Source organism: Leuresthes tenuis, unplaced genomic scaffold (assembly GCF_036924035.1).
Source record: "Leuresthes tenuis unplaced genomic scaffold, fLeuTen1.0.hap1 SCAF_11, whole genome shotgun sequence".
NCBI lineage: Eukaryota > Metazoa > Chordata > Actinopteri > Atheriniformes > Atherinopsidae > Leuresthes > Leuresthes tenuis.
Window position 1 is genome coordinate 22,718,170 of NW_027325365.1, and position 70,104 is coordinate 22,788,273.

General features: G+C 42.6%; 6 protein-coding genes and 1 pseudogene across 6 annotated transcripts; 2 read left to right on the top strand and 5 right to left on the bottom strand.

Annotated features, from left to right (window-relative positions):
- Positions 1–4,445: 4,445 nt before the first annotated feature.
- Positions 4,446–8,666, bottom strand: LOC140318676 (transmembrane protein 182-like). Its single transcript, XM_072396482.1, has 5 exons — positions 8,350–8,666; positions 6,885–7,008; positions 6,492–6,590; positions 5,377–5,514; positions 4,446–5,087 (listed from the first exon to the last, which is right to left on the bottom strand). The coding sequence occupies exons 1-5, from the start codon at positions 8,521–8,523 to the stop codon at positions 4,867–4,869; spliced, it is 756 nt and encodes a 251-aa protein (XP_072252583.1). The 5' UTR covers positions 8,524–8,666; the 3' UTR covers positions 4,446–4,866.
- A 511-nt stretch (positions 8,667–9,177) lies between these two features.
- LOC140318675 (sodium/hydrogen exchanger 2-like) lies at positions 9,178–16,089 on the bottom strand (annotated as a pseudogene).
- Positions 16,090–19,389: 3,300 nt separating this feature from the next.
- LOC140318677 (uncharacterized) lies at positions 19,390–21,226 on the bottom strand. The gene is made up of 2 exons (XM_072396483.1): positions 20,947–21,226; positions 19,390–20,390 (listed from the first exon to the last, which is right to left on the bottom strand). The coding sequence occupies exons 1-2, from the start codon at positions 21,113–21,115 to the stop codon at positions 19,699–19,701; spliced, it is 861 nt and encodes a 286-aa protein (XP_072252584.1). The 5' UTR covers positions 21,116–21,226; the 3' UTR covers positions 19,390–19,698.
- Positions 21,227–22,815: 1,589 nt separating this feature from the next.
- sh3bgrl (SH3 domain binding glutamate-rich protein like) lies at positions 22,816–36,786 on the bottom strand. The gene is made up of 4 exons (XM_072396136.1): positions 36,500–36,786; positions 26,974–27,159; positions 24,047–24,127; positions 22,816–23,685 (listed from the first exon to the last, which is right to left on the bottom strand). Exons 1-4 carry the CDS (start codon positions 36,542–36,544, stop codon positions 23,650–23,652), a joined length of 348 nt encoding a protein of 115 aa, XP_072252237.1. The 5' UTR covers positions 36,545–36,786; the 3' UTR covers positions 22,816–23,649.
- An 887-nt stretch (positions 36,787–37,673) lies between these two features.
- Positions 37,674–41,070, top strand: hmgn6 (high mobility group nucleosome binding domain 6). Its single transcript, XM_072396137.1, has 6 exons — positions 37,674–37,828; positions 38,790–38,822; positions 39,006–39,035; positions 39,727–39,774; positions 39,883–40,002; positions 40,097–41,070. Exons 1-6 carry the CDS (start codon positions 37,814–37,816, stop codon positions 40,142–40,144), a joined length of 294 nt encoding a protein of 97 aa, XP_072252238.1. The 5' UTR covers positions 37,674–37,813; the 3' UTR covers positions 40,145–41,070.
- Positions 41,071–50,242: 9,172 nt separating this feature from the next.
- On the bottom strand, positions 50,243–58,261 carry tent5d (terminal nucleotidyltransferase 5D). The gene is made up of 3 exons (XM_072396121.1): positions 58,076–58,261; positions 55,461–55,775; positions 50,243–55,050 (listed from the first exon to the last, which is right to left on the bottom strand). The coding sequence occupies exons 1-3, from the start codon at positions 58,088–58,090 to the stop codon at positions 51,709–51,711; spliced, it is 3,672 nt and encodes a 1,223-aa protein (XP_072252222.1). The 5' UTR covers positions 58,091–58,261; the 3' UTR covers positions 50,243–51,708.
- A 1,611-nt stretch (positions 58,262–59,872) lies between these two features.
- Positions 59,873–65,366, top strand: LOC140318337 (charged multivesicular body protein 1B1-like). Its single transcript, XM_072396120.1, has 8 exons — positions 59,873–60,017; positions 60,360–60,457; positions 60,535–60,681; positions 61,931–61,999; positions 62,081–62,188; positions 62,287–62,330; positions 62,552–62,624; positions 64,701–65,366. The coding sequence occupies exons 1-8, from the start codon at positions 60,002–60,004 to the stop codon at positions 64,746–64,748; spliced, it is 603 nt and encodes a 200-aa protein (XP_072252221.1). The 5' UTR covers positions 59,873–60,001; the 3' UTR covers positions 64,749–65,366.
- Positions 65,367–70,104: the final 4,738 nt, after the last annotated feature.

Genomic DNA, 70,104 nt, shown 5'->3' on the forward strand with positions numbered 1-70,104 from the left:
TGTGTTTTGCCGGCAGTTTGTAATTTGCTGCCTTTTTGTCCCACAAGGTGATAATCTAATCTGCCGGTTCTTGGTCCAAAGGACAACTGCTTTCCAGATTTCTGTGAAATTTATCATATTTTAGATGAAGTCTTCAATGTCTGATAGAAGAAAAAGCAGTGCTGCTTTAATAAACTTTAAAAAGAGGCACACACCAGCTCTCTTCCACTTGGTGGATAAACCAGTCCAAAACAGTGGCACTATGGGATGGATAACCAGGAAGGCTACAACCACATAGTTACCACCACTGGCAAATTAGTGAGTGCACGCCATAAATTGGATGTCCTCTGTTTGTTTTTTATCTGTCATACGGTCATCTTGTTTCCTCGGATCAGAAGTGGTCTGTTTCCTCGTGGCGAAAAATTCTCTAAGGATTTAAATTGAGCTCAGCTGTCAAGATTTCCTGCTCAAGCTCCCCGCTAGTAGTTATGTCACAATGTTCAGTCGGGTTTATCCCCTTAGCCCAATTCCCCAAATTTGTCTCTGGCTTTACAATCTGGAGTTGAGATAATATTTTTGCTATTGCTGTGGAAAAAGCTGTAGCAGATGTTAAAGTCCCTCTCCGACAGTTTTAATCCCCTTTAAGCTTATCTGGGTTCCTTAAGTTGTACATTTTGAGGTTTTTACCACAAGAAAAAAAGACTGTTGTGGCCTTAAAAAGACTTGGGAATGACTCTGCCCCTTTTTTCATCCGGCTTAATTCAATTCAGGAGTCTATCCCATCTCCCATTAAGCAAGAGGTGGGGCCTGGACAGGGTTCCAGTCCTTCGCAGGGCCAGCTGCAGGTTTTTTCCTCATTCAGGAAATGGGTATCTATGGATGTACCTTATGGGGTTCCACCATCATCTCTGCCTGCCAGCAGATGAAACTGCCTGTCCTGTCTCCTAGACTCTACGCAATAGCCAGTTGTTATTCTGGGATAATACATCTGTACAGGTTTGGACCAGAGAGCAATTCTCAAGAAGATGAAGCATAATTATACAACATTGCATGGGAATAGTAGAGTGTTCACTTTCTGTCTCTTTCAACAATATTGTAAATGCACTGTTTCTTGCTCAGCTGACAGCTCGCCGTTAAGTTGCGGTCGCTTCAAGTTTGTGGCCTCATGTGCCAAAAGAGTCACCACTTTAGTGCAGGAATGCGAGGACAGAGAGGGAGAAGGCCGGTTATACTTGTGGTGTCTCCCAGATAAATGGTCAAGACAGCATTTGGGATTGCTCACTGCTGGTTTTTTGTCAAATTTGCAAAGTGTTCTCACTGGTAGTTTTGATGGGACGCTACAATGTCTCAGAATAAGCTGTCATAGATCATAGTCTTCGAGTAGGATGTAAGGGCTAAGAAAATCTGATTTTGATTTTTCTGGAGGGGAATTTTAACAGGGACGCCAAGACAAACACTAATGACCCTTTAATTAACAGTGACAAAATATATTTCAAACATATTTTAATAACTCAGTAATTCATGTAAAATATCACAACCACAGTTACCATTTTTGTATCTTCAGTCTCAAGCAACAATGATCAGGTGACTTTTAGCTTTTGATGACTTTGGTATTATCATTATTATTATAAATATTATTATTACTCTGTGTTTGACAAAAGTCAGTGATAGCATCAGTTGTGTATGTGCCATAACGGCCCTTTTTTCAAAAACATTGGTGCTACTGGACAGTTTGATCGCAGCATGGGAGTGTTTTTGTGTGTGTGAATGTGTGTTTTGATCGACATGTTCTTTGAAGCAACTACAGCACCACCACCCCCCATCACTCCTCAGTGGTGCAGATGAAAGCCAATGTGTGTTTCCACACTGTGTCAGTTCCAACCATTCCAGAGAGGAGGGTGATTTTGTATTTTAGCTGTTTTGACACATTCACAACTTTCCTTTTTCCACCTTTATGGATATACCTAAAGAAAACAAAGGTTTGCAATAGGGATGGGGGTCTTTTTTCCTGTGTTTACCTAAGTGTGTGTCTTTAGCTTTTGCTGCTATCAGTATTCTGATTTAAGCTTGGCAGGAGAGGAAAAAAATCAGCCCTGGAGTTTGACACTGACTGGTTTGGAGGGGGCAGCTGGCTGGTCTGCTTTACACCAACCAAACCCACAAACAGCTGTTCATTTCTCAAAGCCCCCTTGACCCCCCACCCACAATCCCCTGTCCCAGCTGACCCTTTTTGTTTCCAGCCTATCCAGCCATTCCTGCTTCCCACCTCACTCTGCTGCAGCCCCTGCACTTTGATCGTGCTCCAAATTCAGGACAGGATTTTTCTCTTCCTACTCTATGGAGTCTTTATTTGCTGTATCAAGAAGAAAAAAAAGAAAATGGAGATCAGTTGTTGTGATAACTAGATATTTATGATTTTTAAAGAAATTAAGAATAGCAAGTGGTTGAAAACTTAACCTTGGTCTTATCTTTCCAGACAGTATTTCTGAAGCTTACACTCACTTATCTTTAGCATGAATTTCAAAGAAAAAGAATGGGCTCTCCATGACTTCTGTGCTTGTTCTTTTTCATTTGTGTGTTATCTGTCACTAAACTGAATTTGAATTACTGTCTGTATATTATATATAATTACAGTCTACAGACAGTTTTAATGTCTGTTTGGGACCATTGTCCAGTTTGAACATCTTATCCTGTCCAAGTTTTAACTGTCTAGCTGACAGTTTGACTTTATGCTGCAGAGTTAGTTCTGCAGCACAGTTATCCCATCCAGTAAAACAGGCCCAGAGCATGATGCTACCACTACAGTTGCTGTGTTCTTTTGGGTGGTACACTTTATCTTTGTTCCTCCAAACCAACCTATGGTAAATTTTTGACAAATTGACCTTTGTATCATCTCACTGTAACATTTTACAGTGACTCTTCTTTGTCCAGTGTGGCCAGCAGCAAACCTCAGTCAAACTTGAAGACATGGGTTTCCCAGTCCATGACAATGTGAAATGACTGCAAACAGTGACACGGGTGTTCTAGTGTTTTCCTTCCTCAAGGAGGACCTTCATCCAGACCTTCTTAAAGTTTTTACACCTCCTAATAACATCAACTTGTGTACTTCTGTTTTGACTTGGCTCCAAAAGACATTTCTGGCCGATGTAAATCTATCCTCCTCTTTCATAGATCTGCACTGAACTCTATGGACTTTCATTCAGCTGTGGATTGGTCAATAAAATGAGTGCTGTTCAACACACCCTATTTATGTTGGCAGACCTACAGGCCACAGTCAATCATGATCCTTAACAGAAGTGGCCTTGTCAAGTTGGCAACAACCAAACAGGGTGTTTTTGCTTTTCTTGCTTGTATGATGTCAGACAACCAATGATACAATAAATCTTTTGTGCATTTTTTCTCTGTTGAATATGCATGCTCTATGATCATTTTGTCCTGTAATGAGTGCACGGTCACGCATTATGATATTGTTAAAACATTTTTAAAAAGCACCTGGTCATCATCAAGTCCTGATATTAGGTAAATGTAACCTCAGAACAACAACACATGACACATTACGCCAATATATTATCTATTCAACAAAAACTAAGCCAAAATGCACAAGCAGTGTTTAAAAACCAAGTATAGCGTTACTGTTTATAAAGGAAATAAGATGGTAAGTAGCAGCCAGTCGCTGCTATTCCAAAGTGCTTAAATAAGTGATCCTCAGCAAGTGTGAGCGCCTCTATAAAAGCAGAAGTTTGGTCAGTTTGCTAGTCTGGAGCATGCAGGTGTTAACCCAATGCCAAGGAGGAAAGACATCAGCAATGATCTTAGAGAAGTAACTACTGCTGTCCATCAATCCTGAAAGGGTTAACTTAATAGCTACAGCTCAGACTCTACAGGCCTCAGTTAGCATGTTAAATATCAAAGTTCATGACAGCACAATTAGAAAAAAACTGAATAAGTATGACTTCCATGGAAGGATTGCAGGAGAAAGTCATGGCAGCACTGCTTAGGTTTGGAAAGTTGCATCTGAACGAACCACAAGACTTCTAGAACAATGCCCTTTGAACAGATGACAGCACAATACAAAGCACCGAATTTGGTGAAAACAAAACACAGCTTATCAATAGAAACTCCTCATACCAGATGTCAAGCACAGTGGTGGAGGGGTGTTGGGCTTGTTTTGCAGTCACTGAGTCCACTATGAACTCCTCTGTATACCAAAGTATTCTAGAGTCAAATGTGAGGCCATCTGTCTGACAGCTTAAGCTTGGTTAAAACTGGACCATACAACAGGACAATGATCCCAAACACAGCTGCAAATCTACAACAGAATGTCTGAAAAAGAAAATAATCAGGGTTGTGCAACGACGGAGTCCAATTTCAGACCGCAACTAGATTGAAATGCTGTGGTGGGGCCTTAAGAGAGCTGTGCATAAGTGAATGCCTGAAAACCTTGATGAGCTGAAGCAACATGAATAAAGAGTCTCCTTAACAATGTAAGAAACTGATAACATCACACAGACAACAACTACTTTGAGTTATTTCTGCTAAAGGTGGTTCTACAAGCTGCTCAGTCATGGGGTTTGCATAGTTTTTCTCACACTGCTTCTGCATTTTGGTTTAGTTTTTGTTAAATGACTAATGACAGTGCAAAAAGTCATGTAGTGTTTTGATGTTAATCTGAGGTAGCATTTACCAAATTTTAAGACTTGATAAGGACCCTATGATTTGTATTATGTCCTCTTACTTCAAACCTTAGAATTTGCAGAGGGTGTACTTTCTTTTATCCAACTGTATGTAAACAATTTTCCAACCCGAACTGTATGTCCTGCAAGCATCCTGCTGAGTCTCAGAACAGGAGATGAAAAAAATCCTTTCTTTTCTGGCCGTGTGACCAGCTCATTTGCTGGCACCCAGCGCACGGCCCACCAGCATGAAGACCAACCCAGAGACGAGCTCCAGAGGCACGCCAGCCGCCGCCACCATGAATGACAGGCCATAAAGCACCGAAACCTGTGCATTTGGGCATGTTTCTCCTCTCTCCTGCAGAATGTAGCGCTGCACATCCACTACCTCCATCCACAGTACGTAGAGCAGAAGCAAGAACAGGAACAAGCAGGCTGTGGAGAACATAGAGAGAATGAGAAAGACAAGGAGACAAAGATGGAGGCTCCACTGTTACCACTGTAGCAGTGTTTGCATCTGCCGTTGTTATGCTGACAGCACTGCAGCGTGACATCTGCTGCACTTTGTGTTTGTCATGTAACTGGCATGAACAGCTGATGGCAGCCGAGGCTGCAGAACATGTGTGCAAAACATTCACCTTATCCCCAGCTGGCAGGATACATTTCACACTGCAGCCACGAACTACAAACTCCACACATGCACATAAAGTAGTCTATATTTTACCAGCAGCGATGAGGAAGGCACCACCCAGCTTGTATAGTTTGTGGCTGATGAAAGGAACACCACAGACCAAGAAGAAGCCTCCAGTCAGGGCTGAGACCAGCCCGAAGACTATCAGCACGGTCCAGAAACCTCGAAATACTGCAAGAAACACAAGCAGGATTGTGGGAATTCAGAGGTTTTAGCAACTGTTGAATCAATAGTTTAAGATAATGAGAAATATATTTTTTCTGCTTTCTTGTCAAAAGTGAAATAAAGAAGAATTATATCACTAATATATAGCCTACAGACAAGTACAGGAAGGTCCTGACTAAATGTGCAAAAATGCAACACATGTAGGGGGAAAAAATGCAACAAAACCCCAAAAGAACTACTTTTCCCGCAGGATGTAATCAGACTGTGTCTGCATGGGTGCACATTTGAGAGTCAACTGGTGTAGAAACCATAAGTACTGGTCCACAGAGTTGTGGAATAACGGGATATGGTCAGATGAGTCATCTTTCAACATATTTTCGACAAGTGTGTGAGTGCACAAGCAGAATACACTATGAGAAATGCACAGAACTGAATGGTCCCCAACCTCCGCCTCATTCAGCAGTTGTTACGCTGAGGAGGGATCACTGTAAACTAAAGTTTATGCTCTGACTAGAGGAAAACTGGGAGGTATTGATATATTAAATAACTATGACAGAGATATTGATCTTCTCATCAGACTCTCAAGACTTTTTTCATTTATTTCCTAAGAAATTCAAACTAACAGACAAATATTTTAATCTTATTTGCTTAATGCTCAGTCAATGGATTTAAAATTCTATGGACATTTGTGACCGACACGGTGCTTAAATGTGATTTGAACATTTATGTGGAAAATTAATCACAAAGAAATTACCTAAAAGACTCAATAATCCAACAAACTCAATCATTGCAGGTATGAAGAATTACACTGTGAGTGTGGTTCTGGCTTTATTCCTAGTATTCATATTTGATGTTTTATGTCATCTCAACCTAATATTCTCCTCACATTACTGAATAATGTCAAGGGACAAATTGTAAATTGTACCTGTGTGTAGTTGCATGCATGTGTGTGCACACAAAATGTCTTTGTGACTGTGAACTACCTGCAGTAGCATCATAAGTTGGATGAGGAACTTGTCCAAGTGCAACTGGTAATGGGAAGAGGTAACCATGGATACAAACCTTGAACTCTGGCTGGTTTGCTAGGATTGAAAAGGGAAAGGTGAAAAAATTTAAAGTGAAGCTTACAAACCTAAAAAATGATCACACGGCTGTAAAAAACATGTAATATTTGATTAAGAGAAAAATAAAACAATTAAGGCCTAACCCTGAAAACAGATTTAAATGGCATGGATTTTTTATCAATATTGATGTTTTTCTTAATTTCCAACACTTGTTAGCATGTAAATCGGACGACATTGCAGGCCATGGGACCTGCAGTCACAACTTCAAACAAAACTGTTGAGAGGCCTCAATGGAAAGTTTTGTCCACATACTGAGAAGAGTGGCCAGGATGGCGTGTGTTGTGGGCTCCACCTGAAACACACAGCGCCAAAAAAAGCCCTCATGGTGCAGAGTGAGGGACGGAGGCGAAACATTGACTGCTTTTTCAAACTGGATCTAAAAGAGAAAAGAAGGGACAGATTGACATCACAGGAACAGACACTCAAATATCTAACGATGGATGTTTTCTCATTTTCTGTCAACACTGTCTGTAAAAGTAGCTCTGTGTGATTCCGTTCTTCAGTGGTGCCCCGGCATCAAACGTGGTTCTGATTATGGCCTGCTGCTCTGTGAGGTTTTCTTGGGGGAACTTATGAACACGCATGAGCGATACTCTCCACTTGCTTGTCAAAAATATGATTGATGGTGCTGAATAACACAACAACTTTAATCATCCTCTTTTATTGAAAATGAAAGACTTTGTTGAGCTGTGATGTTACAGAGGAGTTCGCAGGGGGATTAGCCTTTATGAATATATCCCTTTGTGAACTTTCACACAAATGCTGCATGGGAGAATAAACTGGAAGATTAAAGGGGTACTTTGCTCATTCTTCAGTTGACTCGTCATGGGGAGTCTGACTCAGTCTGTGAAGGCGGTTGTATAATGGTTCCCGAGGAGCTTTGTTGAGCTGAACCCTGAGGATATCTTTGCTTGGAGAGCTACTTTTAGATTTGAAAAGCTTATTTTACAGTTGACAGTGCAGATAGTGGACCAGGATTAATATATGGAACGCACTTGGCTGAGGATGCGTGGCTGGTCCATCGCTGTAGTTTAGACTGAAATATCACAACAGCTGCATGTATTTCTATTACATTTTATACACATATTAAAGGCCCCCAAGTATTACATATCATTATAGTCTTGGCTGTACCTCCTTCTTAAAGCTAATCAGCAAACATGCTTAGTGTACACATTAAAGAAGGATGATAGACATCGTAAACATGCCTGCTGGATGCCTGGGTTAGCTTGCTGATGTTAGCATTTAGCTACTTTCACATCCACTACACTCAGGACAGTGTTTTACTAAGAGAAAGACTGCGTTGCAAACTGTGGATATGGAGTTTGACAGAATTAGGTGTTTATCAAGCAGAGAGGTTCATGTTTTGGCCACACAACGGTGACGTAGCGTAAGTAAGATCCTACTTTTTTGAGCCAACCCCTCCAGTAGTAATTCTTGCCTGCCTCTTCCAACTCCTCCAACTCAATGAAAGCGCAACACTAAATTACTTCATTAAATCTTTAGATATCGTAAAGTGGCATAGTTTGCCCACCACTGTGCACACAACATCTGATCAGGTTCCACATTTGCCTTTTTGTGGTAATTACACGACTTTTCATGATCAAAGGGCTGTGCCTCCTTTATTTGTGTAGATAGAGGTCAGCAACCAATTCTATCAGGAATCAGTAAGATCAGCGTTTGTGTTAGTGAACACAGGCTTTGTTGTGTTATGCCCTACCTTTGCTCCATTGGCATCTGCGTCCTGTGTCAGTGTAGATTGAGTGGGCCATGTATGTGGTCCACAGTTGTCACTTGCTACCAACCAGTAGTCTGTACCAAAAGCCAGCAGGAAACACAGGGTCCCCGCTACCCCAAAAATCCCTCCAGCCAAGGCTGCAGCTCCCACTCTCATAACTCCAACCTTAAATCTTCTTTAATATATCCCTGTCCTGAGCTCTAAGTATTCAGGTCCTCACTGGTGTCCACTGTGAGACTCTCTGCCAAACTTCTGTCTCAAAGACAAAAACAGTCAGGCCGTCCCAGCCACTCCCTGGCATGCTGGGAGCTGCAAGTAAAAGAAGTTGCAGTAACTGAGGAGGTCAGACGTGGGGGACGGGAGTTATTTTGGGAGGCCGTAAGCCTGCCCTTGTCAAATTACCAGTGGGTGTGCTGAGCATTTGTAAAGGAAACAAGGAGAAGCTGGACTGTGTGTGAGCATGTTTATAATGTGGACAATGGTTATAACTATGGCTGCAAGGCATTTCTAAATTAGGTGTCACTCTTGCAGAGGCGCACTGAAAATGAGTTAGACTGATGATGCAAATAACGCTTAAACCTTCACCAGAGATGTTAAAGAGGTGAAACATGAGAGCTTTATTGTAGCTGGCAAACGCTCAAGATTACACACCCATTTCATACATTTTCACATTTTTAATCGGGATATGTCCTTAAAATTGCTGAAAGCCGTTCATCAACACTGTCTTACACATCACCATATATGGCTAAAACAATAGCCTTCAGATTACTTCATCAGACAATGCTTTAGAAACTCTCTCTTTCCCTCTCACTGTGTGTCTCCATTACTGTTTCTCGTTCTCCAAAATAAAGCTGAGTTGTTTCTTTGGGACTCTCTCGGCCGGTGCCTGGTCCTGTGGAGAAACCTGATCCTGTAAAGCAGGCGTTGGATCCGCTGACCAAGTCTGAGTCAAGGCTGTTGGGACCACAGACTCCAGGTACGCCTGTCTTGGGCTTATGGAGCACACTGCAAGGAGAGGAGAGGACAAAGTGATGTAGAACTGCTCAGTACTCCTACACTGTGTCGTCTTTGTGAGCCCGAGAGAGACAAATGGAGAGTTATGCTGAATGAAAGCAACATTTTTACAAACTGCCTTTATGTTGACCTCCAGCTTGTTTATTTCGAGGTTTTTCAGATTCAAACAGAAAAAAAAAACACAACACATGAATGCACCAGAACTAGATCTTGTGTGAAAGTCGATAACAGGGTTGCACTTGTGTTTAACTTCATGTGTTCAGCATATGATCTCAGCATATGCCGCTAATGGAATTCCTCTACCTGTATGAGATCGGCTGAGTCCTGTTCTCCCTCTGTGTGACTCACGGAACTCCCCATCATCCGCCTGTCATGATAGAAATACAGTGTGAAGCAACCAAGAGGACACTCTCTCGTCTGAGTTTGATACTCGAGTTTAAATCCAAAAAGTTAAAACCTACACTGTCTGAATTTTGCTGTTAAATGAGCTCATCTCAACACTAATATTTTGCCTCATAACAATTTTAGAACTTCATGCTGCAATTTTTTTACAATTTTAAAATGAAACCACCAAAAAAAAGAGTGAATTCTCTCCATCGGTTGCTCAAATCACTTGCTCTGATTTAAGTCAAGAATCCAAAAAGTTGCACCTGACTTACAAAATGTGTATGTGTGAGTTTGCTTGCAGTACCTGTGGCCAGTGTGTAATCGTATTATACATGTATCTGTCTCCAACACTCTGGTGTCTGTGAAGTGGCCTCCAAGTCCTCTCCATGGCGATGTCCTGGTGCAGGGAGTGTCTGCTGTAAGCTGGTCTCTGCTGGAGTCAGATTGGACGGGCTTTATTGTACATGCTCCACAGTCTTTTATATTTTCATATTACGTTGCTATATTGGTTAGGTGGAAACAGGAATACTGCTTTTAGAGGCTTAAGAGGTTTTAGATGTACCTTGTTGTTAAAGGTTTGAAGATTTCTGGAGAGAATGCGCCTGATGCTGTCCATCTCCTCTGGCAGGAGGGGCCGGCTGTGAGGATGAGGATCTACTCTGAAATCAGAGTTTGAATGTTCACACTCACGTAGCCACCGTGTGTTTCAAAGTCAGTTTTTCAGTTTTCAGAATGATGTGCTGGGATTTTACTAAGCAGTGAGGATATTCTTCCTATCTAACTCCTTTCAAACAAACGTTGCAGTGAGATATTCTTAAAAACTTGAGACTTGAAACTTGATCCACCAGTACAGTGACATCAGGTGCAATAATGATTTCCTACATTGGAGGTGCCTCTTCGTCTCCTCTCTGCTCCCTCCTCTCTAGCTCCTCGTAGACTCTGAGGATGCTGGAGCGAGCTTGGTGATGCTCACGGATCAGAAAACGCCGAAGGTACCTCTTGTTGAAGTGCTCAAACCTCACACACAGACGCAGAAAAAAAGCATTATGATTATGAGGCATTTGCTGCCACCTACTGGTGAGTTTAGGTTGTGTTTTTTGGGGACAAACATAACATAAGCAGAAGGAAAAGTGAAATGAGAAAAACTGACTTGTCTTTCCAGTAGTGCTGCCCCCAGTAGCCAACCACATCTTCTATTCCTGCCAGCAGGTGATCTATGAGCTAAAAACAAACATCAACTACAGCAGAAAATCACCTGTTTACCAGTTTTGATTCAGTATGCAAATCATGTCTCTTGCCATCATTTATGTTTCTAAACTCTGAGTTCATTTCACCAGAGCACTGGTGTCTGTTTCTCACCCTGCTGTGGATCTCCTCACTGACAGTAGGCAGAGCTCTCTTCTTCCTCTTCACATCCAAAAGCTCAACCAGAGGCTTTATGGTCATTCCCTTTAAAAAAAAAAGAAGAAATAAGCCCATGAAGCAATAAGGCTGTTATAGAGAGTACGTTCTCTAAAATGCAATTGTTCTACGTTTCAGAACAGACCAAAAAAAAAGATCTTGCCCTTACAAGGTCTTTGAAATTAGATGACTAAAACCTCAGAAAAGCAACACATGACATATTACACTGTGTGCCATTTATTCAACAAAAATAAGATCAAATTCTGACGCAATTTGCGAAAAACTAAGCATATCCTTATAGGTTTCAATAAGTATTAAGATAATAAAAAGCAGCAGGGTGCTGCTATTCAAAATCACTCGATTAAATCATCCTCAGCAAGTGTGAGCACCTCTATAAAAGCAGATTTGTCAGTTTTGTCAGTTTGCTGGTCTGGAACATTCAGGTGTGTGTTAACACAATGCCAAGGAGGAAAGACATCAGCAATGATCTTAGAGAAGCAACTACTGCTGCCAATCAATCTAGGAAGGGTTGCAATACCGTTTGAAAACTATTTGGAGTCCATCATGCAGCGGAGAGAAAGATTATTCACAAGAGGAAAATATTCGACAGCTTCCTGGTGGATGTCCCAGCAAATTCAAACCATGCAATGCTCTTAAAAACTATCAAAAAATACAAGAACAAGAAAAACGAGCTACATCTCAGACTCTATGGGCCCCAGTTAGCATCCATCCATCCATTTTGTATACCGTCAATTGGGTAGCCACAGGGCCACATAGAGACAAACAAGACAAACAACCATGCATGCTCACACTCACTCCTACGGACAATTTAGAGTCACCAAGTAACCTAACATGCATGTTTTTGGACGGTGGGAGGAAGCTGGAGTACCCGGAGAGAACCCACGCATATACGGGGAGAACATGCAAACTCCACACAGAAAGGCCCCAGGCAGGGATCAAACCTGGAACCCTCTTGCTGTGAGGTGACAGTGCTAACCACCACACCACCGTGCAGCCCCCCAGTTAGCATGTTAAATGTTAAAGATCATGACAGTACAATTAGTATGGCTTGCTTGGAAGGTTTGCAGGAGGAAACGAACATGGCAGCACAGCTTAGGTTTGCAAAGTTGCGCCTCAACAAACCACAAAACTTCTGGAACAATGTCCTTTGGACAGACAAGACCAAAGAGGAGATGTTTGGTCATATTGCACAATATCATGTTAGGTGAAATCAAACACGGCATATCAACTGTCAAGCACAGTGGTGGAGGGGTAATAATTTGGGCTTATTTTGCAGCCACAGGACCTGGACACCTTGAGTCCACCATGAACTCCTCTGTGTACCAAAGTATTCTAGAGTCAAATGTGAGGCCATCTGTCTGACAGCTAAAGCTCGGCTGAAACTGGGTCACCAACAGGACAATGATCCCAAACACAGCAGCAGCTCTACAGAGAGAATGAATTATGACACAGTGTAATAAGTCATTTGGTGTTCTTCCTGTGTTCCCTTACATAAAACCTTAACATTTACAGATGGTGTACTTTTTTACATGAACTGCAGTTCATATGACTTTACTTCCCCACCTGTACAAATACAGTGAAGAGAATGACCACAATGGTAGTTGTGATGAAGAGTCTTTTCTTTGGGAAGTCGTCAATCAGGAAGACCAGGGAGAAGCAGATGGCTCCTCTTAGGCCACCATAGGCGATAATAAACTGGTCTCTGAAGGTCACGGTGTTCCTCCGAAGCTTGTTCACCACAGCGGTCAGCAGGAGAACCCCTTAGAAGCAGTTAAAATATGTGCACTGGGGATCTTGTGATGGTTAGCAGCTGGTTTGAAGTGCAGGAAACGGTTTTTAAAGCTACCTGTGGCTCTCCAGACGAGGCAGAGCAGCAGTGTGGAGCAGACAAAGGGCCAGCTCCACATATGGATATCCTGTATGGTGGACACACCCAGGAAGATGAAGATTAAGGTTTCACTCACGCTGCTCCACATCTTTAAGAAGTACTGGATGCTGGTGTTGCTCTGCTCTGACACGTTAGCTTCCACATACTGCTTCATGGTCATAGCACAGGTTACAATACTACAGGAAAGACAGGAAAACAAAAGCAGTGACACAGTAAATTAGACCAGAACAATGGCAAAATGTGGTCTTTGGGATTAGTTTGGTACTCAGTAGCACTCACGCCATGATGCCAGAGAGGTGAAGCATCTCTGAGGTCAGGTAAGACAAGTAGGAATAAAGGAAGACAAAGAGCGGGGCGATGACTTGGGCTCTGAAGGTGAATCTTGAGGTGAGGGCCGCGACCAGGCCAAAGAAGAGGCCTACGAACAGTCCTCCAAGACCTACCACCACCACCCTGCAGCCCCCCAGCATCACATCCAGCCCTGACACTGATGGCAGGCGCAGGAAGGACTCAAACAGCTTGTAGAGCACCTGAGAGGAAAAGGCATATTTTAATATGCTTTTTTAAATCTGGGACCTGGCTGGACACACAACACTTGTGCCCTCACCACTGTGACGGCATCGTTGAGCAGTGACTCTCCAAACACCAGGATATGCAGCTGTTCGTTGACATGCATTTCTTGGAAGACAGAGAGCACGGCCACCGGGTCGACGGCGGCAATCAAAGAGCCAAACAACAGGCAGTGGAGCAGAGACACATCTCCCAAAGAGCTTGGAGCCAGCAGGCAAACACCGTACAGGGAGAGGCCAATGCCCAGAACATTCCATAAGGTCCCCAACACTGCATACCTGGAGGTGTACAACAACAAAGTCAGGAGACTTGACCTGAGACTGTAAACTATGCACAAACGTGTTACCAAACAGTTACATATTTACACATACGGCATCACAGCATTCAGTTGGTGCCTCATTATCCTGCCACATTTTAACATTGGTTCATAGTGTGTCATATCATCAACCAGATGCATGAAAGACGCATGAGAAGATTAAGCATTTAACATCTACCAACCAGAGGATGGTACCAAGGTTTTCAAAGAACAGCCTCCCCGGCAGGAAGTATCCGGCATCTAAGACGATGGGTGGGAGCAGAAAGAGGAAGAAAGCATCAGCGCTCAGAGTCGGGGGAGCAGAGTGTCGGACCCCGTAGATCACCCCTCCAACTAGGAGGCCAACCATGATGAGGACGCAACTCTCTGGGACAACTGCTGGGACTCGACCTGACCAGTGGAAACCTGAGATGATGAGACCCAAAGGGGGAAGAAAAACAGATCAGGATGGTTGGAGAAGAGGGACATTCTGTTTCATTCTGTTTGTGTGATAAATATTTGGACTCTATTTCATTACTTTATGTATGTTTTTAAAAGCTCACTATGCATTCCTGCTTAAATGAGCCGCATTTCAGGCCTTTCATTGGGTCTTTTTAAGTTTTAATGTGCCGAAGGATTCTTCATCTTTTTCACCGCAGTGGTATCGCAGAATTTTCTAATCACCATCAGATGTATGACATGGATCTGACCTATGTAGCATTACCAGTGACTTTGTCCTATAGTATGAACACTGCCGAGGAAGGCCTGAGGGCCAAAATGTGGGTGAACTGTCTTTATTTTCTATTTTTGAATTTGTCTCATATGATCAAATTACTATGGTCCTTGCCATGTTGTACTTGACTATATATTACATTCACTATGTCAGCATACGGCAACTGAGAAGCACAATTGCTGTAGTTTTAAAGGTGAATTGTTTTCCTATTCTTGCTGAATATTGGTTGTCAGTTGTTTGGCGCTTTGTTGTATCTTTTTTCTTTCTTTCTTTTTGTTCCCAAATGCAGCAACTGTTTTCAGTATGAGACAGCTCCGGACTGCCGGCAGGCATGTTTAGCAGCCGTTTACTCCTTTCTTTCTGTTGTTTATTTTCTGGAGCATACTTTCGGACAAAACATGGATATACCGTTCAGAATAAATGGTTCCTTCAGAGAGGTGCAAGTTGCCCAAGTTTGTTTTTAATGCAGTGGTGCCTGACAGCCCAAAGATAACAGCCAGTTTTCAGCTTTGACCCTTTCTCACAGAGATGTGGCCTGAATCTTTTAAAGATGTTGTCTATTGTAGATGATGGAATACCAAAATTATATATATAGTGAAAAATGTTTGTCTGCTAACTGTTGAACTATTTGCCCACACGATCTTTCATTAAGTGGTACCCCCTCCCTTTCTTGGGATGCTGTTTTCATACCCTATCAGATTACTGACTCTTTTCTGTTAACCTAATCAGCTCTGAGATCCTCAAACTATTTTTTTTTTATATTATTGCACGGCATCTCAAGTCTTTTGTTGCTTCTGTCTCAACACCTTAAAATGTATTGCTGAAATCAAATTAAAACACCAGCGTCTATATTTCCTAAATCAATACAATACTTATTTTCACCATTCAATATGCCGCTTCTATTCTGTATTAAGTTAAATGAGTAATTTATGGTTCAAATATTCTTTTAATATACATTTTCCACAGCACCTTGACTTTTTTTTAAAAGAGCACTGTAAATGAATAATAGAAATGTGACCAAGCGTTAAATAAGTTTATCAATGTTAAATAAAAACCATAATCAATATATTTGATTTCTTAAAGGTTTCAAACACATAATAACATCTAAACACTTGTTGCACCATAGCAAAAGGTGGCTGCTCATGTATCAGCAGAAGTACGGTTGAGCCTGGGCTTACCCAGCTTGGCAAGCGAGGCCAGCATGATCCACAACACGATCTCAAAGGGAGCTTGCACATGATGGTAGTCCACACTGAACACCCTCAGAGCCATGGGCAGATCCACAGACAGGCCACTGTCACTGCTGTTTAAGCCCGGCAAGGGGGGCAGGTTGTGGAGCTGATGTTGCTCATCAGCCATTAATCCCAACTGAGAGGCAGAGAGGAGCAGAAGAAGACTCCACAGAGCAGCCATCCCTCAGCCATGCTGGGACAACAAGAGGGAGAGGATTGGACAGGGGTTAGAGAGATAGAGGGAGGGCCAGCAGCACACACACATACACAAAACTGCCTGAACACAACTCATGCAGCTGCTAATGTGCACAGGAATCCCTGAGCTAGCAATGACTCTCCACACACAGACGCACACACACTCACAGTCATTCTTCCATCATTTAAAAGGAATAATCTGATTTACATTAATACCCTGAATCCTTCCTTTAACCTAACCATGACTGCTACCATCCACATCTTAACCTAGACCTTCACCCAAGTCATTAATATTAATGATTCAATGTATGTGGACTTTTAATTTCCAAAACGTGACCGTAAAATACAGTAGCTATTGCATGAGGACAACTGATAAAAAGAAAATACACAATGCTCTCTAAAAATGATCAAATATTCCAACGTTTCCAACATTCATAGAGACTTCACATCAGCTCAACGACCTTGCATTGTACCAACATACCAAAGACCTCAACATTTCACAGGTTAATTAAGTGATGTTCATCATAAATAAATGCATCATACACATTCATGTGGTGATGTGCAAGTCTTGAGCTCAGATATTGAAACATGTGGGAACAACATATTTCTCAACATGTGTAGAAAGTGGTGGACTACGAGGAACTCACTTTCAACATTTGCGTCTATGTTTTAACAGTCGAGCTTCATTTTTTTGTAAACTGTTGTCTGTTGCAGCAGACATGATTTGTAACATCGTGTTTCAAATCAACACTGTGAATATGGCATGTTGTGGTTGTAGAAATGATTGAGATTACATGGAGTTGCACATATCTTTACATGCAGCAACAATAAGGTTTTTATCATGAGCCATGACCAATGAAAATTGAGCATTTCAAATAGAAGGGGGCAAGGCATGCCGCTGCAATATAAAGCATGACAAAATAACAATGTGTTATTTAAATATCTACACATGCAAGCCTGTTCCATTGTACCTATTCTATAGATGTGATTCGAATCTCTTTGAATTACTTTTAAAGTAAATCTAAATTACTTGTTTTGTTTTTTTATTTGAACGTTTGTCTTCTTTTTTTACGCCCTTATAAAGGCCTGAATGAAAACCAGGGCACCAGACTTTAAGTATGTCAAGACATCTTCAGTTATAAAGACATTTCCCCTCAATCATAAGGCGACTGTTAGGGTGGTAAAACTCCAACCTTTGCCATTTTTACTACTGTAACACATTGACTTTGATGGCCCAGCTCCTTACTTAGCGCCAGCTGTTCAGTCTGAGTGGAGGGCTGAAAACCCCAGAGTGAGCATACAGGACAGTTTCCTCACTCCAAATGATTGTGTTGTGTGTTAATAGGCCCTTTAATACAAATGCAATGTGTGACTTAATGCCATAAGAGTGTTGTAAAGTAACTTTGGTATTATTCTAAGATGATACGATCAAGTTGCCACCATGAATTACGAGTGGTTTTCCAGTAGCTCGCAGGGATTTTGATTGGATTCCTCCATATCCCAGTGTTAAATTAAAAATGTTCCTGCTCTTTGTCGCTGCATTAAATTTTAAGATTAGCTCTTCTTAATTACCTCAGAATTTTCTGCCATAATCTCCTGATATGCCATCTCTAATCCATCAATTACAGGGAAACCTTTGGTGAATCTTTGTTTTCCATCTTTTTGCAGAGACGAGCAAAGCGCCTTAGGCTTCCGAAGATTGTCAGTACATGTTAATGGATCATAATCACCCTCACTGCTGGAAACCAGGGTATGAGGATTTGTGCTTCCCAGGTTACAAATTAAACTTAAACAGGCAAATCCATCATGCCTCTGAAGATTATTGCTCTGTCTGTAGCTGGGACTTACCGTGGCCTGGAGGTAGCTTTGAAAGAACTGCTGTTAGCGTTCATGCAAATGAATAGTCAGAGTGGTGGAAGTAGCTGACCTTAATCCTGCTAGGCTGAGTATACACAGGTTCCCATTAAAGCAAGACATCGTCATTGTACATCCTTAGAGACTACAGAGAGAATATTTTTATTTTCATACGTAATCTTTTCTCAGGGTAATTCTACTTTATGCTAACTGCCTACACCAACTCATTAAAACTCATCTGGTCCTTGTCAGGTCTTAAAGTGAGGTCAATTCAAACTCAGACGAACAACAATGCATGTCATTTTACATTGTTTTACTGAACAAAAACCAAGCCAAAATGTGGAAGCAGTGTATGAAAACAAATTAAGCACATCCCTGCTGCTTCCAAAGGAATTATGAGGGCAAGTAGGAGCCAGGTGCTACTAATCAAATACACTTGATTAAGTGATCGTCAGTAGGTGTGAGCGCAACACAATTCCAAGGACATCAGCAATGATCATAGAAAAGCAAATTGTGGCTGCCCATCAATCTAGGAAGGGTTATAAGTACATTTGTGGAAAACATTTAGACTCAAAATAGCCAGTTGCCAGGAGTGGATGTCCTAACAAGTTCACTTCAAGGTCAGACTGTGTAATGCTCTTAAAAACTGCCCAAAAACCCACAAGAGCTGCATCTCAGACTCTCCAGGCTTCAGGTTAAAGTTCATGACAGTAAAATTAGAAATAGACTGAACAAGTATGACTTGTTTGGACGGACTGCAGGAGAGAGCCTCTTCTCTCTAAAGAGAGCCTGGCTTAGGTTTGCAGTGTTGCATCTGAACAAACCACAAGACTTCTGGAACAATGTCCTTTGGACGGACTTGACCAAAATGGAGATGTTTGACTATTAATACACAGCACCATGTTTGGAGAGAACCACACACAGCATATCAGCACAAACCTCAATGAACTGAAGTAAGGTAAAGAAGAGGAGCCAACATTCCTCCACTATGTGAAATTTGAAATTGAATTCACTTAACTTATTTCTGGGAAAAGCCAATATATCCTTACAGGGTTTGTAGTTTTATGATATTTGTGGTTTGAATTATAGCACTTAAGATATCTGTAATGTCTATATTCCAAGTCATACATCATCTCATTATCTCTGCTGTGTTTTTATAGAATATCAAACTGACTAAATGGTTTTCTATGTCCTTGTTGGTGGGTCATCTTTAGTTTTTCTGTGATACAGTGACACAAACATGGCCCTTTATGCAATGATAGATGACTGGATCAGGCCGGCTCTCTTTATGTGCTGGTTATACAAGAAAGATGAGCCGTATGGATGACATTTCTGCCTCCCTTTTTTCCCTATAATTCTGCATGACTTTGAGGAAGTAAATGTGTAAGCTGAGCAAGAGCAGGAAAACTAATGGAGGAAAAAAAAGCCGATGTTGGATTACAACTTGTTTAATATAAAAAGGACTTTACACTTTCACCTATAATGTCAGTAAAATACACAAGTGCATGTCAGGTAAATTCATTGTGGTGCAGTACCGGAATCAAACAGCAGATGGCATATGGAAGCAGATATATTTTTTTGAGGAATCATTTCATTAAGTGAATAAGGCATTGCATAAAAATATCACTGACACAATAAAATGCACTTGTTTTCATGTCACAGTTATGTCAATATGTGGGTACGTGTTAACCTGGTTGGGAAATACAGAGGCAAAAACAGCTGGGTTGAGCATTATGCTTTATTACTTTGGCACGATGTTTCCTTGCAGATGAGGACTGTCCGGCTCTGAAATCCTCAGCACTGGGGAGCTGAAGTTTGATGAGCAGGGAACTAAGTTATGTGTACTCAAATAACTAATAGTATTGCTGCTGTCCCCTCCGAGTTCTTCTTCCAAACTGCCCTCAAGTGAGTTGGGCCCCTGTGGCGGCGGCACCAGGCCGTGCAGGAGGCTGTTCTCCAGGTGGGAGTTACAGCGAGCTAAGTTGTCAGTCAGATGCTGCATGTAAACCTCCTCCAGCTGCTTCTCCAGTAGCCCATTCAGCACTGAGTTGGACATGGGCTCCAACCGTGATCCGGGTAGATCCAGGCTGATGTTCTCACTGGCCCCCATGACCAGATAACCCTGGTCTGGTATGGATAAAACTGCATCAGTGTGTAGTTCTTTAAGGGCCTCTGGTTGATGCCTCACCTCAGCAGCAGGAGGCTGAATGTGAAAACCAGGAGGACTGACTGTGGCTCTCAGTGGGTTTTGTGTGATGCGACCTGAGTCAGCCACCTGCAGGTCTGGATACTGCTCCAGGAGGCTGCAGTCTTCGATACAAACAGGGTGTAGGACAGCTAAAGGTGAACACCTGGGGATCAAGAGGCCTGGAGAATGAGGCCCCAATCTCAGTCCTTGGACTTGGCTGGAGTCTTGCACTTCCTGGTTTGATCCTGCTTACCGAAAATACACAGGTCATTCAAATGTTGGTTGTTACATTTAGTTTGGGGTTTTTTTTCAATGTAAAATTGAATCCTTTGGGGTTACTCATTACCAGTGCTCCATTCCGCCCTGTGTTAGGGCTATTCTGAACAATTCTGTTGAATTATTCACCCCAACGAGGAGGATTTTTATCTGACCCAGTGTCAGCTAAAACAGGCTTGTGTCAATAATACATTTAGTGTCAAACGTACAAGATATGATGTTCAAAACCACTACTGACATGAATCGACCAACACTTATTCTTAGTTTGGTTAAATAATCAGGCAATGTCAGAATAGTATTCTATCCAACCCATTATCTTGGGTGACTCTTCACCAATTGGTAAAATCAACCTAGCGTTGTGCACTCGTAAGATTATATCTGACAAAAGGGAAGCAGCTTAGATCGAACCAAGGGAGCTAGAATTTAAGATAAAGTTAGTACATGAAGCCAGAACAGAGAGTTTTAGTTTTTTTTCTACATCAGACTGTACTTTGAACATTTTAGTTGTGTGACAAGATCATTTACCTTCTTCAGCGGAATTTATCTGCTGGTCTGCTGAGCGTGAGTCAGGGAGAGTACAGTCGAGCGGGTCAGCACAATGAGCGCTTGTCTGCTGTTTCTTTCGCTTGGAAGCGGTGGCAAACTTTCTCTCCTCCCTGTAACGCATTAATCTGAGAAACCCTTCAGCCAACATGTCACCTGGCGCTCTCCTCTCTTCTCCTGCTTCTTTTTTACTCCCTTGTTACTTCTTGTAAGTGCTGGCTGTAAGTACTCATGGCACTGCGAAATTGCAAATGTAACGACTCTGCTCTGTTTCACTTCTGCATCTGAGAACTGGCCCCTCCACCACCCAGCGCTCACTTCCTTCATTAATCGGTAACTGAAAATCACTGTTGTAAAGACTACAAGACACCAGTGCAATTATACAGAAGCAGGGAAAAGTAGAAATGGTGAACTGGGCAGCAGAAGTACACAGTGTATTCGTGGGAAATAGTTCATACCAGTTTGTAGATATTTAGGTTGTTTGCTGACTTCTTACTTTGTCTTCAGATCATCTGACTGCATATGAAAACCCCATCCAGACAGTAAGAAAAACAGGACAGCATGTGATATGATCAGTGAAAAAGTACTAAAAAAGTTGGAATTTTATGAGTTTAAAAGCTTTGGCTCTAAAACAGCTTTTCAGATGAAATCATAGGAGATGTATAGAGAGGAAATCTGTCTCTTGTGAAGAACTCACAGGTTTTATGTTTGATTAGTAATATTAGTGATGTGCACTTTCACAATGTGCATTATATTTCCAAATCTTACTCAAAGTAGATGCAACATTATGGGCCATAAAATCAACAATGAGCGTTAAGGAAGCCATACATCTTGAAAACGTGTCAGTTGATATTCACACGCCCAAAATATTTGTGTGAAATGTGGTCAACAAAGTCTATAAAAGCCATCAGAGGCCTGCAGCTGTTAAGTTGTTCGTTATTATGGCTGGGACGAGATTGCTGTGAGATAAAAAAAAGTAAAACATTTCCACATTTCAAATGTGGTGCAGCATAAAGTAGCACAAGATTAAACTACTAAGAATACTACTATTTTATAGTTATGTAAGTGTATCTTATGTGCTCACTGCCACTGGTTGCTTTAAATGATTGGAAAGCATTCTCTGACAGTGAGCAGTGCTGATCAGAAATATCTCTACATTGCTGTATACTTAACTTTAGATTGATAAGAGTGTCTTTTTTCTTGTCAATCTACACTCAATCATCCGTGATGGTGGGAAAAGAAGCACTGCTTTAGAATTTTTCTTTTAGTATTAATGTATTAAAAAGTGAAACCTCTCATTTACTAAAGTATTTATCCCATAATTATGAGTCCATTTGGAAATTATTGTAGTCTCCACAAGCTTTGCAGTCCTGGATTTGGGCAGTTTAGACCGTTCTCCTTGACAGGTCCAGTGAAACAAAGTCAGATTGGGCACTAGACTGAAGTGTCTGTAAACTGATCTTCTTCTGGTCTCCCCACAGATGCAGGGTTTGTGGACTCAAAGACAGCCGAGACTTGTTCCGATGCCATTCCAGATGCCACAGGTTAGCCCAGCTGAGATAAGAGAGGCAGAGGCAGAGTACACCCAGGGCTGACCCAGAGACAAACAACCACCAATCGGGCTAATGTGCATGTTTTTGGACTGTTGGAGGAAGGCAGAGCGCCCAGAGAGAACCCACGCATGGACCAGAGGAACATGCAAACACCCCACCTGGGATTTGAACAAGGCACCTTCTTGCTGTGAGGCAACAGTGCCAACCAGCACAATAGTAGACTGATGATAACTGATACATAAAAACTTAAAGGGTCACTTATATTCAGTAGAAAAAAAAGTCACATTCTGTCAACTCGAAATAGTTTATTGTACAAAAAGAAAATTAGCATAACAAGGAGGCAGAATTTATTTCATATTAGGCTGACTGCATCGAGTGCCTTATTTTTTATTCACTTCAGGGAGGACACCGAAAAGGGATTAGCAACACAGGGTGAAATAGGATTCCTACAGCAATAAGAAACTGTTATCTACCGTCCTTCAAAAACAAAAACAAGCCAATACAAAAACATCCCTTATCTGGCCGTTTTGGCAAGTTTTTTTTTTCAACATTTATCATCTTAGAAAACAATTTGCTAGGAATAGCATTAAGACAGTAACAAGTAAACAAAACACAGAGAATGGAACTACAGAAGGTGCTGTCATTCTGACGATAACTGGCATGTGCTCAATATTTGATTCTGTGTTTGCGAGATTTAAGACTTCTGCGTATTAAACCTGTCATGTTGGATAAATGATGATTATGTTTCGTGATCCAGTGTTAACGTGGATGACGCCCTTGGCCTGAATCACAATGATTTGGAAATGTGCTTGTGCCTGATGATGTGTTCTCTAAAAGGGAAGCGACACATTGATGATAATGGTCGACTGACAAGTCATTGGGCCAATAGACTTTGTAGGCCAAGGTTAAATAGAGACAGCAAAGATGTTCTGAGATACACGTGTTGCTCTGCACTGGTACCTGCTCACAAGGCACAGCTTGGGTCAATTATACAAAAAAACATTGAATAAAGAAGGGGAATACAGTCCATATATTTAGTATAAGGTGAGTGAAGAGTTGCCTTTATTTTTCCTGGATCTATTCTGGGTTTGGGGAGGGTCTGGCGTCTCTGGTCAGAATGATGCGAAAGATGCTACTGCTGCGCTTTCTTAGCCAGGGCCTCAGCCTCCTGGAGAGAAACAATGAGGGAAACAGGAGAGGAAGAGGGAGAGTGTGTTATATTAAAATGGAGGATATTGGTTTATATATCCCCTGCCACAGCTTAGAGGAAAACCCCACTGTTTCTATGGTAACTGGCACACCTCTCTGCAGTTCCTGTTGTGGCAGAGAGGAGGTGCCAGTATACAGAAGTCAGAAATAAAAGGCCTGTTGTGGCTAGGATATCATAAGCAGATGTATTATGCAATATGTGTGAATTCTGTATGGAAATCACACTGTGGGGACGGATGTATATTTAGACATACAAGCCCGTTTTATATAGTTTGGCTGTAGGCGTGTGAATATATGTGTTATTGTCTTATTGAACCTACCTTTGAACCTGGGGGAGCAGTCAGACCCAGAAATGCATACACAGCATTGTCTTCTCTGGCATCGAAGAAGGCCTCATAGTTCTGAAAGCAAGAAAGACACAGTCTGATCAATCAGCTCAGCTAAATCTTAACTCCATAAGTCCAATTATTACGAGAAACAGACCCTGAATCAGTGCCCTGGAGCAACAATCTGAGCAGCAGCAGGTTTAGGAAAGGTCTCAGTAATCAATCTGATAGGAGGGCATTGTCGTAAAGTATGCAACCTAAACTGATCAGGCCAACACTCTCACCCATTACTGTCAGCCTGTGAACACTCGCTCACATTCCTGATCCCTCACTCCTTCTCATTCCTTTGTATTTCCTCCTTTTTCTCCCACACACACAAACAATCTCAATAGCGCCTTACAGCTGCAAATCTCTTGGGAATTGCTGCGCTCTGTGTCTGTGAAATTCAATCTGGCCCATCTTGCATGTGCAGCTTCACGTCCTGCACTGAAGCCGAACACTCGTGTGCTTGTAATGGGAGTATACTTTCATGTGCTAACTTAGTGCATGGCATTTGTACTGGGTTTGTGTAAACCTGAGCAGAGACAGGAGTAGTATCATTAGAAATGCAGAAGTCATGAGTTCCCCCAACACAACCCTTCCACTGTCAGTTATATGGAAGCTTGAGTGTTTTAATCATGGGATATTGTCTGATGGGGTGTCCATTATCATGATTTAACAGACACCAGGGAGGCCATTAATGTCTCTCTCAAGTTCTTTTATCCCTGATGATGGACACCTCATATGGAATTACCTTATTTATATAACGGTCAAAGAAAAAAAGAAACATTAATTCACGTTTTCAGGTGTTTTCACTCGAATTCTTGAGAACTGATGATGGCTGTTTTTTGCGAACACCATCTGATGGTTTTGACTATTATCTGAAATAATCATTAACTTCCCATTAAGCCAGATTCACACTAAGCCAATCGCATTGTGAGAATTCTTTAAAGACGTGACTATTGAGGCTCGCAGACATTTTCCAGACTCCAGAATATTAGCATGCTAAGTAAAAGAAAGCATGGGAATGAACAGATAATGATAAACTAGTTCTCTTAAACAACTAGATGAGTAAAAAAAGATTAGAATCGCCTGGAGCTACTTGTATGAGAGTGTAAATGAATCACCCTACCCCCAGCTGGAACTGATTGATATAGATCAGTCAGACAAGTTGGGTTTAATTCTGTCAAAAAAAAAACCCAAGCAGTCGTGCTAAACCCCAAACCCTTTAGCTCAGCTACAAGACAGAGAGCATAGTCATGCTAACAAGAGACCAGAACAAGGTGACTTTTTCTTTTAAATTAACCATATAGATTAGCACCAAAACTGAAGGCTGAGGAAAGCAAATAATCTAATGTGGGTTTTAGGCAACTGCTGTTATCTTTGAGCAAGGCCAAGCTAGCTGTGTCTTTCTGTTTCCCGGCTTTGTACAAAGCTAAGCTAACATGCCCCTGGGTATTTAAAAATGGTATTCATCTTGAAATCTTTCAACTGAAAACTGATCCCTAAAAGGCTCCTTAAAAAGTATTCAACATGTTGCTAGAATGTAAAGAAGAGCTGCCTACTTTCACGCAGTGAGCGTGAGACTTACGCAGTTGGCAAGTTTCTCATTTTGTGATGTAATGTGGGACCTCTATAATCTGATGGTCCTTACTTGTTGCAGTTTTTAAGATTTTGAAGATAACACAGTTAGACTTGAGAAAAGCAACCCTAAGGTTTAACACTGTTAAACCACGTTAAGCCTGAAACCTACATTTTAGGCTGCATGTTTTCAGAAAATTATTTCAAATTAAATGATCTTTCTTCCAATAATCATTTGTTGCACAAATGTAGAATACTGTTCTCTTATGGCACTATCAACTAATCTAGAATGGTTCAAGTGAGATAAGATGGTTTAAACTACAATACATTCATTAAACTGACGTGTTTATCCAAAGCAATTTATAAGTGAGAAGCACGCTGGGGAAAATGTTTTAGTTAAGGATACCTCAACAAGTTAACCAGGGAAGCTGCAGATGGAACCAGCAAAAACAGAAAGAGAAATTTGTCTTTAATAACAATTTTTTTATTTTTTCATTTTGCTGGAACACAACACCCCATTATATCTACATTATATATCTTTAGAATCTGCGTCCCTATTCCAAAACATAACCAATGACTCCTTTCATTAAAGAATAGGAGCTCACCCAGTCAGTAGTTTTAGTTTTATTTTTAAGGAGGGTTTTAGGATTATTACCCTCGTCCAAGACAATTTGTCAGTACAAGCTGAACGAAACACTTGGCAGTTCAATTAGGAGAAATTCTTTTTTATTTCTTATACTTTATATTCTTTATATCCAAAACTTTGAATGTAAAGAATATAATCAATATCTGCATTGGTCAGTTGGCGCTATCTTAAACACATTATGACCTAACATGTTAGTAACCTAGTTATGCCTTATGCAAACACGGACAAAGTGTAGCATTCATTTAAACTAGTGTTTCTGGTCACCTGATAAAGTTCCAGTGTTAAGCTCTCTTTTAGTCTCTTCTCCTGAAGGAAATACATTTTCCGCTTTTCAACCAGCTAGCTGCTAACTTTGTCTGTGTGCTGCATGGTGCTGAGTGAAAAATGGACGAGAAGCTTTTTTTTTCTTCCTGAAAACAACTGCCCGCTGCTGCTGAAAGCTTTGAGAGTTGTAAGAATATTTGGAACATTTAGGAAGCAATCTGTAAACAAGCTAAAGAAATATGTTAATTCTGTACGACTTTTCAATATATCAGCTTTCAGTATAAAATATGTGATTAATGACCTGGATGTCTCAAAAATCTTTGTGACTATTGTAACTTTTAAATGTGTATGGACAATCTTAGCCCAATGATTCAATGTGTGCTTTTCTCACCCCGCAATATTTGCTTTCATTAAATATCTGTGGAGGGAGAGGGTTCCCTACAGCAGGCTTGGACTCCTCCGGAATATTCTCTCGCATCCACTTCCTGTTGGCCTCATTGGCTGCGATGTCACACTCCTCGAACTCAATCTTATTGGCCGCCAGGAAACCCATCACATCCTGTTGCTGCTTTTTAATCTGTATGTGGGGGAGATGAGGGAGGATGGCAGAGGGGAAGTTGTCAGTTATAGCCATGTGTTAACTTTAGAATTACAAGGTAACAAAAGGGTCTCAGTTCACCATTCTGTCAATCAACAGTGGGCTTAAAAAACAGGGAAGCTGCTTTCCTGCCATGAGCAATGGCTCTACCAAGATGGCTAGCTGCTCTCTTTCTAAGTTACCACCTTTAAGCTGACAAGTGCATGAAGTGATACATGAGTATTGAAGAGGGTGAACTTGATATGGATAAGCAATGACATGCTGCATTTTCTCTGTATAAGAGAATTCCAGGTCGGGAGGACAGCAACACTCAGGATTGGACAGCATCACTCCAAATATTATACATAGGAACATCATTTCATTATTTAAAATGCTAGCACTTAAAAATAACTGGTAAAAATGTACATTGTTCTTCTATACATAAAAAACTGAGCACGATTCCAAAAAATACACGCATAAGCAATTCAAACCTCTTTCTCACTATGTGACATTTTTGTTTAAGTACGATCATTTTTGATAGCCATTTCCACCCCAGTAACAGATATTCTGTGGCACCAAACATTATCATTTGTCTCAATTACGACTCTTGTCTAACCAAGCAAGCTTTTAATCTATGAATCTGCAAAAGAAAAATACAACTCTACACTCAAAAGGAAGTAAAGATGCCTCAAGGGTGACAGGTTGACAACCCTTGAGATCTCATGTATTTCAAAATGTACAACCATGTTCAGTCTGAAGCTGTTATGTCACAAAGAATCTCTAATGCAGTCCTACAGACAGATAATAAATAAGTTACAGGATGGCTAAGAGTCTGTTTAACTCTGTGTGTTCTTCTTTCTTCTGTATCAGTCTCTGCGGAAGCGTGTGTGGTTTAGTGTGTGAAACTGGGGTCCAATGAGCTCTCAGTGGGTGTGTGTGCAGAAGCATGGCCCTACAAGGCCAGACGGAAGCAAGAGCTCCACTGGGACTTGAGGGGAGGTAACTGGTCAAACACGAGCCAAATAAGGCCTGTTGCAAGGAGGCACACACATCCAGTCTAAGCTGCACACTGACACACACACATCCACACACCTAAAACCAAACTAAACCAACTTCACTGCAAAAGCATGACAGGGATACAATTTTCATCTTCCCACTGGCTCCGACATCCCCATGTGAGGGCTCCTCCCAGCTTTAAGGCATGCAGATGAGACAGGTGGATTATTTAACAGCCATCTGTTGAACAACTCTGAGGCATGTAAATGAGCGAGCTGACAATGCGGGCAGATTGGCTGGGGTTAATTTGAATCGGTTAATGGCAGTTGCACTTGAAAGGGCAAAGTCCTAAAACCAGCTCCCTTCCAACCTGCTCTGGAAACGGGCGTGGGTTAAAGCAATCGAGCGGAACACAGCAGCACAAACATTTTTACACACTCTTTCATGTTCATGACATGAACAGAGGCAATCATTTCTCTGGAAGAACTTGCACAGCCCTCCACATCGTGACCCATATTTGCTTTGTAAACAACAGACTAACTTAATCCAACTATGATAACAAATTCACCACGTCTCCTTTCTTGTCTTTTCTCCTTCACTTTGGTGCATTCTTGCCATAATCCCAACAAGCCACCATTGTACAGTTGCCAAGCAAAATTCATTTGTAGGACAAACTGGCCACATGCCATCTGCCCAAAGCTCTAATTGCACAGTGGGAACTCCCAGCTTTGCCTATTTGTGATGCTCTCTGGTGTGCCCAGTCTCTGAATTGAGCCCCTAGTGACTTTAACATAAAAGAAAACAGACTGTCCCCAGCTTTGAGTGTGGTCATAAACAAATACTCTTCTCCTCTTGCCTCTCACAGTTCACTCCTTATCTATTTCTTTGGAATGCTACAAAATTATTTCCTTGTAATCTCCTTCTAGAGAGTCAGAGAAAGGGTATCAGTCTGTCAGTCTACAAGAAGAACCTGCAGGTCTTAAGAATGATTTCCATGATCAACTCTTGTCTTGCAGAGTCTCGTGCTTTTACCAAAGCAGCATGCAAATATCCACTAAGATCAGCATAATGCAAATGCAGAACAAAGAAAGCCATACCTGAGTAGATTTTTTTGTGGGGTGGATCAGGCAATAACCATTGGTGTTTGAGGCAGGAACTTTGCGTGACTACAAAATTTGTCCACCACTTTGGACCTAACTAAAATCTTTCAACATCTTTGTTCGGCTTTTATGTAAAGGCACTCTGTTTGGTAGAGTTTTTAATTGTCCATAGGCCTCATTGGAGGGCTGTGCAGGTTTTGAGCCATACCTAATTTCTTTAGAAATGCTTTCTAGGATCCACAAGGATCCAGACTTTCTTGTAATATTTTAAAGTGCTCTTGAGCAATAGATCCACAGGCTTTCCAAGGTTTTCTTTAAGGTTTTTCTTTTTCCCCCTTTTTTTTTTTGTTTTGTTTGGGTTTCCTTTTCTTTGCTTGTTTTTCAGCTACTTTTTTCAGCTACTAAAGACACTTAACTCAAGAGATGAACCAGTGTTCTGTCTATATATAACAGACAAATTAACAACAAAAAAGGCTGTTACTAGCAGCCTTTTTTAAAGAGATATAATTTGTTCCCATATTTTTAGCTGTGTCTACAAAAAATGCCCAATATAACCTAGCTTGACAAACATTAAAAGAAATGTTTATACAAACCAGGTGATTCGTAAAAAGATTAAGAAAGTCCTTCAGAAATAAGGAAAATCCAGCAACGGTCAGACACGTGACCTGAGAGATGCATCTGCACCTTCAGTTAACGCCTCAGCAGAAATGGTCTCCATGGTAGGGTGTCTGCCAAGAAGTGAGCTGAAAAGTAGTGGCAACAGGTCTTATGGAGTGATTGATCCTCCCCAGGGCCTTGACCTAAACTTTTTTTAAACATTGTGGGGCAGCCAACACCCAAAGAAGAGCTTAGGAATGTCCTTCAAGAATCCTGGAGAACTATTCCTAAAGACTACTTGTCTAAGAGGATTCAGGCTGTGTTTACAGCCTTTCAATAAAGATGGTCATACCAAATATTGCCTCTAAAGCTCATTAGAATTGTACAGATTTTATTCTTGTCTTACATACCACACAATTTATAAAGAAATTAGGGCTGACTCCAGGCTTTTCCGTATTACTGTATTCATATTGACTCTGGTGATGTTCTGCTTTTCCCGCTGGGCCCATCATTGATTTGATGTTTCTATTCTTAGTTTAACTAATGGAATGATTGCCATGTCTGAAATTTGTCATGCCGTAGGATCCTTACCCCATCATTTTTCTCACAGTGCCTCCAATCGGTAAAAGTGTCACTTACCCTTTGTCATAAGAAAAGTGAAACTTTTACAGATGAGTACACTCAATATCTTTAGGTTGGATTGCCATAGAATTTGTACAAACATTTGTGGGTAACAGAGGATGTATTGCACATCGGCTGTACTTTCAGTTTAAAGCAAACTAGTATATGTTAATTCACCATGATAACAAGCCAAACTTGGGGTCAAACATTAAACCTACAACATGTTATAGAGTTGGCATGGTCAGTAGCCCTTTTCATACTGCCTGTTAAAGACTGATGTGCCTTCATTGAACATTGATGAATAGTCTGTTTGTAAGGTACAGAGGTGGAATGCGGATGAAGTTGATGTGCAGCTGAGTTGGCAGGGAAGGTAGTGCGAAACGTATGTGTGTGTGTGTGTGTGTGTATTGAATAGACTGCACAACGAAACACTGCTCTAACAAATGATGCTATCACTCATCTGATTTTGAAATTGTTCAGCATATGCTGACAACCCACTAAGCCACCTCTGTGTGGTCAGTATGAACAAACAGGTGAACAACTGTGGCTTATGAGAATGTCTTTCAGTTCTTGCGTGAACACTTTTAAAACAGATACTATTAGCAACATGTTAGCTTACTAATGTTAGCATTTGGCTCAAAGTACCACTGAACCACATTTGCAGAGTCGCTAAATGCAGATACTTGAGCCCAATTCATAATTCAGTGTTTGTCTATGTGTAGCTCTGCAGTTATAGAAGGATAACTGGATAGTGTAGTGGTATGATTGCCACCTTCCGTGTGGGAGACCTGAGTTGAAATCCCATGCATAAAAGATACTACCTCCGGTAGGGGTCCTTAGGCAAGACACCCTTATCCTACCTGTAAGTCGCTAAGCATCTGCCAAATGCATAAACATACACATAAACAGGAATTTATCCATAAATATGTGCTGGCATGCAGCCCTCCACCAAGCTAACATCAGAACACTGCTGGGTGATTATACTACACTTTCTTCGACTGCTGTCCTCTTGAAAGATTGACTTCAGAGAATATTCATAGCAGGAATCACTGAAATTTGTTTTGATTTTTAAAGAACTGACTGTGACAAGCCTGCCAGTAACAATGTACTTTGAAAACGACTTGAAAACGAATAATGAAGTGACTTTCACTCTTCTAATTCCATTGCATCGCTTTAGCATTCCTATCTAAGTTGCAAATGCAACCAGAGAAAAAACCCTTTAGGGTATATTGCCCTTCCAATAGCTCCCCAGACCATTTATCCCTTATGACATCTGTCTTTTCTTAAGTAAGCTGCACAGAAATTGACTGTCAAAAGCACAAACACAAACAAATGCAACCTACAAAAATTGTTTTACATATTTTTGACACTGTTCCCAATCGGTAGCAGACAACTGCAAAAGATGGACACGAGTCTGCTCTGTATAGCATAAAGATAATAGCATGCAGCGACCCTCAGTTTTGTGTCTCTCTGTCCTGTCACTAACACCCAAGGCCAACCTTTTTTCAAATTTTTTCATTGCCTCACCTGCTTCTAAAACATTTAGGTTTGAACACCAACATAAAAACAGAAACCCCAAGACTGCATAAATTTGGTGTTACTCCATTATTTTGTTTTTGTTGTGGACGAGCCGGCTGAAGGGAATGGAGTTCCGTTTTCTCTTCCTCGTCCTTTTTTCCTTCCTGGTTAGCAGCTGTTGTAACTGCTGACGTTATCCAGCTGGTTTGGTCCACTTTCAGCAGTGCAGTGTGAAAGTGAACCATACCAAGTGACTTACATTTAGTCCATGTACTTACAAGTAAATCCAATCAGTCCGGAGTTGTGTTACTTATTGTCGTTGCTCATAAGAAGCAGTAAGGAGTTGGATCAAGATAAAGGATTGGGACTCTAAGGCTGCAGTTGAACATTGTTGCCTACATTATACTTTTTGAGGAGCTATAACCATAGTCAGCCACATCTGTAGGAGGAAGACACTGCATCATCATGCACTATGTTCACACTCCCCATTATCATCTGAGAGCTGTGGTGCGCCTCTGAGTTCAGATTCTGACCCGATCAATCCCAGAAAAAGGTCAGAGCTCTGGCACTAACAGCCGCTAGACAATGGCAGCCATTGATTGGATGAATTGTATCCACCATACACGCTTAGATCAATAGGGTAGGGACTGATTCGGTCAGTTTTTCTGACCCTGACTTGGGATCAATTCATTCTCAACTCAATCAGGGGGGAAAGAAAACGCAGTTAAACTGCATTTGTCAAACAACACTCTACATAAATTAGACTAAATGACTGTTCTAATCCATCAGAGGCTCAACATCTGAATCCACCCTCTGAGCAACAGGAAACATGAATCAACCCCACCAATGTGTGTTTGTGCGGGATAAAGGTTTGCCTTGATTATATCAAGTCTAATTTCAGCCGAAAACAGTCACTTTAGTGGAATGTCACCAGCAGCAGTAGCCTCCACCCAGTCCTCAGCTCAGTCAGCATTATAACATTGTTACAAAAGAGCCTCACACCGCTGCTCTGGCTGGATTCCCTACTGCTGCCTAAAGGTGGAACAGCAAGAGGTCCAAAAAAAATATCTCCTGGTATACAAACTAAGTGAGTCACTGCAGAAGTCAGGGATCGGGACCAATCAAAATCACTCCTGAACTTAATGTCAAATCTATAGTGGGGAGGAATGCAGTAAACCTAACCCTGAGGTAGAAATCCGAAGACATGGATGTACAAATATACACTACTTGTTGTCAGTCTCATGGGTATTACTCAGTGCATTTATTGTGGCAATGAGGAAGTTGTACAACAGAGCGTCTGCAGTGCATAAATGGAAATGAGGGAGGAAATGGGCTGTTGAGCTGGCTTGTGTTCTGCCTCGCTCCCACAGACATACTTTAACTTTCAAGTTGAGGTGGACGTTTACAGACTGGATGTACTGCTGCAGGTGTGCAGTTTGCGTAAGTGCATTTAGGTAAAAATTCTAGTTTGCTTCTCAAATGTAGTCTGACCTCAGGATCAAGTAAAAAACACATGCTTTCTAATATTCTGAAGGACAAACCCCAAGAGAATAAATCATACTAAAAGTTTAAGACACTCTATGGTTTATTTGAGCATATGCTGTAAATCCTCATATTTAAAAAGCCACCTCTAGAGAATACCTACACCACTATATTTCCTCAGTTTATCTTGGTGACAGTATAATGAAGTGAGCTCTCGTTCAGTTTTAAGAAGCCTACTCTCCATGATGTACGGGAATAACAGAGATTAGTACTGTCCGCAACTTAAAGCAACACTTAAAAGTCTTGCTGCTCTTACGTCACACGGTTATGTTTAGAATGAGTGGCGTATCGCAGGAGATATTAAAAGTGCATGACAATTCTCTGGTGGACTTTCATGAGGTGTATCTTGAGAGAGGAAAGTCTGACCCCAACCATGATCTCCTAACAGTACTAACCATTTTTGTTGCCTTAACCTAACCAAGTTAATCCTAATACCTTCATCTATAAGCCACCACTCCAACCGCTTTAGATTAACTTTATTCCTCTTTTTGAAAGTGGACACACTCTGCAATATCATTTCAGAAACTATAATATGGGTTGTATCCTTCTATTGGGATAATCGGCTTATACGTTTGTTTAGGTTGAGAGGCTTGCTCCATGGGTCGGTTGCAATATGGCGGCAATCAGTGATTAGCTGAGGCATTTTACCACACTCCAGCTGTTCCAGGGCTCAGACCTCAACTATGATCATTTCCTGCTGCCTATTTGATTCTTTTTTTTGCCTTTCAGCAAGGTGTAGATCACAAATAACCATGAGTGAGACTGTATTCTGTGGTATTTAGCTATGATAAAAACAGATATTGATGCTTCTTCTTCCTCGTCTCCTTCAAACTGCAGCTCAAAAGCTCAACATTTCACAAAACACGACATGTTTTATGTCCCGGCATTTTGTACAGTATTGTGTTTTGTGAAATGTTGGTGCATTTCCACTTTTGTTATAGCTTTACACTTCAGGCCATTGTACCAAAGCCTCTCACAGTGAGCTGCCACAGGTAGGACAACAACCATCCTAATATATTCACCACTCCTGCAGCTGGGAATTGTTGAGAATCATTAATATAGATATATCTCACCTCAGTTCTTCATTATGTCATAACAATATTTTACTGATAACCGGCATTCTAATGCACGTTTTTACTATGCTGTCATATTACATCAAACCGTAAACCACAGAGAACTATTACTAATAATCAAGTTTAGTGATACAGATCAGATAAACTCCATTAAATGATCAAGCACCAAAGTTACTGAAGTGTTCGAACACCAGATGGAGCAGAATTTTTTTGTTTGCTGAGTGCTGTGGCTTGTCAGGTGCTGACTCCTGCTCATGCTTCTGGCTAACATTACAATGTCTGTCTTGTTTTCCTCAGTAAAGCTTTAAATGTTGTTTTGGAAACACTCCTACTCTTCTCCTTGCTCTTGGCTGTTCCTCCATTCACGTGCTGAATTTAATTGGAGTGACTAACAAAGCAGCAGCCACTGCTGGTTAGTGGGATTCAATCACATTGACACTTGCGATCGAACAGCAAGCTTGGTGAGCTTTGGTTGCAGACACATAGAGAGAGATTTTTGAAAATGCTACGTAAAGCAGACCTTTGGTCAGTCCAACTATAAAATGATAGCATAATGCTCTAAATAATAACAGCAGGGTTAGTAACCACAGCAGTGCAGATAAAGATGGTACAGAAGGATCATTAAAGGGACGTTTATGACAAAAAGCAGAGGATGGGGGTGATAACATGGGTAAAAGGAAGTGTTTCTGTGTGCCACAGGAGTGCATAAGCTTGTCCACTGGTTTCAGCAGACTTTACTAAAGACAGATCAATGAGAGGTAATGCATCTTCCTGGACAGACTCCAGCACTGCGATGGCATTGCTGGCTCCAAACTCTGTCCACCCTGACTCTGCAGAAAGCTTGTCCTGCGAGGGAGCCTCTGAGACTTCACAAATGTTATTCACTGGAAGGGCAGTGAAGTCACTTTGTTGTGTCTGAAAGAAAATAAGCCTTGTGCTTGTTCCATCTGTATATGATCTGCAAAAAACAAGCTCTTCAATAATAGTAAGTTATTATGTAAAGGTGATCTTAATCCTCATAGAAGGATAAATTACTTTAGATCAAAATATTGTTTTATGACAACAAACTTACTATTTGGATTAACAAGCGCTTAAATCTGAACAATCTCCATCACAGCTCTTTCACATTTGCACCTACCATATGCAAAATAGATTGAAATGCAAAAAAGACATCACTCTATCGACTTCCCGATTCAGCTATTCACTTTTAGATCTAGATTGATCTAAATCTTCAGCAAGTCCTAAACACTGACCCTGGGCTGCAGCTGCTTGTCCAGAAAGGGGCCCAAGAGAATTGCATCACCATCATTCCTCTGCACTCTGGACTGGAAGAAACTTGAAAGCATAAAGCTAATGGTCCTAAATGCAGCATAGCGGCAAAGAGTACATTTAAGAGTCAACTTCCCAGCAAGTCAGATCCTAGATAATGCCCTTGTCCAACTCACTAACTTCCGGCCATTGCATCAGGTAACACAGCACAGAATTATTGACTATTTTCTTTTGTATCTCTTTTCTATTTGCAGCCTTGTTTCAACGGCAAAAAGTAGAAATTGTCACGTCAGGAAGAACTGTGACAAACCGCAGCTTGGAGAGAAGTGTGCTGTGCACTCAGTGATCGTTACCTCACACTTCCTCTCTGCCTCTTTCTTTGTGACAAAGTTAAAGACCATCAAGAAAAAGAGGGGAATGCACTGAGAAACTCCAGCTGCGTCCAAAGGCGAGTGGAGCTGCATGCTTTCTGATGAGTCAGAGCACTCCAGACTGCGAGGATGATAGCCTGATGGAGATCAGTTAGTGAGTTCATGAAAAGTTCAGCTTCCCCTCTAACAATCCCCGTGGATGCTGCAAATAAAACCCCGTATAAACGAGCCATGCCACCGTTTTCTCCCTTACCGAAGTGGATCCAGAGGACGATGCTATGTACACTTTGATCACCATGTTATATCCTTGATGCTGTCACAGGTCCGAATGCCAATGGGTTGCTTGCCCTTGCTCCTTGCAGACACTTTGCAGACCGGTGGTAGTAAAACACACACACACACACACACTACAACGGCAAAACTTCCGCGGCTGGAGTACTGCACGTTTGTTGCAAGCAGCGCAGACTATCTGCGCAAATGCTCCCGTTCTCAGCACTGGATGGAGCTTCGCATTCCTCCTCCGCCTCCACTCTGCCTCCCCGCCCCTTCCAGTCTCTCACTCTCTCCGTCGAGCTGCGGCGCACACGCGGAGACACGCACACGCACGCACGCACTCACAGGGAGGCGACAGGCCCGTCAAGATGGCAACACACCGAGGCTATATTGTCTGAATATTTCAGACTTGACCCCCTTTTGTCTGCCATCCAGACTCTGCCCTTTGTTCTTGACCAGCGTGAACACGCTGTAAGCGTTCAACTTAATGCTGCTGCTGGAAGTGAAGCGGACGGTGAATCAAAAGTAGAGAGAAAAAAAAGGGAAAAAAATCTACTGTGATTTTAAAGCACTCTGAGCGCTTTTGTGTAACAGCACCGCTTCTGGAAGCGCCGTCTTGAGCGGCCACTTTCCATTAGACGGGCTATGTGAGCCCCCTGCAGGCGTCTGCTGAAGGCGACGCGAGGCTTTTCCCTTATACGAATTTAGGAAAGCCGACTGACAAACAAAAAAAAATGTGTCGGAGAGGAGTGGGCGCCATATTGGACTGAAAGACGGTGTGAATTTATGGTGAAATTCCTCCTCACCGGCCACTATAAAATGTGAACTCCCGCTTTAACGCGAGCCAGCGAGGATGCACACTTTTACACTGGGGCATGTTGCCCCGCTGTTGGGGCCTGTTCAATCGCGCGCACAGGCCAGCCGCGCGGCCTCTGCTCCGCAATAACACGGCACACTCGTGCGAAGGCAACACGTCCTCGAATGCAAAGCCCTCCATTCTAGCAGGCTTCCTCCCATCTCTCCCTGCAAGAAGCCATTCGCGCAAACCCCAGAACATCACCGGCTCCAAAATTCCAAGTGTTCTGCAGCCCCGAATGGCGTCATCTGATTGGCCGAGAGCCTATCAATCATGCCTTTAGCCGCACCCCTCCCCCCATTCAACCACTCGCCTCTCTGTTCCAGTGTGTTTACTACACTGCCGAGCATAAGGGAGACACTCGTCTTCACATGCACTGAACCCACTAAGAAAAACAGTTTTTAGTTGTATTTGTAAGAAAACCTCCAAGAGATCAACATGCCCAAGAGAAAGGTACGTATTCTAAAAATAATAAAAATATTTTGAGCAGGATATCAGCCATTAATGCAATGCAAACGATTGTGAAGACATCCCTCTGAGACATTACTTAATTATAACGCAACGTATAACCGTTATTTGTCGCTGGTAATTTTTGCCTATATTCTAGATATAATGTACATTTTTTGTGTGTTGAAATGAATATTTTCCTGCTCGAACACGGCCTATAAATCGCGTTTCTGTGCGCGAGCCGCTGTCCTTTGGGGAGTCAGAAGTCTCTCTCGGTCTCCATGCAGTTAAAGCACAAGCAGCAGCCATGCTTTGCAGCTCTTGTCCACCTTCGTCGCCGACCTACCGAGAACAAACCCTTCACTTATCGCCGCGCGGCCACCAAACCGGCGGAAAGTACCACTAGAAAATGCTTTAGTGCCTTTACTTTGCATTTTGACCACAAAAACAAACATTCCCCGTCGCGTTTCGATAAAATTATATATTTTCTCTCTTTGTTCGTAGTCCCAAATGGCTGCGGTGGCGTGCCTCTGCCGCCGGGTGGCGCGCGTGAGCCCCCTCAGGTCCCTCCCCCTTCTGAAAGACTCCCGCGCCAGCTTTCAAATCTGAGCTCCATGCATTGAATGAGAGAAAGAGATGGGGGAGTGAGAGGGAAAAGCAGGGCCTGGACCCTCAAAATATGGCTCCAGAGACCCACATGGCTGAGCCCTCGCATCCTTTATCTGAAACCACGCGTTAACGCCACATTGTGGGCCTGTAACTCTTTAAATGTACCTGTATTTGGTGTATTTTTTTGTTTTCACCTGAAATTGAAAAGTTTTTTCTGGGAGGCCGTAATTAACCAGAATATGCAGGTGAAGTATCTGGCAGCTGTTTGCTGTTAACATAATCACCGGTTTGAGCCCAGTAATACTGTTTTCTGTTTATTTTTTCCCCCTTTAACCTGATATATGCGTGTTTTTTTCAGGCACAGGGAACAGAAGGAGGAGAGAAGGAGGAGGTAAGAGAGGGACACGTCCAGCAGCCCCACACACATTTGGTTAAAATTTATTCAGTGTGTAGGGTATGTTTGTGTGTCTTTAAAGGCAGTAAGCATTTTTACATACAATCAAGGTGTGCTTTCCTGAATGTGAAGTCCCAATCGAAATAAACACCTTGTTAATGTTATCGTTTTCTGTTTCAGCCCCAGAGGAGATCAGCTCGGTTATCGGCGGTAAGGATACAAGTCTGTGCCCTCACTAATCCCATTTTCATTAACACATGTAATTATTGGGCATGCAAAACAAAGCAGGCTGCTCAAAAGTCCTGAAACAAGTGTCAACACCCAGAAATCGCGTTGCGTTTCCTCTAAAGCATCAAAGGAGAGAACATAACTACATTTTCTTACTTTAAAGCTTGAATCGTGGTGGTGCAAAACTGTCAAACGTGTTATCTTCAAAAACAAAGTTCAAAACTAACTTTAGAGCAAATACGTGGCGCATTAGGTTGTGTGTGGCATGGTAGAAATGTCCCGGAGAATAGGAATCAGCATATTATACAAATAAAACAGGATTTAAGAATCAATAGAAAAGTAAAACATTTTCACATGTGTCGTATTGCAAAATTACATGCCTGTAGCTGGCATAAGAGAGGCTCTTAGAAATACACCAGAAGTACCTCGATATTGTCTCATTTAAGCTCATTCCAACATATGAGTATTATGAAGCCTTCAGTTGCGATTGTCTTGAAAGTAGGAGAACATTTTAAACTACATCTTTGTCATCCAGTTAAAAGTGTGTCTGACGAAGGTACAAGTCCCCTTGTAATGTGAGACACGTGGCAAAAAGTCTATGAAATAGCCATGAGAACTTTTAGATTAAGTGTAGCTGCCTCTACAATCCTTTCTCTCTTTCTTTATTCCACAGAAACCGGCCCCACCCAAGCCGGAACCAAAGGTGAAGAAGGCAGCAAAGGTAAGAAAGAAAAAAGAAGGAAGTTGGGTCACAAAGTGGATGAAGAGACTGGTGGTGTTTCAGTATTTAGCCTGCAAACGGCTCCTTTCGGTGCCCCTCTTTTAACAGAAAGAAAAGGCTGTGAACGATAAGAAGGAGGACAAGAAGACCAAGAAGGCAAAGGAGAACGCCGAGGCAGAGGCCAACGAAGAAAACCACTCTGAGAATGGAGAGGCCAAGACCAACGAGGTGATCAGACCGGAAATGCCCTCGGCCTCAGAAGCTGGTGGTTTTAGACACGACGGAAAGGGATTAACGTCTGTTCTTGTGCTTGATCCCACAGGTGGAGGCAGCCCCCGAGGAGGCCAAGGAGGAGGCCAAGTCCGAGTAGCACCACTGCCCAAGCTTCCTCCTCCTCTGCAACCATCTCCCCTCAAACCCAACCCCACCCCAACCAACCAGCCAGCCCTCCCTCCCTAAGTCTCTCACATGGTTTCCCTCCAAGGCGTATTGTTAACAGAGGAATATTTTTATCAATGATTTTATAAGTATCCGTACAGATTTTTAGCACAAAAAGCAAAGCTGATTATGGAGCGCCTTGCAGATTTGCAGTGGTCATATCAAGTGTCTGCAAGCAAGATAAAACACACTAAAATCTTTTTTAAATGGCATTTCATGATTGTTGAAGGCTTGTTTGGTGTAGAAAGCGCGTCCCTGCCGGATTGGCTATGTTGTGAGTTGTGTATTACTGTGTTTTTTGCCCCCAACCTCCCCACTCTGCCCCTTCCTTCTCTCTTTCTCCTCAGATTAGACCTTCCTCCCCCAACAGATCAGCCTTTATCCATGTTTTATTAACGGTTCGGCCATTTTAATGTGGATGATTCTTTTAGACATCTAAATGTGCAGTGAGTTCCCTTTGCTTATGTCTCATGGTCTTGTTTTTTTTTTTTTTTTTTTTTTTTTCATTGAAATTGTGTTTAAAACAAAAAAAAAAAAAAGAGTGTTTAAAGCGTGTTGTCCATAAGAAAGAGGAAGACGAACATGTGAAACATTCCGGGAAAAGCGATTGCCTCCGACCCGTCTCCTAGACGACCCTGCGTGTAGAACAGCTCCTGCTCCATCCAGGCTGTCATGTCAGCTTTTCTAAAAAAAAAAATTTAAAAAAAAAACTTTTTTTTTTTTCTCCTTATTTTTTCTTCCAATGATTGAAAACGATTGAATTTGGAATCCTTTCTCTGACAAATGCAGGTGTCTGGTCCCTCTCTTATGTTCTGAAATTCTCTTTAATAAAAAGGAGTCCTGGGAATTTTCCTCGAATCAGCGTGTGTGTCCTGTTTGCTTCTTGAGTGGGCTTCTAATTCTCGCCACATAAACGCCAGCAGTATGTTTAAAAAAGAAAGGGGGGGGGGGTTGTTGTGAGCAACTCTGACCAAACTCAACTTATGCAGCAATTCACATATTTAACACCTGGTTCCCACTTCAGATGCAACCATTTATTGTCACAAAAACACATTTATCGCTTCATCGCAGCATAAAATCCAGTACTTAACCTAATTCTTCTGCAGTCCCCATTAATATCCACGTGTGATTTTATGTATCCTGATTGTCAACAGGAATAAATAACGTTGTGTAGCCTCAAACTTAACAAAACATGCCTGTTCTGTAGTTTTAACTGCATCCAAATGCAACAGCTCCTCATGAGTGCCACCGCCTGATACAGACTCATACCAAGGCATTGTTATCCTACCTGCCTTGTGCAGTTGCACAATGGAATCTAGCTGATTCTCCGGACCTAATGTATTGCAAGCGGAGGAGATAAACCTCACATTTTTGACACATTTTTGTTGCTAAAGAGGCAGACGGCGAGGCCAAGACAGCCACAGGTTTAGAAACACCTGTGATACTAGTCCAGCATTCCCTGATAAGAGGTTAATGTCCCAGAATGGCATTTGCTCCCTCACCTTTCTTCTGCATTATTTCTCCTTGGTAGTTGCTGAAATGCTCTGGTAAAAGACTATATTCGCTACTGACTAAAGGACAATTCTGTCTTTTGCAGCCTTTATATTAATTCAAGAAGCCTACAGTGGCGATCTTTCCCCTTTAGGCCTCACCAACTCCTATTAAACTCTTCATGAACTCATGCATCAGTGTCATGACCCACATTCACCTCAACCCCAAGGCAAAAGATCACTGGCTTATTTAGTAACATCACACAGCTGCATGCATGTAGCCTTGCCAGAGAAGGAATGAGAAATTCTGCTAAGTAAGCACTATGAATAGGAAACTCTCTCTGGTTTTCAAATGTGTGCATTTGCCTGACAGTGAGATTGTTGGTGCATGTTTGCTGCATTCTTTCAAGCCTACAACCCATTTTGCTGTGAGTGAACATACACAAGATCTCACATTTGTTGTTATAAAGTGAAAGTGACACATAATCCCCCTCTGAAGAGAGCATTTGCAAGGACTTGAGAGGTGCAGCTGACTGCAGCAGGCCCTCTGGTTTACACTTGACAAGAGTGGCATGCGTTCCTTCAACCGTGAATTACTGGCTGCGTTGTCCAGAGAACGTGACTCCACGCTCCTTTTTGACATTTCTTCCGCTATTGTATGCAGCACATACAGCCCCTCTGACCTGCATTGTCATGGCCGAGCACCGGGCTCCATTTTGTCGATATTTCGTTGCATGCAGAGAGTTATTTCAGGTCGCTGCCACTTGATGGCACCCTTGTCTCACATTTCCTCCTGCAAACACCGAGGCGCAACGCTCCAGCCCTCCCGTGGAGCTTTTTAACCGTACATTTTATTAACAGATGTAACAGAGATATTATTATTTTTTCCCCGAGGCATATTTGTCTTTGAACCACCGATAAAGGTGATAAGAGGGCTTCTAAATGGGAAAATAAGGCTTTCAGAAAGTCTCCTATCTCCGCTTTCATTCATACTCCATCTCTCCCGCCCTTTAATCCTCTGTCAGTGTCATCTTTCTAATGCATTTACTTTTCATTTTAACGTGTTGGGTCCAACGAAGAGCAGATTATCAGACTGGGGTTATGAACCCAGCACCCACGGCTCTGTGTGAGAAACAATCAATAAAGCGTAATGATGTAAGGGGAACTAAAGGGAACACATTATTGATCAGGTAGAAAGTTTCAGATCTCGGACGCGGTGGTATTCTCTTTCGACACCACCTTCTTTCATCTATCCTTGTGATATTCCACAACTCCCCACTCCCTCAGTGATCCGTCCATTCATCCTGTCTCCTGTGATCAGCCCTCAGTCTCATTAACGACTTTGATACAAAGACGCAAATAGGCGGATACACAGCTCTCTCCTCGGGCAGCAGGGCATCAGAGAGCTACACAGACAATATTTAATGCTGAACTGGATGTTTGTCTTCATGCTTATCTGTGTCTCTGACCATCTGCCAGTCTGGCTGCTTGTCTGCTGCTCATCCTCTATTGCTGTCTAGTGTAAGCAATAGCAAAGGAGTTTTGCCCCAACAGTGCGTGAACCCCTAGTGTTTATTCTTATTCTGCCCTGTCCAACTAAACGATGTTAACCAAGATATCCGTTTTCAGTAGTATTTAAAACAATTCTAAAAAATGAAAAAGTCTTTTTCTGTCACCCTACGCGTTTCCAGCCCCTGTCAACACCCCACACTCGTCCATTCACGTCAACTGTCCACATCATTCTGATCAAGGGCTGCGCCTGTTCGCACACACCCGCCTGTGTGCTTTGGTGTTTGTTGTTTTGCCATCACAGGGACCGAATTGTGGCAGGGTACCAACGTGTGGGGACGTCCTATAGATTTGGGGACGCAAAGGTCCAAGGTGATTTGTGTCGATTAAGACTTGGTTTTGGGATTAGAGTGAGAATTAGGTTGTGGTTACGTTTAGAGTTAGAACATGCTGTTTCGATGTTTAGTTGAATGTCCCCACAAATATATGAGACACACGTGTGTGCGGAAAGTGAGGGGGTAGTTGGGGTAATTCTCTGAGTAAAGAATGAAGATGACCTTTTGCGAGGAAGTGATTTAAATCATGTCCTGTCGTCAGCAGATATCGCTGTGTGAATGTGGATGAGCAATTGTTGTGGGAAGAACGTCACACTTTTGCTCATGCGTAAAGCATATGCACGAACACTATACATACACACAAGATGCCACCGGTCCGTGGTCATAATCTAGTGTGAGAAAGAACGAGTCAAATGTTGCCCCTCCAGACCTGTGGACCTTGGTAGTGCTTGAAATGAGCAGATGTTTTGTGGCAAGGTTCTAATAATAACACAGCTCTGTGAGGATGTTGCTGTCTGGTTGTCTTAAACTGTTTGCATTCTACTGTCTTGTTTATCTGCTAGACTGGCTGCACTCTATGGGGGTGGGAAGTATAAGAGTGAATGGGAAGAGGCAGGATGAGAGCGCTACTAGGAGGTGACGAAGAAGAGGGAGTTGGGGGCAAAGAGAGAAGAGAGGAAGTGAGCAGGGGAGTGGAGCTGGATGCAGACGGGGATCTATTCTCTCTGTGCACACAGACAAGATGGAAATGAGTGGGCGTCTGTGACGTCAATCAGCATAGACACACACAAACACACACAGCGAGGCGCTCCTCTTCCAATCCCATGAAAATACATGCTTCACCGCCAACATCAGCAGTGCCACAGATAGGGACAAACATCAGCACGCACGCACACAAAAATAGCTTCCCACTCAAGCAAATACACACGTGGGCTTTAGTCCAATCACACGCGACCTGGCTCATGATGTCACACAATCACTTTTGTCATTAATTCACGCAGAACTCATTATCATTATCAATTAGTTAATGGATTCGTGTTGTGCTGTGTGATATGCAGTCACGTGAGAAAAGAAAGTGCCCCCTTATCAAATTGTAATTCTTTATGTATCGGAATGTACTACAAAATATCTGGCCCTTGCCAGGTTTTAAGTGTAGGTAAATGCAACCTCAGATGAACAACAACTCATGATATATTACACCACGTCCCTACTCATTTAACATAAGCCCAGCCAAAACGCAGAAGCAGTATGTGAAAAAGTAAGTTTACTCTTACTGCTTCTATAAGAACTAAGAGTTACCCTTAGTTCTTATAGCCAAATGCTGCTAAATAATGCACTGATTAATTGATTGTCTGCAAGTGTGAGTTCCTCTATTGAAGACGTGTTGTGACTTTGTTGGTCTGGAGTATTCAGCTATAACACAATACCAAGGAGGAAACACAACAGCAAGGATCTTGGACAAGCAATTGTTGTTGCCCATTAATCTGTCAAGGGTTATTAGGGCATTTTCAAACCATTTGGAGTCCATCATTCTACAGAGAGAAAGATTATTCATTGGGAACATTCAAGATAGTAGCTCATTTTCCCTGAAGTGGATGTTTGAATAATGGCAGCCCAAGGTCATACCATGTAATACTCAGAGAAACTGCCAAAAAAAAAGAAAAACAAACAAAAAACAAACTATGAGCTAAATCTCCGACTAAATGAAGTTCACGACAGTGTAATTATGAGATAATTATATTTAGATAATATTTAGAGGGGTTGCAGAGAAAGCCTCTGCCAGAGCATGGCAGAACAGCTTGGGCTTGCAAAGTTACATCTGAACAAACCACAAGGCTTCTGATAGAGATTTTCCTTTGGAGAGATGAGACTAAAGTTGAGATGTTTGGTCATTACACAACAGCAAGTTTGTAGAAAAAACCAAACGCAGCATATCAGCACAAACACCTCATCAGGCACGGTGGTGGAGGGCTGATGATCTGGGCTTGTTCTGCAGCCACAGGACCTGGGCGCCTTGCAGTCATTGAGTCCACCATGAACTTCTCTGTAAACCAAAGTATTCTAGAGTCAAATGTGAGGCCATCTGTCTGACAGCTATAACTTAAGTGAAATTTGGTTGTGCAACAGGACAATGATCCCAAACATAGCAGCAACTCTTTAACAGATTGAAGAGTCTAAGTGCCACAGTTATCCACTCAAAGTCCAGATCTCGATTTGAAAGACTGTGGTGGAACCTCAAAATAGCCGTGTATAAACGATTACCCACATTACCCACACTCCATGAACTGAAACAATGTCAAGAAGAGTGAGTCAAAAATGGCACAATATTTCAAAACGTTCTTTAGAAAAGGTTTTTAGACCAAATAAGATACTGTGCTGCCTTCAAGAGACAAAAATGAGAATATTAACAGTTTTCCAAGCATGCACGCCAGAATCTTTTTTTTTCTTTGTGAGGCTGAAAAACATTTACAAGATGGAAACTGGCTGTGTGACTCATTCCATATTAATGAAAACAGTGTTAACCTACTGAATCCAGTCCCTGCCCTACTTTCTTCTGCCATAGACTCACATACATATCGGCCCTGAATTGAGCAGCTGCGGGATCCCTGTTTTAAATGCAGCATTTATACGTGACAGTATATCCAAAAAAACTTGATGTGACGGCACTGGAAAAATTGGGTGTATTTCTTTATCTAACTTGAAATGTTTTGCTCATATTCTGACACCCCAGTGAGTTATGTTTTACACTGTTTGGTGTACTTCCTCAGCACTGAAGAACAAAATCTCCAATACGGGGAAAATTCCAAAATTCAAAGTCATTTTAAATCAGGAGGCCTGTTGTGGGAACATACAAATGGCAGAATAGAGAAAAGAAAAGAAAGTAAAACTCACTCAAGCAAAATCGTTGCAAGCCTTTATTACTTAGATCTCAACTTTGACACCTATATCAAGTTTGTCTTTAAAAGAAATGCATTTCATCACCTGAAAAACTTTTCCAGAGGACAGTTGTCTCTTGAGTAAACACTGACATGCTTGTCCGTGCTTTGATGATATACAGATTGGAACACTGTAGAGTCCCTTTTGCTGTAAAAACTACAACCTCCAACTCAGTGGCACAAATGCTGATGATAAAGTGAAATAGAATCTGTATTCCAACACTTTTAAAGTATATGCATTGTCTATCGGTTTACTTCAGAAATGTTTTTTCAGAACTTCAAGAAGTAATTATTTGATCAGTTATTCATTTGAATAGCCTTATTTCTTTTATCTTTGTAATTATATATATCTTAACTCCACTCCTGCTTGGCTCCTAGTGTTATCACTGTTACATTCGCATAGGCTTGGGTGCGTGCTGGTGTGTTTGTGCTGGGTTGGATGTTCCGGGTGGGGAGAGGCTGGGCAAATGTGCACTTGAGGTGGCTTGTTGGTGTATGTGTGAGCCTGCGTAAATACAAACTTATTTGTTTGGATGGATGTGTGTTGACAGTGGTTTCAGGTGCTCTACTGCTTTAATCTGTGTCGCACACGCTGTTTGAAAAGTGCTGTACAAATAAAATATGACTGATCAAGTCGAAGACTCAAACACACAAAGTAATCCACGGTAAAAAAAAAAAAAAACAACACATTTCATTCATTCTCTCAATCCCAATCTGACATATCGTAATTTCTTAACCCTTCATATTTAACAATGTATTTCTAGCTGCATGTATCGTGGTGTCCATATGCGGAACTGCTTTTACTTTTTTTTAGATGCAGAAATGATGCAGAAAATCAGATGTCTCAGTTACACGCTGTTTAAAGCAAAATTAATTGTAAACTAACACCAGCCAGGTGCATGTCCAGCTGTGTTGTCTGTCTCAGGAATCTGTCCAGTTCACTCCCCTATAAGCCTGCCCTTCTATCCATCTGATTACTCACCTGTTATGTAAGCGGGAGTTTTTGGTCATACGGCTAACTTTATGATCTATCGAGCTGATTTTGGTTTCTATAATTAACAAAGTGAGGTCTCAGTGACCCACAGGCTCCAGTATAGAACTGATACCCTAGAGACCAGTAGACAGCCAGGACACACAGACTTCATTGTCTCTCACTATGATTTGCAGCAGTGTTAAATTTGGATTGTTGGAAGGTGAGATAAAATGGTATTTGTGCAATTTGAGCATGAATGTCGCACAGATTGCTTGACGTCATTTGATTGACAGCTCTGATTCCTCAAGGTTCTCTGATTCAAACCTCTTGTGTGGCACGTATTTGGCAAGTTCGCCTTTAAGAAATCATCCATCCATGTCACAGAGTCGTGACGACACACACTTCTATCCAGAGAAATGAAATCCTATTTTTGAAACACTCCTCTCTGCCTTCCCAATTTTGCTTTTAAGGATGAATTAGTGGATAAACCGAGAGTGCATTAATTTCAGCGTGCGGGGGCGGCATGTGCACGTGTGTGAGTTTCTAACGAGGGGAAACTGGGCGTTTGGATGTTGAGGGCAGCATTACCAGCCCATTGCCTTGCCAATTGCTCCATTTCTTTGAGTGAAACAAGCTTTTCTAGGCTATTTTTCATTTTTATCCTTGTGCATCCTCAGCTGGAAGAGGACTGAGTCATAGCAGGCAGCGAGGCAGTTAGGTGGGAGGCACACAGTGGGTGTGGGTGAGGAGAGGGGTTGGAGGATGTAGACAGCAGAGGGTAAAGTGGGGGAGGGGGAGAGCTTGAAATGAATGAAAAAGAAGTTATGAATGGTGAGTACTATGCACTCATTTTACTGCCTGGCCCTCCTCAGTTACAGAAACAGAAAACGTGTCTGCGGAGTGACATAAACCCTAACAAAGGATTATTGCTCATATCATTGATTATGTCTATGCGCAAAGAAGTGTTTTATTTGAAAAAAACTAGCGTGAAAGTTTGAATGAAAGTTTATTGTCCACTTGTAATGCAATTTCATTCTCACAGATCTTACATGAGACCAGTGTTTCTCAGTTCCAGTCCTCATGACCCACTGCCCTGCATGTTTTCGATGTTTCCCTCCTCCACCACACCTCATTCAAATGAATGGCTCCTTATCAGGCCACTGCTGAGCTTAATGACGAGCTGATCATTTTACCAGAATTGAGAAACATTGCATTAGACTGAGGATGATGGGCAACAGAGTTACAGAAATTAATTTTCTGGAATATGATCAAGGGACGAAGGGCAATGAATTGGCCAGCAGTCGTAATTATCTGCATTCACACTTCAAACAGAGAAACATGTTTCATTTCTTAATCCAGCAACACAAGTGTGCCTGCACAAATGTGTCGAATGTTCCTGGGGTTTCAGCGCGTTAACCCAAGGTATGAATAGTGCCCACGAGGTATGAATAGATTGGGGAATCTGACATTTTGTTTTAGATCTGTCAAAACTGAGAATAGTCAGATCTAATGTAAAGGCCGGAGCAGAAATAGAGAGAGGCAGATGTGTGGGTGATGTTCTCTTCTTGTCTCAGTGAGTTTGAAAATATTTGTTGAGGGTGGACGGGTGGGCAGGCCATTAGGAAAATTGATGCGCATGCAGCTGTGTGTATGAGCGTGCGCTCGCATTTAAATGTGTGTGTGTGTGTGCACTCCTGCTCTGACATCACTGCTGCCGTCACTGCAGCCACCTCTCAGTGACTCCCTTGTGACTGAAGGCCTGACAACCTCCCACGCTCTCCCCATCAAAACTCCCCTGCTCCCGCTCCTCTTGCTTGGCTTTATCTTACCCATTCATGTGCTTTCTTCTCCTCAGCACTAAATTCCTCATCCATCCTTCTCTCTGTCCACTACCAATCTCTTTTCATTTCACCCACCAATTTTTCTTTTTTGCTTGTTTTCATCTCACTCCCCCTCATTTGGTGTGTGGGTCTTCCCTGTGTTCCGCCATGCTCTCTGCGCCCACAGTGCTCCCTGGCCGTGTCTCTATGGAAACCCTGAGTGGACACAAGTGCCTCAGAGGTCTGCGAGACACTGATACAGACCCTATTAGATCACACGCTCTCTTCCTCTGCCAAAGAGGAGTCTGCATGCAACCATGCGAACACCAGTGCAAGCCAATGCTAAATAGATACGACCATGGCAATGCCTCATCTCCCCTTGTGCATAACCAATAATCGGTGTACAGTGTTTGGACAGGATGAAGGAGGAAGCTCCATTGTTTTATTACACCATGGATCTCCTCAATTACAAGGATAAAAAAAGGGACCACCTGATGCTGCCTCTACATGTATATTCCCACCTGAAGCACTCACTCACTCACACACATACACACACACACACTTTTCCCCTCCTCTCCTTTCTGTCTCACACCTCCCAAATCATATTCTCCTCACATTTACACATTGTTGAGCTTGCTGTATTGCGTAGCCTGTGCGTCATCTGGGTCCAAACACATCTGAAGGACAGGTGATTTGTGATAAGAGGCCTCACGCAGACAGAATTTCACAGCTTTGGGCTACTCCCCTGGGTAACAGCGTGATTTGACGGTCACGCTTAAGTGGATCATTGCAGAGCGCAATCATGGGGAGGATGCGTAAGCTGTGCAGCGTGTCATTTTGGGGAATAGTGCAGTAGGAGGGAAGTGCATGTGCTTCGTGCAAAATTCAGTTATGTTGGAATTTTTGTCCCTCTTCAAAGTCAGGAATCGGCTGTTTGGGGAGGAAAAAAATCATCCTCTCTCACATCTTGAAGGTTTGTAAGGTTTCTCTTTTATTTTATCAAAATGTACATGAATGAACTACAACAAAGGACCACATTAAAGAAGACATCAAAGTGGGCAGCAATAACAGGGGTCAAACAACTGAACACACACCCAACCTGTCCCTTGACCCACCCCAGTCACACCCACAGTGCAGTGAGATAAAGACATGCCCATGATGTCTCACATTTAGGCACTTGATTTCCTTACCGAACCATCTTTGGTCAAAGTTGCTGTTGCGCGACTTTAAAAGGGTTTTCTGAACGTGTTTCCTGTTGGTTCCGGTTTGAATCAGAGAGCAGTAATGTCAGTTTAAACCTAATTCCTTCAGTTTGGACAGATCTGCATCTGCCTTGTTTAGAGATGACCAAAAGATGGTTATAACCTGACCGCCTCCACGGAGTAAACTTTAGCACTGAATAAAGTAACACCAGATGATACAATACATCACATGATTACAGAAAGGACTCCACAAGGGAAAGGAATCAAGCACTACATCTTAACACAATTTACCTGAAAACAATGCATTGTATTTGCACACAATATACTGTAACCGATATGCTGTACAGTCTACACCAAAGGCATTGCTGTTGGCATTTTTCTTTAGGAACTAACCATTCTGTTTAATCTTGTTGAAAGTCTTGCAAAAATAGATCAATTTCTAATAAATTAAAAGCCTTTCCTTTGACTTTAAATGGGATCTATTTAGCTACTCATGCATTTTACTCTTAACTTTGTGTGCACACAGTATTACATGTTTGGTGGCATGTTTGCATGTGCATATGTTTTATGTGTGTGTGTGTGTGTTTTGATGAAAATATTGTACACACATTGTAGACGTGTCCCACGGTATTATCATCTCTTTTTTTGAGAATACACCTCCATCTGCAGAGGAATAACAAAGTTACATGAAACTGTTTGAGAAGCATAGTGTTCACACAGTATTTGGCAGTGAGAAAACAGTCCTAATGTATCCATGCACAACATCAACCACAGGCAAGGTCCACATTCTGAACAAACCCATTAAGAACAACACAGTAAGAACATGAAAAGAGTGTACAAGAATTTAAGAACCTGGAAGTGGTGTGTGTGTGTGTGTGTGTTTGCATGTGTGTCTGTGTGTGTGGATGTCAACAGCACAGTTGGTTTCCCAGGGAGACCAAAGGCCTATGACTCATGCAGTGCATACAGCATTTTCTGGATTTTGAACAATATCGGAAGAATTATTATTTTCCCACAAAGCCCAGATAATTACATATAATCATGTTAGAACCTTATAGAGTATCCAGGGAGTTTACTGTAAAAACCCACCAATCCCACCCCCACAGGTCTATTATAGACCAAACAGTTTATCCCTGGATTATAGTTTCCATTCTCCCGATCTTCCTTCGCGGTAAACAAAATCCCCTTGATCACTTGTGGGTTTTGTGTGCATTGTATGCTCATGAGGGTCTCAGACTAGTCCCGTCTGTGGGTGCAGGTGTAAAGGGTAAGGTTGGTACAGCAGAGTGGATCCCCCTTGTGGTATGTAGTAGCTGCAGTAGCTGGGTTCTGCCAGATAGGGAGCACTGTGCTCAGCAAGGTATGGGGCAGGCTGATAGAAGCATGTCACATGGTCTGTGTTGGGTATGATGTTCTGTTCACCAAGAACCTTCAGTGCCAACACTGTGATCATGTTTAGTGTTTGACGCCTCTCGTGCCCCATCAGACATACCGTGCTGTCATCTATCACGCGACGCAGTGTCATCAGGTACTGATACTTGCTTCTCTCCTCACCAATGAAGTGGTTCTTCAAGTAGGACAGGATCTTCCTCTGTTGCTCCTGCACATCTGGGAAATCGATGAAAAAGCGTGAGCACATGTACCGCTCCAGTGTCTTTATCTGAGTCTCGCTGGCAGGTCGGTAGTCCCTGACCAGCAAGTTGCTGTATTTCAACAAGCCGCCTCCTCGAATCTCCTCAGGGTTTCTGGTAGCGATTAGACGATAGCGCAGGTGGTCCATGGCAGCCTCAAAGTCACCATACATGCTCTCTGCCAGGACCTCGACAGCAGGGACTGAGTCAGATGCCACAGGAGCACTGCAGTCTTCAGACATGTCTGTGGTTACCTTAGGGGCCTCTTTGTTCTCAGGCACAGAAGTGGATGCTTCGATGGCTTTTGGAGAGGCAGATTCCCCGAAGCCTCCAGACTGAGAGTGAGGCAGCACATGCGAGTTAGAGCTTGGAATTGTGATTGGAAAAGTGGCAGGCTCAGCAACCTGAGGCAACGATGAGATATAATCGTGTTCCTTTTTATCCTCCAACTCTAAAGGAGAAACTCCTGAGTGAAGGGAGGGCTGTTTAATCTGTTCATCGCTGTCTGCATTCGGCATCAAAGACTCCACGTCTGAAGATACCTGAGGTACAAGGTCCTCAGACTCCACTGGTGGAGTGAGGCAGAGGAGGGGAGGGCTGAGGCAGGGGGAAGGTGGGGTTAGACAGAGTGGAGGAGGGCTGAGGCTGAGCATTGGAGGGGTTAGGTAAGGAGGTGAGCTAAGGCAGGATGAGGTCGGACTGAAACTTAGAGGTGGAGAGCTAAAACTGGTAGTAGGACTCATGGTGTTTAACATCAGAGATGGAGGTGTTACACAAGGTGGCGGGCTAAGACTCGGGGGTGAGGGAGTGAAGCATGGAGGGGAGAGACTGAGAACAGGAGGATTGAGAGAGGATGCAGGAGGGGTGCCAGAGTCGGAAGAGAAGGGTGGACTAAGTTCTGCTTCTTGTGGACTGATGTTTGGCTGATTCATTTGAATCGTTTTGGTCCTTTCTTCTGCTCTAACTTCACCTTCGTCGGTAGGATGTCCAGGTTCTTGGCTGTTGGAGATGGATGTGTCGGTGTGTGAAACTAATGTTTCCACTGAGTCGAGAGGCCCTGATTGTTTGAGTTCGGAGACAGTTTCACTCAAGGAGGACTGGCTTTCCTCATCAAAAACAGCATGTGTGTTTACCATCTCGTTTAGGCTCATTTCACACGAACCCTCAGTGATTATCTGAGAGGAAGATGGCTCTTGAGGTAACACAGACTTGGGATCCACAGCTGATGCAGAGATTATATCAGGGGCTAAACCACAGGCTGAGGTAATGTCAGGGTTTGAAGATAGGTTATTGGAAAGGTTAGGCTCACGCCCAGTTGTTGGGATATTTGAAGGGCACAAACTAGAAACTGTTGACTTCAGGTTACAGGCTATGTTTGATTCAGGTGTGTGGAATAGGTTTGAATCTAAACAGGGTGCAATGACAAGTTCACTTTCAGAAACTGGGCCGGGGTAAGGATTGGAGGGAACCTTTCTACACATCCTCCGGGGGGGTTTGGGAGATGAGTGTTTGAGCACCACCATGTGAGACAGTCTGTCTGAGATCTTACCAGACTGAGAAGAGGTCTTTTTGTCAGAAACAAGGCTGGGTGGTGCAGGTAAAATATCCTGAGTATCTGGAGGGCTGACGGCATCAAGTGTGTTTGCGGTGTTCTCTGAGTTATCGGTGGGATGTGTGCTGTGAATCTCTAGAGTATCCTCAGTGTCAGCAGGCTGTGTGCTGCTAAGTGTAATAGTGTAAGAGGTGGAGCAGGAACAATCAATACTCTGTGTGTCTTCTCCACGTTTCTCCTCTAATGCTGAAATCTCCTCTGTGGTTTCACTCATTTCTGCATCATTTTGCCTCTCTGTTTTAATCTCCTCACTGTTCTTCGTTTCCATTTTTCTTTCATCTTCCGACTGAGTCTCTATCTTTGCAAATGAGGACGTGCTAGCGTCTGGAGCAGACACGTGTAGAGTTTTATCTGCCTCACTGCTTCTGTGATCCTCCCTGAAACACTCAGATAAGTTTGGTTTATCAGATTTCTCTGTACTGTGAGGCTTCTCTGCGGGGTTTAGACACTCTGCCTGGGCTTTTTGTGAGGTGTCGGGCTTATCAGAATGTCCCATCTGCCCTGTGAGTTCTCTCCGTTCATCAGGCGGTTTTGTATGGCTAACAGGTTCTTTCTGAACAGAGAGTTCTTTTTGATTTGAATGTGCTGGTTGTTGGCCATCACAGGGCTTGATTTGCTCTGACTGTTCTACACACACTGAGGACTTAGATTTGTCTAAGAGCTCTGGCTCGTGTCTGAGTTCCATCTGAGCTGGTGGCTCAGCTTCCTCACTGGTTTGTTCCTTTTCTGACAAAACGTTTAAAGATGTCTGGTCTGTCTCATCTGATTTTTCTTTAAGATCAGACACTTCTTCCACTTCTGCTAATGTTTTCTTTGGGTTTGTCTGGTTTAATTGTTCAATTTGTTGTGAGAATTCTGTCTGAGACTCTTTTTCAAGTACTTTATCTCTATTTTGTGTCTGGCTGATCTGAGCATTTTCTTCATTCGATAAGTCTCTACCTGTGGACTTATTATTTTGGGCAGTGGTTTGATTGAGCACTGAGGGAGAGGCTTTATTCTGTCTTTCTGTGGGCTGGTCCTTAAGATTAACAGTAGTCATTTTGCGCTGTGAGTCCTGCTGCATGTATGACTCTAGTAGACGGTCCAGAATTATCTGGAAAGAGTCAACACTGAACTCAAACTGCCGCCTTAGCACGCTAACAAATTTGAGCTCCAGGTTTTTGCCACTGTTGTTTGACAGGGAGATCAGGCTCCAACGGTCATGTTCGTTGAAGACTTTAACCATTTTCTGAACATAGGCTTCCTTCATTGTTGCACTGCTGATCCGCTCTGTGTTGACTCCGGCAGGCAGGCAGTCCAGCAAGCAGCCCAGCACGGATTCTTTGATCACCTGAGGGGACAAGAGGTCAACAGCATGACAGCTACAGCTAATGACAGTGATCTGAGTGCAGTTTTGCTTGTATTACTAAAGTGAATATTGTGGTGCCGCAATGGCTTTGTGTGTCTGTATGATGATCTTATGCTATTAAAAGCACCAGGAGCCTTATCACACAATATTCTATAATGATGATTAGGACTGGGGCATTATCATTATCTATATTGCACCAAGAAAATCACTTTACCCACTTTAGATATAGTAAATATTCGGCGCAGCAGAGTACAGAGTCTAACGAGCACCTGGTGTTTAAGGATAGCAAAACAGAATTAATGTTTGCCTAATGCAGATGACTGAACCCCATTTCTCAGCCTATTTAACCATGAACTGCTCCCAGTTCTATCAAAGCGATGCAAAAATTGTACCTGGAACTCCTCTTGGCTGGGCAACTCCACTCCAAAGATGATGTCCAGGTCCTTGTAGCTCGTTCCGTTATCTCGAACAAGGACATGGCTGGCTGTGGAGCCATTCAGACGAACATCTCTGACTGTGATTCCCTGCTTCTGCAGCCTGGCCCTCACTGCTATGATGATGTCACGAGGACGTAGCTCCAGCGTTGGAAAGTTCCCACGGCCGTGGATAGGAACCACTTCCGAAAGAACCTGATGGAGGACCTCCACCTGCTCAGTGTTCAGGCTGTGAAACCGCTGACTGGATTTCTTTTCAGACATGCTGCTGCCCTGAGGGGATGGAGGAGGGAGAAAGGAGGAGGTAGACATTAAGAGTTTAATAAAAACCCTATCAAAATGTGCTACATGTTAAACTCTCTCGTGCTGGCCGTTTGTCACACACACACTTAGCACTCAGTCACCCTCATATGTGCGCTCCCTGCCAGTCTGCAAGTCACAGCTTGGCTGACAGCTTTTCCACAATGCTAATGTAACTACTCTGTTGACAAGCTGACACATGGAGCAATCCACATAAATGTGCTTTGCATAAATATTCCTCTCTTGCTCAACCACAACAAATTAAGGGAAGGTGTTTGGAGTCTGAAATACTTAGAGAATTTACCACCCACATCTTATACCACATTAATTAGTCACTTCTTCTCACCAAAGCAGTATCACATCTAGTTCTGATTTTTTCAAAACATTAAAAGAACAGGGAAAAAAGATGCACTACAATTCAACTGTTGTATTGTAAGACAACAGAAATACATGTAAAGTCAGACTATATCTTTGTTTATTAATTTTTTACACCAGAGGAGCAAGGGTTAAGCTGAATGAGTCATCACCAGCAGACTGCATTAATCACACCAACGTCACTAATTAAAGACACACATCTGTTTTTGTGCCCGTGCGTGCGCCACATGATGTGTGGACATTACAAACAGTGGCACACGTTCAAGCGAGTGCTGGAAAGCTTCAGTGTAACGCCTGTGAAAATTGAAAAATTAATTGGAGCAAAGTGGAAAGTTAATATCAGTCAATTTGATGTTTTTGGTTCGGCTTTCATGTGCAGAATCCTCCGGGCAGTTACGCATACAGCCCCTGAATCCACAATCCATCTATCAGTCCCCATAAACTAGGTACATTATTTCAATGAGCCACGCAGGATTTGCCTAACCAAGTACATCCGAAGAACCTCCGTTATATGATTGAGCGTGTGATTGTGTGCGCCTGTCGAAGCGTTTCAGGCAGTGAGCACTCATGTTTGAGAAAGCAACTGCGGTTCAGACCAGCCCATTATGATCTATTGTGTGCTTTAATCAATAGTTGTCACTCAGTGCTACAGCTGAGTGCTGCTGATTGCCATGATTTGTCAATACTAGCAGGCTAAACACAGGGCTACTAATGAGCTGTAATGGGATACTTTTCAGTATCAGTTTGGCAGACATCAGAGGGTTACAGTCAGTTGCAAACACAAACAATTTATTACAGGGAGTGTTTAGATATCCTCGAATCTATCAACCACTGCTTTACTCTGTAGATGAAAGATACTAAAGACAGTCCTAGCTGATCATTTAAAAAGAAAGTAAGCCTGCTTACCAGTGAACAAAGAAGTTGCAAGACAACAAAGAGCTCCCGAAAGACTGCTGTGAACAAGACATCAGCATCCCACTTCAACAGCCTCAAGTTGCAGAATTATCACACCTCCAAAGGCATCGAGCAGAGCTCCAGGAGCTGACACCGATCGTATACACAATGAAACAATGTGCTGAGGAGACAGAGAGGCACTGCGGGACTGTTTTTCAACTGGCCCCCGTCTCCTCCCCTCCCCTTTCGCACTCTTCTGCAAACTTGCAGGCTGAGTGACTCATCCAGGCGTATCGGCTCAGCTAATCTATGGCCACTGAAAACCCAACAAATCTGAAGCTCACATAAGACCACATGTGAACTGTACACAAACAATGATGCTCTTTGAGCTTAGCGTGATGTGTTGGGTGTACAAGTACAGAGGTAAACAAGCAGTCCTGGCCTGAGTATTAAAAAAGAAATACAGAAAAAAAAAACACTCTAACCAGTGTAACTGTCCATTTCCTTGACTTTTTCCTTTTTGTCTAAAAACAAAAAAACGATCAAGAGAGCACTTCTGAAAACATTCACATCTTTTCTTCGCACTTTTCCTTCACTTGACCAAATATAACCTACAAATTCTGACACAGATGGCAACAACTCAGTATCCATCGTGTTACCACACAAGAGTACACGAGGTTGAAATCTTTCTCCACAAAATATAGATTTCTACAGCGAAACTGCTCCTATGTGTCCACGTGAACTAACAAACCTACTGGATATAACAGTTGAGTCCATCATTATTCAAAATTTAATTCAAAACTAGCCCGAGTCCTGCTGGGTCACTGTCTGCGCTGCTGGTCTTCCCTTTAAATCCCTTTATTACGCACTTATTTACACCTGAGGTGCCAGGTGGAGGCAATTAACTGCAATTAAGAGGCTGGCAGCATAAAGGGCACTAAAAGGCCACCTCTCTCTACCAGAATTAGAAAACATACTTAACAGGGCTGAAGGGGGGCTCTTACCTGTTGCTGTGGCATTCGAGGGAGCGACAGGCTCCTGGCTTGAAAGCAAAACTAAACCTGGAGTATCCACCGAGCTACAGGTTCGGAGAGTTCGCGTGGCTTGTTTTTTTTTTTTTTTCCTTTCAAGTCCCTACCCACTCCGCTCAGACCCGGTGCTGATTCGGCTTGGTATCTTAGAGGGCATACGACGCTTGAATCTGTGCGCGAGCTCATTCGGGCGCTGTCCAGAAGGCGCGTGGTGCTGAAATGAAGAGTGAAACGAGTCCTCGCGCTCTTGTTTTCTCCCTCGGCCGCCCGGAGCGTAACGCAGTTTCCATAGCGACCTGCCGTCACTCAGTTATGACTAGGGAGTGTGTGTGTGTGTGTATATATATATATATATATATATATATATGTGTGTGTGTGTGTGTGTGTGTGTGTGTGTGTGTGTGTGTGCTCACAACAATGATGGTGGAGTTGTGGTGGTGGGAAAGAGGGCGTTAACAAGTGTCAGGGTTAATTTGTGTGATAACCCTATGCTTGGAAAATAAGTTTAAAGCCTGCAGGACACGCGCTGAACGGATATCACGGTGAGACTTGGGGTTATCGTCACTTTTGTTTGCCATACAGCTGAGAGTTAGCCCTTGTGACGACAAAATATCGAGTCAAATACTTTTAGCAAAGAAACCGCCACAGAGAACCCTTTTGACCATGTGACTCAGAGGATATTTTTCAAACAGTGCTGCAACCCCCCACTTCCACCACGGAATCATCATTATATCTAATGCAGTGTCCATCATATAGAGTATGAGTCATCCCCGCCCCAAGACCCAGCCGTTAATCCCACCCCAACCAAACCTTCCGTGACGGGCCGGTGCACGCATACACTGGAACCTTTTTATCTTAGCAGTGATCCTTTTTACCCCTATGTTGCAATTCATTGTTCCACGTCTGTCACTCACTAATTCCTCTTTATGAATCCGTCTGTGTTGGCTCATAAACGAGTCTGCTCGTGACTAGTTTAAACTGTAGCTTAAATAAGTAGTTACATGTTGTGTGTTTGTACGTAGAGGGAGGGGGGGGGGGGGGGGGGACGTTACGGCACATACACAAACACACACCGGGTGTCTTTGCAGAAAAGGTCAATTTACTCCCTCACAAAAAAAAGCACAAATGACGTCACTAGCCATGTACCCCAACCTACCGATACCGGGTAAAACTATTTTTAGCCAGGATGGAACTTGTCTCGCTTTTGACACGCGCGTCCACTTCTCGAACAGTCGTGACGTATAGCGCGCGAGCACACTGGGCGAAATCGTGATCGTGTGTGACGCCGGTGAAAGGTTGCCAGCACTACTAGCGATTTTATTCAAAGATAAAGGTAGCTCAAGATAGTTCACTTATCATTTTCTCGCAATACTTCATGGGTCCAGTCAGTTCTAGTGGGCTCATGTATGAACCTCAGTGACACGTAGCATATCACACATGGGCCTATCTTTGTAGGTTATTGATTGTTAGCTCATCATGCATTAACCAACTTAAACGATCAAATTTCTCCCAATTCTTGTTCACTATGAAGGAAAATTCGCGAAAACCCATCACCGGCTCAGCGTCACTATTGTGCACATGCGTGCTCCGAAGAAGCTTAATTTCAACACTTTTTGAGTTGTCCCGTTATTTTATTTTAATACTTAAAAAAATTCTCCCAAAGGAGACGAGATACTACGAAAAAACTACAACATACTTATTCTAGCAGTAACACAAACCCCTTTGCTAAACTGAATCTAAGCAAAAGCGGAAGTACGTAGAATAGATTCCTCTTGCTCTCTACGCTGGCGAAGTTAACCCCCCAAAAAATCAAAACAAATAGTGTTTGGCGAGTTTTTTTTTCAAATTCTGCTTCGCTTTTGTATTTAATCAAACGTGTTCCAAGGAGAGGCCGCCATCATGTCGAAAATGGAGAGTATCCTTTATTGTGTACTTTGACATTTACAACGGAAGACACAACTGGCTTGCAGCAACCGTTGCTAGTCATAAGCTGTTTGGTTACTAGCTAGCACTGGCGTGCCCGTTAACGTCTGCCTGATCATTGATGAAGGAAAACAGTGACAGCTGTCTGGCTCACCTGATACATTTAATGACTGGTTAATCTTTTACCAGTGTCCCAAATCATTTGTTTCTTGTCTGCTCTGCCTCAGACTGAATTAGCTGAATGTTCTGGTGTGCCTCAAATAAATCCTGTTCCCTGTAATTTTGATATATTGCGAATTCTAATATAAACCGTCCCTTGACGAGCCTTGAACAGAGCACTTGTTCAACCTCAAGTTTGCAGCCAAGGAGCTGCAGCGAAACTCTAAAAAATGTGTCAAAGAGGAAAAGGCAGAAAAAACTAAAGTGAAGCAGGTTGGTCTGACAAGTTGCGGTCTGATCGGAGGCCAGACAAGCTGCATCATGTGTGTTTCTGCCTCTTTGTTTCTCAGGCTATCCAGAAGGGTAATATGGAGGCAGCTAGGATCCATGCAGAAAACGCCATACGTCAGAAGCATCAGTCCATTAACTTCTTGAGGATGAGTGCCCGTGTGGATGCTGTGGCTTCTAGGGTCCAGACTGCTGTCACTATGAACCAGGTCATGTCTTGTTTTGTGTGTTGTGTACAGCAGATAAACGAAGACCAGTGAACATAACAAAGTCACACACTGATTTTTCAAGATAGAAATAATTGGAAGCCATTGTCAGCTTTCCTATATTATATCTCAAGTCAGGTCCGTCATGTAAGTATGTTGCATATGATTATGTTTCGGGCACTCTTTTACATTCTGATTGGAGAAAGATGTAATTAGGGGGCAAGAGCTGGGATGGATTTGATCTTGGGTCATTGAACCTCATCAGGGTCTTAACATTGGGACCTCAAGCTGAAAAGTCATTAGTTTTTAACCGAACTGCTTCCTTCAAGGACATCTTAAGACTCTACACCCTGTGGTTCTGAAACAGAGTTTCAGATATGACTTTTACATAAAAGTAGTTCTAATGGTCTGAATGTATGTCACTACTTAGCTATTTTATTTGATCTTTTTTGTGTCGTCAGTCATCTATTTCATCAGCTAGTTGCTGAAAAATGATTAACTGTAGCATCTACAATCGATATAGGTCTGATTCTTTCTTTTCTTTTTCTCTTCTTACTCATAATTTACCATGCGTTTACGATTGTTTTCTGCGTTTTTGTGTTAAAAATCAAATGTTACCCCCCCCGAAAAAGCTCCAGTGCTCAACCACTTCGGCGTCTACTAATAGGGCTCAAAAACAAACAAAGAGACACCAGTTACCATTAAAGTCATTCGATGAGCTTCAGATGAGCTTGTGACTGAGACGGCCTCTTGTCATACGGCTGTAGTTGAAGTTCTCTGTAGGATAGGCGCCATTTCAGAGAGTTGAACTCGATAATGTGGGCAGAAATGTTAGAAAGGCGTGAGCTTGTATCACTGAAAACCACCTCCAAGCACCTTTGAATGTCGCTATCTGTCTCATTAAACCTTAACGCAAGGGCATTAATAATAAAATCTTTCACTAAAGATTATGGCTTACTCGACTAAGACTAGGTTCATTTTTACAAGATTAATTCTTAATCCTCAACCTATTAGGGAGGCTTTTAGGATGAGAGATGGGCATGACAAACTGTGTTTAAAGAGTTAAGGTGACACCTAGTGGAAATAAGAGGACACAGCACCTAAAGCTTTTGCCATGTCAAAAACTATTTAACTTTCTGATTTCATGTACATTTGCTGTGTTTCTTAACCTAAAAAACAACAACAAAAAGAAGTCGAGTGGACTCAACTATGTATTCAATGCACCCCTCCCCCCCCCCCCCCCCCCCCTCAGGTCTCTAAATCCATGTCTGGGGTGGTCAAGTCCATGGATGCTACACTGAAAAGCATGAACTTAGAGAAGGTAAAAAAAAAAACAGCATTCATCCATAAGAGATGCACAACACCTGGGAGTGTGTGATCATCATCATCTTCTTTCTGCCAGATATCTGCACTGATGGACAAGTTTGAAAACCAGTTTGAGACTCTTGACGTGCAGACGGCTCAGATGGAGGACACGATGAGCAGCACCACCACTCTGACAACACCGCAGGTAACAAACGCCGTTTCCCCCTCAAGTGAAATGTTTCCACCATCGTTTCCCTCGATGGAATTCTCTTTGAATTCTTTTTTTGATCGTTTTGTTCCCAGAATGAAGTGGATATGCTGTTGCATGAAATGGCCGATGAAGCAGGGTAAGAAAAACATAAGTAAAGGAGAAACTAGTGCATAAAGCTTCATTTAACTTAACAAAGTCAAGGTTCTCAGGGCTTCTACTGTCTACAAAGCTGCTTTATAATGCAAAAAGCTCCTTTTGAAGACATATGGCCAAGGTGACTTTTTTTTCCTTAATTTTTTGTCCATTTTGTTGTTTTCTGATAAAACTTTTCCCTGTTTTTATCTCATTTTTATCAAGGCTGGATCTTAACCTGGAACTTCCTGCGGGTCAGACTACCTCGCTGGCTTCATCTGTGGCATCATCTGAGCAGGTAACAAACAAACTCCTCAGCAGAGTTGAAAAGTAGCTCCTTCAGAGAAATATTAATTGTTTTGTTTTTTTTTTCAAAAAAAGGATTCCTCTCAACAGAGTCTTTCAGAGGTAAAGATGGAGAATTTCACCAATCTGTGAAAGTCTGTGTCAACCAGCAGTTCATCAGTTTAGTAATAATGCACAAACCCCGTCTCCAGAAAAGTTGAGGAATTTTCCGAAGTGCACTAAATACTTAATACTGTCCAGCGAAATGATTCACATTATAACATCTTCACTGACAAACAGAATTGTATTGAGAAAATATGCACAAATTTCAAATTTGATGCTAGCAAGGTACTCAAAAGTTAGGAAAAGAGTCAAAGAGAGACAGACAAGTTTCTGGAATAAAGGAGTAGCACCCTTTTTGTTGAAGATTCTACGAATAGCAGAAGTGGTAAGGGTGCCAGGATCGGGTGTAAAAGGAGCGTCCCCCAAAGGCTTCGTCTTTCTAAGCAAGGATGTGTTGTGGCTGCTCACGTCTTTGTGCTAAACTCTAATAGAAAATCAGCCGTAAGTTGCAAAGCAGTTTGGTCTTTTGACATCTACAGAACAGTTTAGGGAACTCTCGGTGCGTATCTTGGTGACCTGTGAGGCCTCGGGCGGCACTGCGTGAGAATCCGTCACGCAACGTGGGCTCTGGAGTGTCTTGGAAAAGCACTTTTCACTCAACACGGTCCACCTCTGCAACCAGAAACGTAACCTGAAACTGTATCACACAAAGAGCGAGAGAGCCTTAGGTCAACTCTGCAGAAACACCACCGAGCTCTCTGGACACAAACTCCTCTCAGGTGGACAGAAAGACAGTGAACTCGTGTTCTGTGGTCAGATGAGTCCACGGTTCAGTTGCTTTTTGAAATAATCGAAGTCCTGGTTCTACATGCCAAAGGCAACAAAAACCATACAGGCCAGAGTGAAGGTACCGTTGATGCAGAGGTGTATATTGGACTTTGGAGAGACATATACTATCATAAAGGCAACATCTTTTCCTGGAAACCAAATAGTGATTTCAACAGGCCAACACCAGACCTCTTTCTGCATGACATCCAGCTGTGTGGCTTGACCTGCCTGCAGTCCAGATGTGCCTCCTGTTGAAAATAACATGTGCAATATGAGGTGAATCAGAGAACTGCCACCACAGACTGTTGACTGACTCAGACGAAAATATTGTATTCAGCAAGAATGGACACAGATTCCTCTGAAAAACTGCAACTGTCCGTATCTGCAGTTCCTAAACCAGTCAAAAGGACGGTGGTGGGACTCACTGGTAAACCCCATCTCATCAAATTTGTAAGAGGGGGTTTGTGAAATTGCAACAAATTTGGGGGTTTTAGCTTAACCTCCGTATGTTGACACATCTGGCTGTGTAACATTAGCCTCTAAGCTAGCTGTAACCAGTGGTGAAAAAACCCACTCTTCAACGTGATGTTTAGACTATTTTAAGACCTATAATCTAACCTTCCTTTAATCCCTAAAATCCTTAAAAAAGAATCTGGTTTAATAAAGAAATATTTTCCCATTTTTAAGTGTTTGGCAAATCTTGGCGGGACAATTGCGATATATCAGTTTAGCTTAGTTTCCAGTTCCTCGTCTGAGGAACAAGCTGCCAGACGCCCTCTCTGCTCACATCTGTTCTTTAATCTTTTGCCTTTGCTCTGTACGGCCCTGTGGTTTGCACGTCCGTTCGAAGTGCGCCGTAGAAATGAAGCTAAATCTGAGGCTGTTGCAGTGACATGTGCTGCCTCGGGCTTTTCCTAATCCGACTTTAAACATTAACTAATCCTATAAGGATTTTCTGTGATTTTTGAAAGTTAACAGTCCCTAATCTTTCAATGAAAGACAAGTCTGTGGACTTTAAAAAAAAAGGTTTTTCTTTAAGCTCACAAAAACCTCCCGTTTCATCTCGTAGCGTTCACTGTTTTCTTTGTCTGATTTCAGTCGACTGGAGTTTTCGACATATTCTAATCCCAGGCTTGATTTTCATTCTGATCGTGGTTATGTGATTTCCCTGGTTTGTGTGTGTTTGGGTTGTCATCAGGATGAACTCTCCCAGAGGCTGTCCAGGCTGCGGGGCCAAGTGTCCTAACGGCACAGAGGACCAAGGGAGGCTGAGAGAAACCGGCGGAGGAGACGCAACAGTGAAAAGAGTGAAAGAAAAGGAGAAGAAATGAAAATAAAAAATAGCGCAATGTGCCTGCACACTTTGTGCGCTCGATATTCTGGCTTTGAGCGAAATACTGGACACCAGGGGATTGTTGTACGAGGGGATGGGGACAGTCCTGCCTCTGACTGCATCGCTCCATAATAACTTTCATTTGCCTGTTAAACGCCTTCACTTTATAATTCAGTAGCTCGGCAACCGCACGCCACTCTGCTGACATGTGTATTTGTGATGCTTTACAAGTAAGTGTGACATGTACAGCTAATACCTCATTCTAAAAGAGTTGACAAGTATTTATGCAGTGCAAAGACCCACGTATGTATGTATTTATTTATTTATTTTTCCGTGTACTTACATTTATTTATTGACCGACTGGCATGCTTTAACTGTATTGTGTCTCATGCATGAGAGGATATCTGTTTTGTTTTTTTTTAACCTTTTTTCTTTTCATCTCAGAAAGAAATGTGTTTTGAAGAAGGCTGGCATCGCGCTGATTGTCTTCATGCAGCAGAAGCCACTCGAGGGGCTCGCTGCACGCGGGGAGAGAAAGCCAATAAAGAAAGTTTCGACTAAGTCGTGCCCGTTTTTTTTCTTCCTTTTTTAATACAACTTTCAGATGTGTCTTGGCTGAAGTATGCGTCTCACCCCATGTCGCTCCGTCCCTCCTTTTTTCGTTGTGCCTCTCCCCTTTCTCTCCGCCAACGGGGAACAGATGAGGGGTCAAAGGTGTCACCTGTAGAGGAAGTGGCCTTCTGCCGTTCGCATGCCAGTGCCTCATTACACACACACACACACACAGAGTTCACCATGTCCTGGGGGAGGAGAGAGAGAGAGAAAGGGGAGGGGGGGTGTCTCAGCTGGGAGCCATTACAGGTGCTGTGTCTAAGCACACAAGTATCTATACATGAGCTCGCTTGCAGCCCTGTGGATGATGGGAACTCTTCAGAGTGACGCCCCGCCACCTCTGACCCTTTTTGTGTCCGTCCCAATCATCATCAGCACACACTTAACTGCATCCACAATCATCATCAGCGGCCCCGAGACTGACACAAGTCTCTCTTTTTGCCCATAACCAGGCACTTTGATGAGTGCGTTGTCTGCTGTGTGTTGGAGCACGCACACGCTTCTGAAAGCCTTGAGTTGTTATTTGCAGCTGACCCCAGCCATCCAGCAGCTGTCAGTCATTTCTGCCCAGGGTTAAATCATCTCAAATTAAAATTCCACATCCCCCTTTTTACCGTAAAAGCCACAAGATCTATTTGATGCAATTTTTTTTTTTAATCTATTTTTTAAATCTATTTTTAACCCGTAGTGGCCATCTCCTCGTGTTTCAGCATGATTAAAGCCGGGAGAGTGTGTCCCGGCCTATTTTTTTCTATCCGCTGTGTTCATCCCAACATATGTGCGGGTATGCTTCCTCCAGATGTGCAGGAGGCGGCTCCTTGAATGTGCACCGCTGTAGGGGGAAACCTGTGTTCGTATGTGTGTCAGCAAGGTGCTGATACCTAGTGGCTCCCCACTCCCGGTGCCATCAACACCTCCTTATCCTGGTTCCTACAGGAGAGATACCTGCTGACAGGTAGGGATGCAGCTGGCTGGTGGTCTTGTTTCCATGGCCGAACCGTCTGCTTCTGCACAAGTGGGAAAGCTGAAAACAGAGCCGCTGGCTCGGTGACAAAGCTCTAATTGCAGCAAAGGTAGGAAGGCGGGACTTAGTGGACCATGATTTGACTTACCCAAAATTTAATCTTGTAGTACCAGTAGTTCTCAGTAAACATATAATTTAATATGATGATACATTTCTTTTTTTTTTAACATGAACCAATTTTTTAATACTTCAAAACCAGTGGAGGTGAAATTGATATTGAATAAAGGCTATTCAATGAAGCCAGGATTTGAATCAATCAGGAGTGGTCCTTTCTGCTTTGATTTGTTCCAAATGATGTCTCTCTTCCCAGGAAACCTCCTAGGAAACATGTTTTTAGGAAGTCACCTGTGTGCCGTACTCTGCAACTAATCAGACCAACGTGATGGAGATCATCTAAAAGGGAAAAACTGATAAAAGCTCTTTAAGCCTTTGCCATCTTACAAAAAGTTGCACAAAGTTGGGCTCAAATTCAAAATGTCTTTGAGCCGTTGGTTGATTTAAATTTTTTTTTTATTTTTAAGGTTCAATTTCAGTAAATGTTCAAATAGATCCATTATCTCACCAAAAGTCAACAGTGAATGGAAATATCTATAAACTGGCAACAGATTTGTGTGAAAATCCTGTTAAAACCACACCTATATATCTATACATGTAAACCTGTATGATATAAAGTATTTCCACATTCAGCAGCTGCAATAATAACAGGTCATTTATTCATTTCCATAGTTTTTAGCTGTGATTTTTTTTAAACATAGTTATTCATGCAGGACTTTTAACTGTAACTGCTTTGGTCCTTTTACTTCAGTTAAAGATTCAAACACATTCTTCCCCCACCATTTTGTAAGCATCTGTATTATGTCTTAAAAAGCCGTTTGACTATCAAGGTTTCTATTGTCATTTATAGGAGTAGTAGGGGAGAAAAAGAAAAAGATCTCAGTATCTTTTCAAAGTGGCGTTCATTCAGTGAGGCAAGGAAGGGTTTTTTCCTCCTCTGCTTGTCCTCTTCCTGCCTATCAACTTCCCATTTGAAATATTCAATTACCAGCCGTGAAGGGTCAGGTCAAACACAGGAAGCTGAGCTGATTGGTTCTACTCAGATATCGATGGGCATGTGTGACCAATCACTGCTACCCAGGGCTCTTCCAAGTCTCCATCTGCTTCTGCAGGGTGTGTGTGTGTGTGTGTGTGTCTAATTGTTCCAGACCAAGGCTTCCCTCAGTTTCCACTCACCTCTTGACCACTGTGCCCTGTTAGACGTGTTAACGCTGCTTTTAATCAGTTTTACTGTCTCATGCTCACACACACACGCCCGAGTACAGCTGGTCCTGTCCATCCCTGCCCTCCACAGCACGCTTCATTAAGATTTAACCAATCTCCCGCTCACACTCTCACAACTTCTGTCACACACACACACAGAGACACACCTGATCTTGTCACCCCCCCCATCCTCACCCTGTTAACCCCCCTCAACTTAACCCTCCTCTCACCCCATCACCCACTCTCATATCTCTTACAGCCCATGAACGTGGACATGTGGCCTCGTCCTCTGACGCTGTCTGCCAGTCTTTGTCTCTACAGATATAATCGCAGCATGGCCACACTTTGCATTGAACGTTGTCATCCACGTCACACGGAAAACTCTTTCCTCACCTTAAACACAACAAAAACAGAACAGAAACACTTCATGTGGTTTTCTGGGTTTTTCTTCTATGAAAATCTTCTGATTGCTCAGGTTAGACTTTTTTTTGTCTTGGTCATCAAGTCAAAACGCAACCTTTTCCATCACTTTTGGCTTTTTAACAAACGCCTGCCTGAATAAAACACCTTCCGCAGTGACTGTGAGGTGCAAGACAAACATCATCAGGAAACACACACACTTAAAAAGCTATTTAACATTGTCATTTGGATTCTATCTTTAGGGCTTTATTCCTTAAGTCATGCTTGTACCCAAATATGCAATTCAGGTTTGAAATAATCTTGGTTAATACACTTGTAATTGTATTTTAAAACCTTTTAGTATCCTGCAAACTTTCACAGGCGATAAGGTGCTGTAACTAAAGCACATTAATCCTGCTCTGGCTGTGAAGATGAAGGAGGATATTAAAGACTTACTTAGTAGTTGTTGACAAGCTGGTTGTCTCCTCATGAAATCAGGCAGATAGGAGATCGACTAATAGGATTTAAACCTCTGGAATTACTTTCTTATTATACCGGTGGATATGTCAGAGTGTGTGTGTGAGGCGTGATCTTTTGGGAGTATGTGGGTGTGTGTGTGTGTGTGTGTGTGTGTGTGTGTGGTGGTGCATATGGTAAAACACTCTGCAGGTCTGCTGTTAGTCACACTCCCGCGTCTCAAATTGAATTAGCGTTGACAGTGCACAGCGCCAGCCGCGTGTACGTGTGTGTGCACTTGGGGCACTAACTGTTGGCAAGCTGTCTGTGTGTGTGTATTTGTGTGTGTGTGTGTGTGTTAGAAACAGAGGAGCAAGAAGGCCTTCCCCCCTGAAATCAATTAAAGGAGTATAGGTCTGTAGTTGTGGGGGTGAGAGGTGCACATCCTGTAGAGGGCAGCCCAGACAGACAGCACCATCTGGGGCAGCAGGCAGCTCTGACCCTGGGTTGAGACATGAAAGAGGCGAGGCAGGGATAAGAGGAGAGGAGAGTGCAGGCCAACGTTAAATCACTCTTTTCTCCCCACCCCATCCCTTTGTCTGCCATCCGATACATCAGCCACGGAGCATCATTCTCAATCATTCCCTACCTCTTTTCTTATTCCCCCCTCTCTGTGTATCTGTCCCAGGAGTGATAACCTGTCATGCACAGGAAGCAAAAAGAGGGGAGAGCGATCTATCCCTCTGTCAGAGATAGGAGCAAAGAGAAAAAGAATATCTCACATCTCTTGTTCCAATAGAGTTGATTTATAGCTTTGTACTAAATAAAACCAAAGCAACTCTCTTTCTCATTCTCGCTCTCAAACCCACACTGACACACACACACACACACACACCTGTAGAGCCCCCTCTGTGGCCCATTGGACGAGAGGAAGAATTAGCATGCACGCATTCTCTCGGAAAGAGGGATGGCTCCTCGTGATGGACAGCCCGGGTCAGAGTGTGCGTTGTGTTTGTTGGTCAGAAGCTGAGTGCTGACAGCCCTGCCCCAGCCACCCTGCACTAAAACACACGGCTCCATTGATCACGAAAACGCTCAGCTCATCAAGACAGGGTCACGTAATTGAATAACGTCATCCTAGCTCACTCACGTAAAGAGAGCGGGGTTATTGATAATCCATGTTGAGCAAAAGTACAAATATATGTCACCATTATGTCAAATTTCCTCTCTCATTGTTACATGAAGATTAAAAACTGCCACATCGCCCTCAGCAAGATGAAGATGGGCACGAAACAGAGCACTGAGGTGCAATAGGTAGCACAAGAGCTGTTTAGGTGATTTACACGTTCTCTGGTGAGTGGCATCAGAGTCTGAGGAAACCCCAAAAACACACACGCACAGGCATGCAGGGCAGCTGCCGGGCCACATGTTAAAACTGTCCCCCACTGGTCTAACCTCTGCTCCTGGATGACAAGGGCTTGTCAGGGGGCACATACCTACGCAGTGCCCCAAGCACTGACC

Coding starts and splice junctions, on each gene's coding strand:
- LOC140318676 (XM_072396482.1), bottom strand. CDS start 8,523: ATGAGAGTGGGAGCTGCAGCCTTGGCTGGAGGGATTTTTGGGGTAGCG. Junction 7,009..8,349: donor CAGATGCCAATGGAGCAAAG/GTAGGGCATAAC, acceptor TTTCTCTTTTAG/ATCCAGTTTGAAAAAGCAGT. Junction 5,088..5,376: donor TGCCTTCCTCATCGCTGCTG/GTAAAATATAGA, acceptor TGTTCTCCACAG/CCTGCTTGTTCCTGTTCTTG.
- LOC140318677 (XM_072396483.1), bottom strand. CDS start 21,115: ATGTTGGCTGAAGGGTTTCTCAGATTAATGCGTTACAGGGAGGAGAGA. Junction 20,391..20,946: donor GATAAATTCCGCTGAAGAAG/GTAAATGATCTT, acceptor TTCGGTAAGCAG/GATCAAACCAGGAAGTGCAA.
- sh3bgrl (XM_072396136.1), bottom strand. CDS start 36,544: ATGGTGATCAAAGTGTACATAGCATCGTCCTCTGGATCCACTTCG. Junction 27,160..36,499: donor CGTCCTCTGGATCCACTTCG/GTAAGGGAGAAA, acceptor CCCCACATACAG/ATTAAAAAGCAGCAACAGGA. Junction 24,128..26,973: donor ATGAAAGCAAATATTGCGGG/GTGAGAAAAGCA, acceptor TCTTGCTTTCAG/AACTATGAGGCCTTCTTCGA.
- hmgn6 (XM_072396137.1), top strand. Junction 39,036..39,726: donor GATCAGCTCGGTTATCGGCG/GTAAGGATACAA, acceptor TTTATTCCACAG/AAACCGGCCCCACCCAAGCC. Junction 40,003..40,096: donor GAGAGGCCAAGACCAACGAG/GTGATCAGACCG, acceptor TTGATCCCACAG/GTGGAGGCAGCCCCCGAGGA.
- tent5d (XM_072396121.1), bottom strand. Junction 55,051..55,460: donor CCAGCCAAGAGGAGTTCCAG/GTACAATTTTTG, acceptor TTGTCCCCTCAG/GTGATCAAAGAATCCGTGCT.
- LOC140318337 (XM_072396120.1), top strand. Junction 62,000..62,080: donor AAAGCATGAACTTAGAGAAG/GTAAAAAAAAAA, acceptor TCTTTCTGCCAG/ATATCTGCACTGATGGACAA. Junction 62,189..62,286: donor CCACTCTGACAACACCGCAG/GTAACAAACGCC, acceptor TTTTGTTCCCAG/AATGAAGTGGATATGCTGTT.